This window comes from Cornus florida, unplaced genomic scaffold (genome assembly GCF_030987335.1).
Source record: "Cornus florida cultivar Cherokee Brave unplaced genomic scaffold, ASM3098733v1 CherokeeBrave_3.0.0_Hap2_Chr03, whole genome shotgun sequence".
Classification (NCBI taxonomy): Eukaryota; Viridiplantae; Streptophyta; class Magnoliopsida; order Cornales; family Cornaceae; genus Cornus; species Cornus florida.
Window position 1 is genome coordinate 86,012,704 of NW_026775573.1, and position 72,089 is coordinate 86,084,792.

General features: G+C 38.5%; 4 protein-coding genes across 5 annotated transcripts; 3 read left to right on the forward strand and 1 right to left on the reverse strand.

The window, feature by feature from the left end:
- The first annotated feature begins 26,063 nt into the window (after positions 1-26,063).
- On the forward strand, positions 26,064-32,814 carry LOC132300827 (uncharacterized). The gene is made up of 4 exons (XM_059798075.1): positions 26,064-26,180; positions 31,276-31,500; positions 31,658-31,814; positions 31,941-32,814. Exons 2-4 carry the CDS (start codon positions 31,283-31,285, stop codon positions 32,163-32,165), a joined length of 600 nt encoding a protein of 199 aa, XP_059654058.1. The 5' UTR covers positions 26,064-26,180; positions 31,276-31,282; the 3' UTR covers positions 32,166-32,814.
- LOC132300826 (uncharacterized) lies at positions 27,716-30,977 on the forward strand. Of its 2 annotated transcripts, XM_059798074.1 has the most exons (4): positions 29,496-29,529; positions 29,616-29,918; positions 30,021-30,120; positions 30,210-30,977. In XM_059798074.1, exons 1-4 carry the CDS (start codon positions 29,513-29,515, stop codon positions 30,873-30,875), a joined length of 1,086 nt encoding a protein of 361 aa, XP_059654057.1. In that variant the 5' UTR covers positions 29,496-29,512; the 3' UTR covers positions 30,876-30,977. The 2 variants fall into 2 exon arrangements, 1 of the variants encoding a protein (XP_059654057.1); XR_009480581.1 differs by having other exon boundaries at positions 27,716-29,918.
- A 1,615-nt stretch (positions 32,815-34,429) lies between the features above and the next one.
- On the forward strand, positions 34,430-35,723 carry LOC132300828 (uncharacterized). The gene is made up of 5 exons (XM_059798077.1): positions 34,430-34,517; positions 34,641-34,748; positions 34,878-35,213; positions 35,336-35,406; positions 35,507-35,723. Exons 1-4 carry the CDS (start codon positions 34,470-34,472, stop codon positions 35,372-35,374), a joined length of 531 nt encoding a protein of 176 aa, XP_059654060.1. The 5' UTR covers positions 34,430-34,469; the 3' UTR covers positions 35,375-35,406; positions 35,507-35,723.
- Positions 35,724-38,342: 2,619 nt separating this feature from the next.
- On the reverse strand, positions 38,343-43,930 carry LOC132300829 (NADP-dependent D-sorbitol-6-phosphate dehydrogenase-like). The gene is made up of 6 exons (XM_059798078.1): positions 43,715-43,930; positions 42,218-42,312; positions 41,947-42,064; positions 41,253-41,385; positions 38,937-39,156; positions 38,343-38,817 (listed from the first exon to the last, which is right to left on the reverse strand). The coding sequence occupies exons 1-6, from the start codon at positions 43,848-43,850 to the stop codon at positions 38,587-38,589; spliced, it is 933 nt and encodes a 310-aa protein (XP_059654061.1). The 5' UTR covers positions 43,851-43,930; the 3' UTR covers positions 38,343-38,586.
- Positions 43,931-72,089: the final 28,159 nt, after the last annotated feature.

A 72,089-nucleotide genomic window follows, 5' to 3' on the forward strand; every position in this document is an offset into this window, starting at 1 on the left:
TCTGTAAATGCCTAGCATGATCATCCTCCGACTGAGAATAGATCAAGATGTCATCAATAAAGATAATAACAAACTGATCCAAATAAGCCCGGAAGACTCTGTTCATTAAGTCCATGAACACTGCTGGTGCGTTAGTCGTCCCAAACGGCATAACACGAAACTCATAAGAACCATATCTCGTGAGAAATGCTATTTTAGGAACATCCTGCTCCCTAACCCTCAGCTGATGATACCCAGAATGCAGATCAATCTTGGAGAAATATGTGGTTCCTCTTAACTGATCAAACAAGTCATCAATCCTGGGCAAAGGATACTTGTTATGAATCGTAACCTTGTTCACTACTTGTAATCTATACACAAGCGGAGCGAACCATCCTTTTTCTTCTCAAATAACACTGGTGCTCCCCAAGGTGAAGTACTCCTGCGAATGAAACCCTGGCTGAGTAGCTGCTGAATCTGATCCCTCAGCTCGCGCATCTCCACCGGTGCCATCCTATAAGGTGCCCTGGCAATAGGCATAATGCCTGGAGCTAAGTCTATCACAAAATCAATCTCGCGACTAGGTGGCAACCCTGGAATCTCCGGAAATACATCCGGGAAATCCTGTACAATCAGTATGTTATCCAATGATACTGTAGTCCCCTCCTCCGTTTCCTCCTCCACATGGAACAAGTAGGTGCTAGTGACTCCGCTAGAACGCGGCATAGCGACAACATATATGTCCTGACCAGGTATGGTAAACACAATAGACCTATCAAAATAATTAACTTGGGCATGGTAGTGAGACAACCAATCTATCCCAAGTATCACATCATAAGTGTGTATGTCCAAGACTAATAGGTTGGCTAGAAATCTGAGTCTGCCAATATCTAGTGTCACAGGCCCATCACTCTCATGTATAATAGCTGTATTGCCCAATGGTATAGAAATACCCTAAGGTCTAGTGCATACCGTTGTCCTCATCCCAGATAAAACAACAAAAGTCCTAGCTACAAATGAGTGTGTAGCACCCGTATCAAATAAAACATGTCCATGAAAACCATATATAGGAAACTTACCCTCAACAGCCTGAGGTGCCTGCATATCCTGTGGCTTAGGGTTGTACACCCTGCCATAATGTAACTGCTGTAGTGCCTGTCCCTAAGACTACGGTGGAGCTGGTAACGCCGGATAAGTCTGTCCCTGAATTCGAGGAGCCTGTGGAGTTGGTAGAGGCACTGGCGCCCTCTGCCCCTGCTGCACATGCTGTCCCTGCCCCTGTCTCTGTCCCTGTCCCTGTCTAACTGTAGGACACTACCTGGAAGTGTGACCATACTCTCCACAAGTATAGCAACTACCCTGGAAAGTACCAAATGGCCTCCTCTGTCAGTTAGCCTGTGGCTGACCCTGTCCTGCCTGCGGTCCCCCATTCTGTTGACGCTGAATAGGTGCCACATCCTTAGGAGCATCTGAACCACCCTTGTGCTTCTTCCAAGGCTGTTGTCCCTGGAATCTGCCCTTGTCGTTTTGTCAGTATCCATTCCCATTCCCTTTCTCAGCTGACTGATTAGTAGAGTCTCTGTCACCCCGCTTCTCACCCTTGGCCTGTCTGATATCCACAATCAACTGATACTGTTGTAGTGTGGCGTCTACCACCTGAGCATAGGTAGTATAGGCTGGACTACCTGTAATAGCTCTCTTGATAGACCACATCAGTCCCTTGACGAAACTGTTGCACTTCTTCTCCTCTGTATCCACCTCCTCCGATGCAAAAAGAGACAAACGTGTAAACTGCTACTCATACTCTGCTACTATCATGTTTCCCTGTTGTAAATTGAGAAACTCAGTCTTCATGGCTGCCCTGACTGTATAAGGAAAATACTTTTTTTCAAAGCGTGCACTGAAATCATCATAAGTCAAAGCCATCCTCTCTTCTATGGTGGTAACTAACTCCCACCACTGTAGTGCATCCCCCACTAGCTTGAATGTAGCAAGCATCTACTTCTGAACCTACGTGCACTGAACCAAGCGAAGATGTCGCTCGATATCCTGTTTCCACTGGTGAGCTGCTCTCGCATCGGTGAAGCCTGTGAACTCAGGTGGGCTCCCCTTTGTGAAAGAACTCCGAGCCTTCTCCCAATTATCAACTTGAACAACCGGTGCTGGTAACGGTGCCGGCTGTACTTGAGGCTGATTCCGAAGAGCAGCCGTTACCCCTGCTTTTATAGCCCGAGCAATAAGGTCATTGAGGTGAGGAGGAAACTCTGGATCTCCTCCCTGATCCTGAGTCTGCTGAACTTCCTCCTGCACCTCATAGAACTGACCTTCATCCTCCTGACGCTGCCTACGGGCTGCTTCCCTTCGTTGCCGACTGTTCTGTCTGGTTCTTGTGTTAGCCATTCTGTCAACACAAAAAGACAGACATCAGCTCGACTAAACCGAACCGTAAAGATTTCAAAGAATCCTAAACTTAAGCTCTAAACAATAGAGAACGCTACGCGGAAGTCTTATACGATAGAATCCTATAGACACTTGAACCTGAAGTGCTCTAATACCAACTGTGATACCCCTCGGATCTGAGACAAAGGTTGATCAAGCCCAGGCCCAAACCCGAGGGATATCAAACAATTAATATGTAACCGAACACAGAATACAAGATAAAATAAGAAATAAAAGTAATAAGCTGAAAGAATGCTAATTAAAAATCCTTAAAATAATATAATTATTGAAATCTGTTAAACCCAAACTCCATAGGTTTACAACTTGGGAATCCATCCATTGGACCCCTTATTAAAGATTCTCAAACCGAAACTGAAATAATAGAAATAAAGTCTAAAGCTAACATAAAGAAGATTCCTATATAGTCGGAGGAATGAGTATCTGTATCTGCTCTGCACGTCCAAGCTCTAACCCTGGAACTGACAAACACCTAAAAAATAAAGAAGTGGGCCAGGCCTACATGCAAGTCCGGATCTACTACAATCTAAACAGTAATCCGATACGCAGATACATCCTAGGAAGACTCAACAATATCTAGAGTAGTCCATTTAAGTATATAGTACATACTAAAGGATGCTCACTAGTCCATTAGGTCTGTTTGAGCCTGAATAGAAGGCAACATGCGAATACGCACCCTAAGGTGGGCATGAGTACCTAGACCTACCAGGGAATAACACCTATATCCAGTTATCCATCCTAGGCGATATACGTGCCCTAGCCATAGTCATGAGACTCAAGCTCATACCACGGCACCATATAACTATATATATAAAGTCCGTACTCCTCCTAATATAAAATACCATCCATCTGTGTAGTGGTCTGATATATGTATCACAAATCCATCCTGAAACCATAGTGGATCATTCAATTCACAATTGATATGACACATATAGGTGATGGACTTAACCTTTGTGATTAATCCATAACTCAATCCAAGTTAGGTAGAACACAGTGTTTGAACTAGTCCATACCCAGTATACCACCGTCCCATACCGGTGCATACAATCCTCCAGATAGCATAGTTAATAAAATGACACTATATATATCCAACAACCATCCTTCAAAACATGCATCAATATAAATTAACACATATATATCAATATTAGGCAGTCATTATAGAGCCTAAAAATCCAATTCCAATAATGTAAACAGCTAAAACAAGTATAAGCGTTCACATCCTCCAACTTATCCATAAACTGATGCAGATGTATAGCAAAGTGAGAATTAATTTGATCCAACACTGTGACAACCCTGGTTTTTAGGCCAGCGTGTCCTGTGATGAACCGAAGATTGACCCGATAACGGATCCGATATGCGGAAGCGAAAACAGAAAATAAGACTCTAAGCAGTTAAAGTGACCTTCCATGAGGTCGTGGAACTCAACAAGAACCGATGCGGAAGTAAAAGATCGAAAATATGACAAATAAGCCCCCAGGGGCAAAATAGTCATTTCAGAAAACTATAAATTTGGGTACCACCTAGCACACCGCTGGAAGGACAACGAAAAACTAATCAAGATGGACTCAAGAATCGCATGATTCGGAGTCCGGACGAAGGAGAAATGGCATGACGACGAAAAACAGAGCACACCGTTGGATAGACGACGAAAAACTAATCAAGTTCAAAAAAAAATTCACTTGAATTGGAGTCCGGACGAAGGAGAAATGCCCAAAAGAAGAATTGACGTCACGGCGGCCCGACGAGGGGCCATGACAGCCCCATGCGCACGCCCATGCGCTCACCCATGCACGCCGCGCGCGCGCTGGGTGCACCATGGCTGGCAGCAGCCCAAAAAGCTGCTGTGTGGTTTTTTTACAGAAAAATTCGGAACAGAGGCTAAATTTGGAGGCCTAGATGAATTTTTTTACAAAAACACAAAGAAGAAACCCACCTCAAAATTGAGTTTTCTACGTGACTTGTGTGAGAATTTAAAAAAAAAAAAAAAACTCATTGTAAAATGGCCAAAATGCCCTCCCAAGAAATTTGGTCAAAAGAGCTAAGAAGCTGCTAAAATGAAAACTGGAAGCTGAAACTTCACGAAGGATTTCCGGTACCAAGATGATGTTTTCTGGAAAAACATGAAGAAGAAACTCCCCCTAAAATCATGTTTTCTAAGCGACCATGTCAAAAGAAGAAAATAAAACTGATGTGAAAAGTCTATAATGCCCCTAGAACATATTATGCAACAAAATTGAAAAATGGTTCCATAGGAGGCTCAAATCACAAAGGAAAGTGTTTTTCCCAGAAATGATCATGCACGTAGATGTAAATGGTGATTTTGAGCATGCGGGAATGGTCTGCGGCTCCCGGAAATGGCCAAGTCAAAATCCGACCCCCCGACGGCCAAAAAGGCGAAAATGAACTTGAAATTGAAAATATGGAAACCAAAATTGACAAATGATTTCAAATTACCATTTGGCCCTTGGCCACACTTCAAACATGATTAACGAGACCCTGCGAAAGAATAAAAATGAAATTCCCACACCCGATGCAAAAGTTATGACACAATGTCTAAACATTTTTCAACATTTTCATATTAAGCCTTGAAAACGAAAGTGCATAGAAAGCAAGATACATGTCATTAGCTTCTGGCCTCATCTCATACATGCCAAATACATTATAAAGAGTGTACTTATGTACACATTACAAAAATAGAATCAAATTTACACATTTTAACATATAAAGCTATAAATGGCATTTCAAACCAACATTCACAAGAAATGAGAACTTCAAGTCTACAAATCATCCAAGCATGATGTGAATCCCGAATCTTGATCCCGGTACCTGAAAAATGTCCCCATTACGTGGGTGAGTAACATAAAGCTACTCGTAGGAGATGAGCATGCACCGACATAGCGTTTTACAATTATATCACCTTAAGGTGAAACATGTCAAAGGGGCTCATGCCACCTAACGTCTATGTCAAGTGAGACTCAGGGATCATCCTAAGCTACTCATGCAATTTAAAGTGAACAACAGCATACAAGTATACATGCTCAAGTATACGAAACAATGTTAAATATATCTATGTCAAATGAGACTCAGGGATCATCCTAAGCTACTCATGCAATTTAAAGTGAACAACAGCATACAAGTATACATGCTCAAGTATACTAAACAATGTTAAATATATTATACAACATACAAGCATACATTTCTAAGTATACTAAACCACATTAAGACAAGTCATGCAACGTCTAAGCATATTTACAAAAGTATGCATTTTATATGAAAATCTCATAAATCAAGTATACCGACACAAGTATACTAAGCTAAGAGAGATACGCCTAAAACAAGTATACACGGTACAAGCATACTAAATGAATCTAAACTCATAGAGCAAGCATACAAGTTCAAGTACACTATATGAGATCTAAATACACAAAACAAGTATACAGTTTCAAGTATACTAAGTAAGATTCAAAAATCCAAATGTCCTCAATTTAATATATGTTAAAGAACTCACCAAGGCCTACTTTAATATCACATTTCAAGTTGGTTTCATGCTTTATACAACCATGTGAATTAATCTTTCACAAAAGATAAATATTAAATAAGTTTTGCAATTCTTACTCAAATGCTCCAAATTTAATATATATTACACAACTCACCAAGGCCTAATTTACTAGCATGCCACAATTTAATTCTAAACTATATATCATCATTAGAATTAAATCCTAAACAAAGAAAATAAATAAATTAAATTCTAAAAATTTGAACAAGGCATGCTCACAAGTTGTATATGCTTATAAAACAATCAATACAACAATAATATAAACCTAAGACACCCCCTACCTCAATTTGAGATGAAAATGTCAAAAGCCATCAAAACGAAACGGCTCCGAATCCGACAATACTTCGGGGTTTCGTCGGGGACAACGCCATGAATGATAAACTCCAAAGAGGACCCATGAAAATCACAACTTGACTTCAAAACCAAACTCAAAATTTGGCCGAAAATGGGTTCTAATAAGGGTGAAAGAAGCGCGTAGTCAACACGAACACAAAACGCAAAGGCCCTACTATGTTCTGACAAAGAAATGAAATTCAAATGAGGAGAGAGAAGGTGGCAGCCTCCCTTTGGCTGCCATGGAAGCTTCAGGTCGTGCAAGAGAGTGGGAAAGATGAAAAAATAAAATATCTCATCCCCCTTTTATAGAAATCTCAAAAAGTGCCCCGAACGGGCACCGCCGAGTCCGAAAAAGTGAAATTTGAGCAGACGCGCTCAAATGATGAAACTCTGTGAACGAAAAAGATTCAAAATGAGAAAATAAGAATAATGGAAGAAACGGCATTAGAAACTGAGTCCCGAGCAGAATGTTATACCCCAAACAAGTTTGGCGCAAACCTGGGGCCAGAAACCCTAAAACTGGAAAACATCGACCAGAAGGGACTTCTAAGAGTTTACTACTCGACGAAAAGTGAAAATGAATCCCGTACGAAAATCCAGGCTCAAAACAAGATAATTTGCAACAACTTTCATTAATTGCACAATGGCCCCCACAAAAAGGGTTAACTGCAAAACTGCCCCAGAATGAAAATATCTTCCAAGAGATATTTTCTTAGATACCCCTGAAATAAAATATCTTCAAAAGATATTTACGAAAAACACCCCAAGAAAAGAAATTAATTTCAAAGAATTATGCATCCATGCCCCTATGGACACCAAGAGCAACCAGAGTACTAACCTACAAAAGTAAAGATACGTATTTCGTGGAAACCACTCACGATAAAGATACGTGAAGTCAAAAACCAACTCCGAGCACAAGAAGTGAGGTTTTGCCAACAAAGTGACAAACGAGGAAAAGACAAAATGGGAAAAAGGACGAAATAGGAATAAGGACAAAAAAGTGAATAGTGTCGAAAAACAAAAATTGTGGAAATGACTCGGTCCTCAAAGGAAGTTGTCAATCCACGGAAAAGAGTCTCAGAAACCATTTCCGAGCACTCAAGACGACACTAAGTGACGAAAAACCATCCACAGAAAAGAAAAGACAGCGGAAAAAATTTATCCGCAAAATTTGAGGAAAAAGGAAAAGGAAGAAAATGACGGGGTCATTACAACCTTCCCACCTCAAAGGGATTTCGTCCCCGAAATCTAGCCCCAACAAAATAAAAGACGAAACTAGGATAACTACGGAGTACATCTCCGAGTACCCCACGACATGCTATGAGAGCAATTCCAAAATTAGAAGACAACACGCAAACAAATGCCATTCGCACCCACGTGCTTACGACAGGACAACCTCTCAAAAGAAAAATGACCACACGGCCACACGACAAGTCAAAGGTCACTCACAGAACCCAACGCCAGACAAAGGAATGGAAGACAACAACCGTAAGCATTTCTCCTGATGAACCATCATACCGATCCAAAAATAACCCCCAAAAGAACTCCAAGATAATCACGTATCAAATCAAGGTACAGAACAAAGACAACATGGCAGTATGAATAACGACCAGAACCCGCCCACAACGTACTCAAATGTATGGTAGCAACGATAGTACCTAGTGCCTGCCCACACTTACTGGTCAGTAAGGTAGCATCGACGACAACTAGCACTCGCCCACAACACACAACTTTGTACGGTAGCATGACAGTATAAGGCACTTGTTCATAACCTGCCCCCCACTAGGTCTACCCATGAAACCTTTCAATACCAATGACATCAATGTCGTGAATCATCATTACCAAAAGTACTACAGAAACCAGGCATCTTGTGAGAGTTGGGGTAGCAAATCCCAAAGCTCTGACAACAATGTCACAGGCACCGCTACGCTTAAGGCCTTAAATCCTCAATACCACAGAACCAACAACTCCAATGTCTCAAAATTCCAGATATCATCCTAAAACAGATCAACTACAAAACCACATCGAAATCAAATATCGGATCAAAATCCCTATCACGGATGACTAAATCCCCGAAATACAAGTCCACTAAGCGGTACACACATCAAGTCCTGACAACCAAAGTCACAAAATGAATCTCTCAAAATCGTTCTTGGTATCACCAAGCTAAATCAAAATCCTTTAATTTCAATCCACAATCAATCACTGGAACAACAATTCCTCAAAACTACGCCTAGCCATAACTAAGACAAGAAAACTCCATAAACAAGCCGAATCCAACAGCGATCTTTCAAAACCTCTCCTTAGAGTCAACTACATCCAGGTCTCCAAAAACCAAAGCAAGTCTCCAAAAGACATTCTCAAAAGAGCATCGAGCTCACCTCATTAATCAACCAAATCCTCAATCAAATGGACACAAGTCCCCAAAAATGATCTCACACAAATCAATTCACTTTGAGCACCACAACCCCATCTCTAAAAGAAAGACAATAAGGTCAAAGACTTCACCCCCTCCATAGAAGTAAGTCAACCAAAATCCACCAAATCCTCACCAAGGACTCAAAATGACAACAATGATCCTCATGGACCAACCAACCCCAAACCGTGCACAAGGCAACGAAAAAAAAAGACTCACTCCTTGTGAAGTCCCAAACACAGACCAAGAAAAAGTGAGAACCCATTCCCCCCCATAAGTGTCAACAGGACGAACACGAAAAGGAAACATTCTTCCTACCTTAAAGAAATGGACAGCTCAAGACAAAACAAATGTGACAACAACCTATCTCAAAACAACGTGAGCCCTTACCACACTGGTAAAACTCTAACAATTCATCTCCAAATCTAAAGGTGACACTACAAGTGACACTAACGGTGCAATGCTCTCACTAACCCCAAACATCAATCAATCGACTTGATCCCAAAAGCATCATCACGCAAGGAGAACTCAAAGAAAGCTGCAACTATTGACATACCAATAACAACCAAATCAATCACTACAACTGATCCCCAACACAACATCATCATCATCGATCAAAAGGATAACGCCTATCAAAACAAAAGCCAAAGCTGATTCCAGCTGAACTGCGCTTGTAGCTAGCCAGCACGGTAGCATGACAGTGCCATGCACCCGCCCAAAACGTACCCGCCCACAAAAGTTGCAATCTCAAAGGAACCCTCCAAAACAACCAAGGTGCCCAAAAGGTCCAAAACCTAATCATGGCCCAAAATCAACAAATCCAGTACTACGGTTATGCCTAATGGCTCACCCCACGAGAGCCTAAACAAAAGGTGTCTCTCCACCTATCCAAAGTTAACTCTAGGTCAACAACAACCTAAACTATAATGAAACTGTGACTACAATCATCATCAACCTCAACTCGTGCCTCAATGACCAATCCCGTGTCATGCCAAATATGCAACACAATCATGCATATACAAATCTAATCTAGCATACATCATATGTCATGCTCTTTACATTAGAATCAAAACAAGCTAAACAAATAGCATAACACATATAGCACGTAAGCACATAAACATGTTATCAAGCCAAAACATATTATCATGAAGCATATTAACACGTAAAACAAAGCAACAGAAATGTGATATGCACCCAAAACCCGTCGTCCCAATGTATTCAAACCTATGAGCTCTGATACCACCTGTGATGACCCTAATTTTTAAGCCAGCGTGTCCTGTGATGAACGAAGATTGACTCGATAACGGATCCGATATGCAGAAGCGAAAATAGAAAATAAGACTCTAAGCAGTCAAAGTGACCTTCCATAAGGTCGTGGAACTCAACAAGAATCGATACGGAAGCAAAAGATCGAAAATATGACAAATAAGCCCCCAGGGGCAAAATAGTTATTTCTGAAAACTATAGATTCGGGTGCCACTGAGCACACCGCTGGAAGGACAATAAAAAACTAATCAAGATGGACTCAAGAATCGCATGATTCGGAGTCTGGACGAAGGAAAAACGGCATGACGATGAAAAACGGACACTTAAAGCTTTAAGGGAAAACTGGTAATTATTCATAAATATTCGGGTGTAACCGAGCACACCGTTGGATAGACAACGAAAAATTAATCAAGTTCAAAAAAAAATTCACTTGAATCGGAGTCCGGACGAAGGAGAAACGCCCAAAATAAGAATTGACGTCGTGGCGGCCCGACGAGGGGCCATGACAGCCCCATGCGCACACCCATGTGCTCGCCCATGCATGCCACATGCACGCTGGGTGCACTATGGCTGGCAGCAGTCCATAAAGCTACTGTGTGGTTTTTTTTCAGAAAAATCCGGAACAGAGGCTGAATTTGGAGGCCTATATGAATTTTTTTGCAAAAATACAAAGAAGAAACACCCCTCAAAATTGAGTTTTCTACATGACTTACAAAAGAATTCAAAAAAAACTCACTGTAAAATGGCCAAAATGCCCTCCCAAGAAATCTGGTCAAAAGAGCTAAAAAGCTGCTAAAATGAAAACTGGAAGCTGAAACTTCACGAGGAATTTCTGGTACCAAGAAGATGTTTTCTAGAAAAACACGAAGAAGAAACCCCCCTAAAATCACGTTTCTAAGCCACCATGTTGAAAGAAGAAAATAAAACTGATGTGAAAAGTCTATAATGCCCCTAGAACAGATTATGTAACAAAATTGAAAAATGGTTCCATAGGAGGCTCAAATCACAAAGAAAATGGTTTTTCCCTGAAACGATCATGCACACAGACGTAAATAGTGATTTTGAGCGTGCGAGAATGGTCCGCGGCTCCCGGAAATGGCCGAGTCAAAATCCGACCACCCAACGGCCAAAAAGGCGAAAATGAACTTGAAATTGAAAATATGGAAACCAAAATTGACAAATGATTTCAAATTACTGTTTGGCCCTTGGCCACATTTCAAACATGATTAATGAGACCCTACGAAAGAATAAAAATGAAATTCCCACACCCGATGCAAAAGTTATGACACAATGTCTAAGCATTTTTCAACATTTTCATATTAATCCTTGAAAACGAAAGTGCATAGAAAGCAAGATACATGTCATTGGCTTCCGGCCTTATCTCATACATGTCAAATACATTGTAAAAAGTGTACTTATGTACACATTACAAAAATAGAATCAAATTTACACATTTTGACATATAAGGCTATAAATGGCATTTCAAACCAACATTTACAATAAATGAGAACTTCAAGTCTACAAATCATCAAAGCATGATGTGAATCCCGAATCTTGATCCCGGTAACTAAAAAATGTCCCCACTACGTGGGTGAGTAATATAAAGCTACTCGTAGGAGATGAGCATGCATCGACCTAGCGTTTTACAATTATATCACCTTAAGGTGAAACATGTCAAAAGGGCTCATGCCACCTAACGTCTATGTCAAGTGAGACTCAGGTATCATCCTAAGCTACTCATGCAATTTAAAGTGAACAACGACATACAAGTATACATGCTCAAGTATACAAAACAATGTTAAACATGTTATACAACATACAAGCATACATTTCCAAGTATACTAAACCACATTAAGACAAATCATGCAATGTCTAAGCATATTTACACAAGTATGCATTTTATATGAAAATCTCGTAAATCAAGTATACTGACACAAGTATACTAAGCTAAGAGAGATACGCCTAAAACAAGTATACACGGCACAAACATACTAAATGAATCTAAACTCACAGAGCAAGCATATAAGTTCAAGTTCAAATACACTATATGAGATCTAAATGCACAAAACAAGTATACAGTTTCAAGTATACTAAGTAAGATTCAAATATCCAAATGTCTTTAATTTAATATATGTTAAAGAACTCACCAAGGCCTACTTTAATAGCACATTACAAGTCGGTTTCATGCTTTATACAACCATGTGAATTAATCTTTCACAAAAAATAAATATTAAATAAGTTTTGCAATTCTTACTCAAATGCTCCAAATTTAATATATGTTACACAACTCACCAAGGCCTAATTTACTAGCATGCCACAATTTAATTCTAAACTATATATCATCATTAGAATTAAATCCTAAACAAAGAAAATAAATAAATTAAATTCTAAAAACTTGAACAAGGCATGCTCACAAGTTGTATATGCTTATAAAACAATCAATATAACAATAATATAAACCTAAGACACCCCTTACCTCAATTTGAGATGAAAATCTCAAAAGCCATCAAAACGAAACGGCTCCGAATCCGACAATACTTCGGGGTTTCGTCGGGGACAACGCCATGAACGATAAAATTCAAAGAGGACCCATGAAAATCACAACTTGACTTCAAAACCAAACTCAAAATTTGGCCAGAAATGGGTTCTAATAAGGGTGAAAGAAGCACGTAGTCAACACGAACACAAAACGCAAAGGCCCTACTATGTTCTGACAAAGAAATGAAGTTCAAATGAGGAGAGAGAAGGTGGAAGCCTCCCTTTGGCTGCCATGGAAGCTTCAGGTCGTGCAAGAGAGTGGGGAAGATGAAAAAATAAAATATCTCATCCCCCTTTTATAGAAATCTCAAAAAGTGCCCCGAACGGGCACCGCCGGGTCCGGAAAAGTGAAATTTGAGCAGACGCGCTCAAATGATGAAACTCTGTGAACAAAAAAGATTCAAAATGAGAAAATAAGAATAACAGAAGAAACAGCGTCAGAGACTGAGTCCCGAGCAGAAAGTTATACCCCAAACAAGTTTGGCGTAAACTTGGGGCCAGAAACCCTGAAACTGGAAAACATAGACCAAAAGGGACTTCTAAGAGTTTACTACTCGACGAAAAGTGAAAATGAATCCCGTACGAAAATCCAGGCTCAAAACAAGATAATTTGCAACAACTTTCATTAATTGCACAATGGCCCCCACAAAAAGGGTTAACTGCAAAACTGCCCCAGAATTAAAATATCTTCCAAAAGATATTTTCTTAGATACCCCAGAAATAAAATATCTTCAAAAGATAATTACGAAAAACATTCCAAGAAAAGAAATTAATTTCAAAGAATTATGCATCCATGCCCCTATGGACACCGGGAGCAACCAGAGTACTTTCCTACAAAAGTAAAGATACGTATTTCGTAGAAACCACTCAAGATAAAGATACATGAAGTCAAAAACCAACTCTGAGCACAAGAAGTGAGGTTTTGCCAGCAAAGTGACAAAAGGGGAAAAGACGAAATAGGGAAAAGGACAAAATATGAATAAGGACAAAAAAAAGTGAATAGTGTCGAAAAACGAAAATTGTGGAAATGACTCGGTCCTCAAAGGAAGTTGTCAATCCACGAAAAAGAGTAACGGAAAAAAATTTATCCGCAAAATTTGAGAAAAAATGAAAAGAAAGAAAATGACCGGGTCATTACAAACACAAGCATGGTTAAATTCAAGTAATCCATATTACTTATAATCCTATCTAAATATGATTAATTAAAATTTAAATCATATATAAACAATCCTCCAAGTTCCAAAGTATAAGCTGATTAATATTCAAAGCTCAACATGTAGGATCTTCCCCTAACTATACACTGTCCATACCTTAATCCATTTATGAATCATTATTTACCTATATTCTTAAAGGTCTAAAACAATAATATACATCATTTAAAACAATTTAAACAAAATGCTAACACTCTGCATAGTCCAAACTCTGCACAAAAAACCCACACTGGGCGTTTAAAACCAAAAATCCCAACTGAGCAAGCTAAGTTACAACTGAGCAGGCTAAGTTGCTAACTTAGTCGGCTGAGTTGCTAACTTAGTCGACTCAGTTCCCAACTGAGTCGGCTAAGTTGGTGCTGAAGCCGTCTTCTTCGTCTGTTTAGCCTCTGTAAACCCTAAAACTTCATTATTAAGGCCTCTAAGCTTCCACCTATGTCCCATATGTCCATACTAAATTATTTTAGATGTTTTAGTAGGCAAGGATTCAATTTAAACAACAGTTCATGCATAAAGATCAAAGAAATAAAGAAAACATGAATAAGCATATATAATCATGAAACTCTCTGTTTTAGTCCAATTACGCATGCATTACTATTTCGTTTTAGCCTTTATTTAATCCCTGGAGTCTAGCTAATCATGCACAGAACACGGATTAAAGAGATAGAGAAGAACAAAACTTGCCTTAAGTTTCAGATTTGAAACTCTAAACTGTCATCTCCTGAATTTTTCGACGAAGTTTCCGACTGTTGTTCCACCTTCGTCACTCTTGGTTTAGTCTTAGTTGAAGCCCACAACCCTAGCTTCCCTCCTTAATCCCTCTCTGTTTCTCTGCTCTCACAACTCTCTATATCACTGTATACGGGAATAGAGTTTTATATATATTTTTCTCCAACTCTAAACCCACATAAGGTCATATTTATAGGCGTAGTAATCCCTAATCCTTGTATAAGTTGAGCCCTAATGCAACACTTTGTCGGCCCAAGAATAACCTAAGTTATAACCTATGTCGGCTAATACGTGAATACACAGAAAACACAATCCTAATTTAAACCAATTTAATTAAATAAAACCAATTATCAATTAAGTCAAATAAAACATCATAAAACAATTTAATTTAAAATAATTTAATAAAAGAAAATAAAACACTTTAATCAATTAATTAAAACAAAGTCAAATTTATATAACCATGGAAGAAACACACAATTAAAATAACCAATTAAACAAAATAACACGCAATTAAACAATTAAATAAAGGATTAAACAATTAAATAAATGTCAGGACTATCCTTTTAAAATTAGGGGTATTACAGGTTTTGACAGCACGGGTTCCCGAATAGGAATTGTGTTTCCGGTGTTTGGTACTAGCGGTGATGGCTAGGGGATGTGTAATAAACGGTAGTTTGAGGATGATTAGGTGATGTGATGTAAGTCATATACTTGGATGTTTTTTATTGGCATTTGATTTGAGCAGTGTCTTGAGGACAAGTATTGATTTTGTTTGTGTGTTAAACAGCTAGAAAGTGATTATGGGATTCCGTTGAAGAATAATGAGGATGATTGACCTTGGTTTTAAGGTTTTAGGCATGAGACGGTCATATTGTGTGTGTTTTGAAGAAGTAAGAATTGAATCGAATGATGTTATGGAGTTGTCCACCTGGTATGGGTGCTATGAGGTTATTAGAGAGTTCTTACGTCAGTTGATGATTATAACGTTTGGTGCTATATTAATTTTTTTTTGTTGGGGATTGTGTGACTAAGGTATAATTGGGATTTTCAAGTAGGTATGTTACTATATTACCTTTATGGTTACGTAGAGGGATGGATTGATAGTGAGTGAATCTCGTAGTTGTTTTGTGGACTGTATAAGATTGTATTTGAGGTTTAGACCTGAGGACAGGGACAACGTCTGTGCTTAAACTAGATCAAGGATGAGAATGGCCTGGCCAACCATTTCTCCTAAATCAGTCCTTCTTTAGCGTGATGTCTGGTCAAAGGTCAATGACTGTTTTGACTTGTTAGTGGCAGTGAGAGCATGGTTTTGCACGTTGTTTTGGCATGACAGTGTGGACTCAGATGATTTGTCTCGAGTGACGAGGTGTGTTAGGTAAGATCAAGTGTCTGAGAAAAGGTTGTGGTACAACCATTGACTATTGAAGATTTTGTTTTGAGGATTTGTAACCTAGGTACAGGATAATTTGTTTCATTGTTCTGGTGACTCATGATTATGTAGTCGTTGGGAGATTCATTATTTAGTCATCTTGAGGATGATAAGTTTAGTGATTGTCGCTTGGTGTGGTTAGTAGTCATTGTACGGGTATGTAATGGTGTAGTTAAGTGTTAGGTAGTGAATGTTTGGTCTGACAGAAATGTGTAGATTAGAGTTGAGCCTGATTGTGTGATGGACGGGGTTCCTCGTTTGGGGTCTTGCATGTCCTTTATAGGATGAGTTGAGATAGGATGTTGTTATGTTCAGGGGTCTGGTAACCGTTTTTCTTTTGAGCTCCGAAGTCTTGTGTAGTGGTGTAGAGGGGATCAATGTTGGTTCTAAGTCAAGTGTAGAATCCAGCGGGTTTTGTGTATGATGTTGTGAGTAATGAGTACCCTCATAGCATCGGGTGCCAAAGGCAACAAGGTTATTGAGTTTTTAGCTCTGCAGTTTGGTGAGGTGTTTCTCGAGAAGGTTTGTGGTTGTGGGTCTCCTTCTTTAAGGAAGGTAGATTTTGAGGACGAAATCTTTTAAGTAGGGTAGAATGTAATGTTTTCAATTTTTACCATTTTCCATTTTATGGAATTTTCTAAATTTTTCGAGGGTAATTTCGTCTTTTCTCCTTTTGTGTGCCGGACACCTTGGGGTGCCGGATGAGTCCCGAGAGTTGTTAGGGCATTTTCTTGAGTTCAGGACTCTTACAAATGTATTGGTTGTCATTTTGACATTTTTCTATTTTTCAGAGGTGGGACCCGTTACCGGAGTCGTTGTACACGGGGGTTGTGTCACTGGTTTATTGCATTTCATGCATTGTTATTTTGTATATATTTTCATGGTTGTATGTTAATTTGTGTGGCTACATTTAAATTGGTATATATATATATATCTCAATGTTAAAAAGAGATTTTTATTATGCACATGGGAACCACCACTATACCACATCATTGTTTAAGGCCAAAAGGCCATTTACAGCTTTATTTTCTATTCCTCTCTGCAGCAGTATATTTGTTCTCTCAGTTTTTTTTTTCTTTTGTCTTTTTCTTTTCATAAGTTCAAGGTTTGATTTCTTTCAAACCACAGAGAATTTGATATTGCCATTTAAGGCAAAGTTGACGAGCGCGTCAAGACCTTTATTTTGATCGGAGCTGAATTCCTTTTGAACCACATTTAGATTTCGAAATTTTGGGCATAATTTGGGGCTTTTCTCATCTTTTGAGGTAGGGGTTTATAATTCACATTTTCTTGGATTTTAGTGAATTATCTTTCATTAATTGTTGTAAAGCATGCCTAAATTTTGTGGATTCTTGCAAAGGTGACTTAATTGTTATACAAGTGATGTGTAGTTATGTGTTAATTATTATTTGAGGAGAAAGCATGCTTAAATGATGTCTATGAGAAATATGATTATGTGTTAGTTGATGTTTTGTGTATAAGTATGCCTATGTGGAATAGAATTTGTGCCTTATATGTTTACTTTGTTAAATCATTGTTGAATGAAAGGATGAATTACGCATTTTGAAATTTATTATGGAAAGCATGTGTGAAATTCAATAGTTGAATTGTGTTTAGAAGCATGAAGCATTCATGCATCCATTAGGAAAGAAAGAGAAAGGGAAAAGTGTTTTTGAAGCAAATGAAATCATTTTGAGAAAAATTGTTTTCGAAAAGTGTTTGCGAAAATCGGAAGCCTAGGAGGCGCCTAGTGGTCCGTGGTGTTAGTGTAGTCTAAAGGGGACTAGAGATTGAGCTAACTAGGCCAGATGTGACGCCTTAGAGGTGCCTTGTGGTCATGAATAGTTAGCCAATCCTCCCTTCGTAACGCCTTGGAGGTGCCTTGGATCGGATTGCACTAACGGTTTGGAAGTTGAAACGGTAATGTTTCGGAAAATGGGAAGCGACATGGGCATGGCATTGCACTTCATTGGCATACATGGTATAAGTGTGACTTGAATGACAATTATGGTTATATTTGACGTTGTAGTTATGGATTATATCCCCAATATAGTATGATCTCGTTCTCTTGATTTTTATTCTATACGTGGATTCACGGGGTCATAAGAGGTGTGTCTTAGACACCTCCTACTGAGCTTATGTTCACCCTAATATCTGAACATTTTTCAGGTCACAGGAAGGAAGTGGCGGACAACGCTCCTCCACAAGTTTAGATGGGTTAGTAAACTGTTTTGACATCTTTTATTGCTATGATATTATTTTATTTTTATTTTTTTATAATCCCTGGGATTACACGTATATTATGTATTAATATAGGAAAGGACGGTAGTGTCCTTAGTTGACCTCGGGTTCGGGAAAGGACCTGATTAGCGATTCCGGACCCTTGGGTTCGGGTCATTACAGCAACTTAGATATGATCGATCGTAATGAGCTGGTTGTTTGATCTTATCTGCTAACGTGGCTAGAATCGATCGTGGCTTAGTTGCGATCAATCGTAGGTGACTAGATCGATCGTGATGTTGTTGATGCTGACTAGGCTTATTTGATTTAGGATCGATCATAGCATGTTAGGATCAATCGTGAGCATTTTTTGGAACTTTTTCTGCCACATTCGCTTGACTCCAAAAAGACTTTAATGAACCGAATTTATCCCGTTTGAACCTTATTGACCTGAAATCGACAAAAACACAAATTAGGACTAAAACGGGAAAGTAAAGATAGGTGAAAGATCTAATATACCGAGATTTTAGCTGAAATATGCATATTTCAACACTTATCAGATTTTTCATTTTGACGTATTGATTTCATTATATGTATTTATGCATGCTAGTGAGTTGGGACAAGGGTAAGGAGGTCAAAAATGACCAAGGGATGTCCGAGAATGGATTCGGGAGGAAGGACGAGACAAAGAAAAAGGGTAAGATTTTTTTAGGGAGCCCAAGCCCGAGCGCTCGTTTAGCATGCCCTGGGCGCGCGGCATGCTTCACGCGCGTGCAAGGTGGGCGTCATGGGGTGCCCTCCGAGCACTCGCAATTAGAATCTACACACTATTTTTTTTTTTTTACTTCCTCCGTTCACTCTAAGCTTCACCATGTACATGGCCCCTAGGATGTATGGATCCCTATGACTACCTCCGATTACGAGTAGAATGGTCCTAAAGGTCATTTTTACCCCTTTTATCCCTAAAATGGGCAACTTTGAACCAAATTATTTTCTTACAATATCAAGTGACCCCAAATCACTAGTTATAACTTAGAAGGAAGTGATAAGATCCCCAATGCGTTGCACAGTTCAAAAAGATCAAATTACCCTTAACCCTATTTGGACCGGTTTAAGGATAAAGTTAATTTGCTCAACCGTATGTGACTCAAATTGATTAGCAATGATTAATATGGCATTATTATAACCTTTAGTACACATTATTGGTAAAAATGACCATTTTAACCTTGGGTTCTCTTGGGCAAGGTCATGATCCGGTTAGCGATCCGGACCCTCAGGTTTAGTTCGTTACAGTTTAAATTTTTATCTAGAGAGGATTTAATCACGTGTTTCTCTATTCAATTAACTCTACTAAAATTACCAATTAATTAAACAATCACATGCAAAATAAAATCAAGTTTAGAGTGACACCGGATTTTAGCGAGGAAACCAATTGGAAAACCTCGAGGTTTGTACGCTATCCCAAGCGTAAAAAGATCCACTATGTATGAAGCAAAGTACATTAAACTTTGACTCGGACTCAAACCCCTTCGCTCTACCAGGGTCCTTACAGAATAAATTTCTCCTATCCAAGGAAAAAACTCGTGAAACAAGAACGCATCCAAGGGATACGACAGATCCTAAGAGACAATGCAAAAACCTGACATAAAGTAAACAAGTAACATGCAACATAACATAACTATCTACTCACACAAGTAGTAAACAAGTTGCCACATAAGCAAATAGGCATGTTATCAAATCAAACATGTTATCAAGAAGCACGGAGACATGTTATCACACCAGAACATGATAGTGACGCAGAACATGTTATCAGGAAGCATATATACACAAAAGCATGCTCAACCAATGATAGATGACTCAAAACACCTGAACATGTGAACATGTTATCATATAAGACTTGTTATCAAGATACAAATGACAAATCAAAGCAAATCAACATGAGCATGATATGCACCCAAAACCCATCGTCCAAGGTATTCGAACCCGGACGCTCTGATACCACCTGTGACGACCCTGGTTTTTAGGCCAGCGTGTCCTGTGATGAACCGTAAGGATGATCCGATAACGGATCCGAATGCGGAAGCAAAAATAGAAACCAAGACTCTAAGAAGTCAAAGTGACCTTCCATGAGGTCGTGCAACTCAACAAGAACTGATGCGGAAGCAAAAGATCAAAAATATGACAAATAAGCCCCCAGGGGCAAAATAGTCATTTCTAAAAAATGTAGATTCGGGTGCCACCGAGCACACCGCTGGAAGGACAACGAAAAACTAATCAAGATGGACTCAAGAATCGCATGATTCGGAGTCCGAACGAAGGAGAAACGGCATGACGAAGAAAAACGAGCACTTAAAGCAAAAAGGGTAAACTGGTAATTATTCAGGAAGAACCGGGTGCAACCGAGCACACCATTGGAAAGACAGCAAAAAATTAGTCAAGTTCAAAAAAAAATTCACTTGAATCGGAGTCCAGACGAAGGAGAAAAGCCCAAAAGAAGAATTGACGTCGCGGCGGCCCGATGAGGGGCCATGGCGCACACGGCGCCCATGCGCGAGCCCACCGGCGTGCATGTCGGCGCCCAAAGACATGGCTGGTGGCAGCCCTTGGCTGCTGCTACATTTTTTTTTGATCTGACCAGAACTGAGGCTTGAAACGGAGGTCAAGACGAGTTTTTCTGGAAAAATACAAAGAAGAAACCCCCCCCCCTTAAAATCGAGTTTTCTACCCGACTCCGTGGACGCCATCGAAAAAAAATCACTGTGAAATTCCCAAAATGCCCCTAGATCAGAACTGAACAAGAGGGTCATAAAGCTGCTAAATGAAAACTGGAAGCTGAAACTTCACGAGGGATTTCCGGTACCAAGATGACATTTTCTGGAAAAACACGAAGAAGAAACCCCCCCTAAAATCATGTTTTCTATTCCATGTCAAAAGAAGAAAATAAAACTGATGTGAAAGGTACATAATGCCCCTAGATCAAAATATGCAAAAAAAATGCGAAATGAATTCACAAGAGGCTCAAAACACAAACGATAAGGTTTTGCCCGGAAACAACCATGCACGCAAACGTAACTTACCTATTTAGATGCGCTACAATTGTCCATGGCTTAAAAATATAGCCGATACAAAATCCGACCCCCCAACGGGTAAAAAGGCAAAAATGGACTTGGAATGGAAAACATGGAATCCAAAAATGTAAAATGGAGTCAAAGGACCATTTGGCCCTTGGTCACACTTCATACAAGATTAATAAGACCCTATAAAAGAACGAAAATGGAATTCCCACACCCGATGCAACCATGGTGAAGCAATGACTTGCGATTTTTCAAGGTTTTCATAATATTTCATGAAGTTAAAAAGTTGTATAGAATACAATACACATGTCATTGGCATCCGGCCTCATCTCATACATGTCAAATACATTGAAAGGAGTGCATTTATGTACACATTACATACATGGAATCAAATATACATATAATTGTTGAACATGAAGTTGACAATGACATTATCAATCTTTAATACATTGAGAAAAAAATAAAACAATAGAGAACTGAACATAGAAAATATTAAGACATCTAGAGATTAAGAGCACGAGAGATGTCTACAGATGAAGAGAAGTATCAACTTCTGAAATTTCAAATTTTTGTGAAGTGCTGAGTGCTGCTACATCAGTGGACCATAAGTTTATTATTAATGGCGGGGTCTTGGTGGATCTAAAATCAGCATGCTTGCACTATGACATATAAGTCTATAAAATGACATTTCATGCTAACATTTGCATGAAATGGAAACTTGAAAGCTACACGACATCCAAGGAATGCTAGGCTTCACGAACCAAGTCTTCGTACCTGAAATATGCCCCAGTATCGTAGGGATGAGTAACATAAAGCTACTCGTAGGAGATGAGCATGCATCGACCTAGCATTTTACAAATTTATCACCTTAAGGTGAAACATGTTAAAGGGGCTCATGCCACCTAACGTCTATGTCCAAGTGAGACTCGGGGAGCATCCTAAGCTACCTTAGAGTCTAAGCAACAAGAATCATGATATATATACGTGTATGAAACGAATCATGGTTGGGATAATCCAAAGAACACGACAAGAAGAATGCTTGAGCATAGATTAACATGAATTGCATTTTCAATACAATTGAACTAGGTCTAGAGTAATCCATACAACATGACAAAAGCATATTTGAATACAAGTTAACAAGAATCACATTATCCATGCAATTCAACAACAAAAGAGCATGTTATACAATGCAACAAGATTTAAGTTCTCAAAGCCATCAACTTAGAATCTAAAGCACAAAATAACAGTAGTGGTTCATGCCACCTAACGTCTAAGTTCTAAATGAATCAATAGGATCAATCCTAAGCTATGTTAGAACATCAAAACACAATTTTCAATATCGATGTAATTTAACCAATATTGGGACTCCCAATACAACGCATAAAGCACAATTTTGCAAAGTTAACATCATGTAACTTAAAATGGAACGACAAATAAGGAACAAGTTACAACATCATCTAGTTATCAACTTGAAAATGAAATGCGAAGTCAAACAAAGTGGATACTCGGACGTCACGCCGGATCAGACCGACAACATAGTTACTTTAGGGTTACTAGCCCATGGTAACCTCCCTATGTGCACACTAGACCATATAGAGGGACTATCCCCCGTACTAGAACCACGTCCTAGCCATAGTCAAACAACGACATCCCCAAATTTCCAAAATCAACAAGTTGTGCAACAACGCATATATCAACAGGAATATGCAAGATAATCAACTATCTACTAAGCACAACCAAATTTGGAAACCTATACAATACATGCTCTAAATCCACAACTAATATGATATGATGAATGTCGAATCTTCAGTGTGCGATTCATTGCACGCTATGCATGAAAGATGTTAAATACGAAGTGTGCAAATCATTACACAAGGCAACAATATATTCAATAAGGAAAACATATTATCACGAATACAAACATAGCAACTATGTTATCCAATGTTCAAAACATAACCAAATGAATATACAACAAGTCTAAGTCCATGATTTGAATATAGAAACCACTTCTAAAACACAACTAGATCATGGAGTAAATTGAAAGAATTTAAATAGATAAACACAATTAAATTCTCTAGATTCCGATTCAATTCCAAATAACCTCAATTTAATACATGTTAAAGGATATGGTATGGTCATCACCTATATCCATTCTAAAACTCAATTAGGTTGTTGGAACAACAAAGTAGAACTTTAATTAAATCATGCTAATTTAATTACCAAGGTTCTAAAACAACTTCTAATAGTCCCAAATTAATATATACTAGTAAACAAGTCATGGCCAATACAAATATCAAGTTAAAACCTTAATTAAGCTAATGGGACCACAAAATATATTTTAATTAATTCTTTTAATTAAAATCTCTAGATTTTTAAACTTAACCAAATGCTCTCAATTTAACATATCTTAGAGAATATGCCAAGGACTAATGTAATATCACATTACAAGTTTATTTCATTCAATTTAAGACCATGTGACTTAACCTTTCACTAAAGTTAAATATAAATTAAAAGTTGCAATTTTCATGCAATTAATCCCAATTTAATATATGTGAATAACTATACCTAAGCTTAATTTTCTAGCATGCCACAATACAATCCCAAGTTGTATATCACCACGAGGATTAAATCTTAAACATGGAATTTAATTAAATAAAAGGTTTCAAAACCTAACCGAATATTCTAAATCAATTATATGTGAAACTATATGGCATGTAAATCAAGAATATCAAGTCGGAATTCAAATAGAGTGAATAGTGCACTCGGGGCAAATTAATTAATCAAATTAATTAATAATTACTAATTTTCAAAACACCTCCAATCACTTTCAAATTCAACTATGTTAGAGAGCATGCTAAGGCCTAATTTAGTATGCTAACACATATTAATTTTAAGCTAGTTAAGGTCATGTGAATTAATCTTTCACTTAAGATAAATATTAAATAAAATCTTTAATACTTATTCAAATGATCCAATTTTAATACTCGACAATGAGCATATCAAGGGGCAATATAAAATCATGCTACATGTTTAAACCAAGTCATGAGCAACCGGGAAAATTAGATCCCGTACAAGAAAAATAAATAATAAAATCTCTAGATTTTATATTTAATCATGCAAACAAGTAGTATAAGCATCACAAGCATGCTATATAACAAGAATTTAAACCTAGAACATCTCCTACCTCAATTTGAGATGAAAATCTCAAATGCCATCAAAATGGAACGGCTCCGAATCCGACGAAACTACTAGGTTTTGTCGAGGACAACGCCGTGAACATAACCCACATGAAAGCCCCATCAATATCATAACTTGACCTCAAAACCAAACTCAAGAAATGGTCAAAACTGAATTCTAATAAGGGGGAAAGGTAGAGCACAGCGAGGGGAACAACAAACGTTAAGGCCGAAGACTTTCCATCAAGGAAAAGTGAACCAAAAGAGGAGAGAGAAGATGGCAGCACCCCTTGGGCTGCCATGGGAGCTCCAGGTCATGCATGAAGAGGGGAGAAGATGAAAAATGAAATATCTCACCCTCCTTTTATAGAAATCTCAAAAAGTGCCCCAAATGGGCCCCGCCGGGTCCGAAAAAGTAAAATTTGAGCAAACGTGCTCAAATGGCAAAAATTTGTGAACGAAAAAGATTCAAAATGATAAAATATGAACAACGGAAGAAACGGCGTCAAAAACTGAGTCTCGAGCAGAAAGTTATGCCCAAAACAAGTTTGGTAAAAACCGGGGCCAAAAACCCTGAAACTGGAAAACATCGACCAGAAGGAAATTCCAAGAATACACAACTCAATGAAATATGAAAATGAATCCTGTACGAGGATCCAGGCTCAAAACAAGACATTTTGCAATAACTTTCATTAATTGCACAATAGCCCCTCCAAAAAATGAAAACTACACTTATAGCCTAGAATGAAAATATCTTCCAAAAATATTTTCTTAAAAACCCTTGAAATAAAATATCTTCAAAAGATATTTACGAAAAACACCCCAAGAAAAGAAAATAATTCAAAGAACTTTGCATCCATACCCCTATGGACACCGGGAGTAATTAGAGTACTTTCTTGCGAAAGTAAAGATACGTATTTCATGGAAACCACTCAAGATGAAGGCACATGAAGTCAAAAACCAACTCCGAGCATAAGAAGTGATGTTGTGCCAAAAACTGACAAACGGAGATAAGACAGAATAGGGAAAAGGACGAAATAGCGCATAGTGTCGAAAAACGAAAAATGTGAAAATGACTCAGTCCTTAAAGGAAGTTGTCAATCCACGGAAAAGAGTCTCAGGAACCAATTCTGAGCACTCGAGATGACACTAAGCGACACGAAACAGAGCTCAGAAAAGAAAATTAAACGAAAAAAATTCATTCGTAAAATTTCAGGAAAAAGGAAAGGAAGGCAAATGACCGGGTCGTTACAAACTCAATCTGCTGAATGTCTCTGACTTTGAGACTTCCCATCCAAAACCTTGTAGAAAGATCGCTGGTAAATCAACAACCACTACAAGAAATATCATTTTTACCGGCAGTTTTTATGTGTGTGCCGTTGTTAATTAATTTTTACCGGCAGTTTATAATAAACTGTCATTATTGGTTATAATACCGTCGGTATGATAAAAACGGCCGGTATATATGTAGTATTTCCGGCGGTGTTTATAAAAGCGCCGGAATTAATTAAATAATTCCGGCGGATATAAAAAATATGCCAGAAATTATGTAATTTTTATTTAATTGTTATTATTTTATGTATTATTATTTTTTTCCTAAAAATCACGTTTAGGGGAGGCTATTACTATTCACACGATTTCTATTCCTCCCTTCTATTCTCTCACTGACTCGATCACGACTTCAAACCTTGGTGGTGCGGTTGGTGTGGCGCAGGGAAGATCACGGCGGTGGTGGCCGATTGGTGGCGCATCAGAGATCTGCATAGTGGTCGTTGTTCAGTTGGCATACGGTTAGTTCTAAAAACTTCTAACCCTAATCCCTCCCTTCTTAAGAGCTCCACTTATCTCTCTCTCTCTTAAGTAATTAGCTTATATTGTTGTTAATTTCTTAAGTAAAGATGAACAATTGCATATATGTTTTGGGTTTTTCTCCATTCTACTCTTTCTTGAACGAATCAGCTCCAACTACTGCATATATAATTTCTGGTATGTTGTTGCCGATTTTGGGGCTTCTGATTTTTGAAGGAAATAGGGTAATGTTGTTACCGATTTTTGGTATGTTGTTGCCGATTTTGGGGCTTCTGATTTTTGAAGGAAATAGGGTAATGTTGTTGCCGATTTTCGATATGTTGTTGCCGATTTTGGGGTCTTATGATTTTGAGGCTTTCATGTTGGTTCTGCTGCTTTGGCTTATTTCTTTTCTAAACAGATGGGTTTTTATTGTTCTTATATTGTAGTTTGTATTTTTGTGGCTTGTATTATGTTAATAGGGTCTCTTTCTTAAGAATTCATTGATTGGTGAGATACATGGGTTCTTCCAATTTGTCGTATTCTTTAAACTCCAGCAACTTTTGCTATGGATGTGAACCCTAACTTTTGGTTTTAGTGTTCACAAAACAGATTAACTAGTCAAGCCATAACTTTTTCTCATGAATTAAAGTAAACTTGTATGTATTAAAACTGAAAATGAAAAAGGAAAAGAAAACTGAAAAAGGAAAAGAAAACTGTAAAAGGAAAAGGAAAAGAAATCCAATGCATTAAACTTGTATTTATAGTTAAAACCAACACTCTCTCTCATATGTATTATTCTTCATGAGGATAATAAATAATTTTTATTACTTTGTTACTTTTGTAACTTTGTTGTAATATATTTATTATTTTTTAGAGATTCATGTATAATTTCTTTCATTAGGTTATAGAATCTATCATAATGGACAGAAATTGGATTACGGAGTCAAGGTACTTTAAATTTTAGTCTCGTCAATTTTCAAAAAAATAATAAATAAATAAAGCTTAATTCTCATTTTGGTTTAGATATTTACGATAAATTCATTTTTACTTTTGTCTTTCTTACTATACAAATAAGATAAGTACTACATACTCGAATGGAGTTGAACAATTTCTAGATACATCGTTTGAGCGAGTTGGGCAGAGTGGACGCATATATTGTCCTTGTAACAATTGTGGGAATTGTATCAAGAAAACACGACAAGAAGTTTTGGATGACTTGATGTGGAATGGGTTTATCCAAACATACACAACTTGGATTTATCATGGAGAACAATTACCTTCGTCTTCTAGGCATAATGATGGGCACACCTTATACGAGCACATCGACTCCAATGTAAATAATGATGACATGCACGAACTCTTATATGAGGGTTTTGGAATTCAAAATGAAATGGGTGAACAAGCTGATAGGGAAAATGAGTATCATCAGGGCCCTAATGAAGAGGCAGATAAGTTTTACAAGCTTCTAGATGATGGAAAAACAGATCTATATATTGGGTGTAAAAACTTTACGAAGTTGTCTTCTATAGTGAAACTATATTTGTTGAAAACTTTGCATCATTGGACTGATAAATCATTTAGTGAGTTGCTAATGTTTTTGAAAGATGTACTACCAGAAGGTGAGACACTGCCAAAATCTTTTTACGAGACAAAAAAGATAATTAGTAACTTAGGTCTCAAGTATGATAAGATTGATGCATGTCCCTTTGATTGTATGTTGTACTGGAAGGAGCACGCTAATGATGAAACATGTCATAAATGTGGCAAGTCTAGGTGGAAGGATTTTGACACTCATTCCGAGGGCAGTACAAGTACATCACCCCGATCAAAAAAGACAAAAATTCCAGCCAAAGTTATAAGGTATTTCCCTCTTAAGTCAAGACTTCAACGGTTGTTCATGTCAAATAAGACAGCTTCAGATATGCGATGGCATGAGGAAGAACGCATAAAAGATGGAAAATTAAGACATCCTGCTGACTCTCTAGCGTGGGATCATTTTGACAAAAAGTATCCAAAGTTTGCTAGGGATTCTAGAAATGTTAGACTTGGCCTAGCATCAGACGGTTTCAACCCATTTAGGACTATGAGTATTGCACATAGTACATGGCCTGTTGTTCTTGCTGTATACAACTTGCCAGGGTGGATGTGCATGAAACAACCTTTTTTCATACTGTCCACCTTAATCCCTGGTCCTAAGGGTCCTGGAAATGATATTGATGTATATTTGCAGCCCTTGATAGAAGAATTAAAGGAATTGTGGGTTGAAGGGGTGGATACCTATGATACGTCGAGAAAAGGGATGTTTCGCATGCATGCAGCGTTATTGTGGACTATAAGTGACTTTCCTGCTTTTGCAAACTTATCTGGTTGGAGTACAAAGGGGTATTTGGCTTGTCCAGTTTGTCTTAAAGACACTTGTTCTTGTAGGTTAAAGCATAGCAAAAAAATTTGTTATACAGGCCATGGGCGTTTTGTTGAGCAATGTCATAGATTCAGACGCAATAAAGCAGCTTTTGATGGAACAGAAGAGACTAGGTGTGCGCCACCTATGTTATCTGGAACAGAAGTGCTACATGAACTAGAGGGCATTAGTTTTCCAGCATTTGGGAAAGGGGATGATGGCAAGGGGAATGCTGCACAAGTGGATGAAATAGATGAAAATCCAATGTTCAATTGGAGGAAGAAGAGTATATTTTTTGAATTGCCTTATTGGGAGCACCTTCTTATTCGTCATAATCTTGATGTGATGCATATTGAGAAGAATATATGCGATAATGTACTTTATACTTTGATGAATGAACCAGGTCGAGGAAAGGATGGTTTAAAATCAAGACTCGACTTGCAGGAGATGCAAATAAGGCATTCACTTCACCCCCAGGAACGTGGTGCAAACAAATATTATTTGCCTTCAGCAAGTTACACATTTTCTCCACTTGAAAAGAAAATCTTTTGTCGGGCGTTGAAAAAAGTTAAAGTTCCAGATGGATATGCAGCTAACATATCACGTTATGTGAAATTGAAAGAGCGAAAAATTAGCGGTTTAAAGAGCCATGATTCCCATATCCTAATGCAACAACTATTACCAGTATCCATTCGCAAGCTATTGCCAAAGAATGTATGCTCTACACTTGTTGAGTTGAGTAACTTTTATAAGGAATTATGTTCAAAAACTCTCATACCGGCTGAGTTGGACAATTTGCAAAATAAGATTGCTTTAACACTTTGTAAATTGGAAATGATATTCCCACCATCTTTTTTTGATGTGATGGTCCACTTATCAATTCACTTAGCTCAGGAAGCAAAGATCACAGGACCAGTGCAATATCGTTGGATGTATCCATTTGAGAGGTTTAACTTTTTTGCACTATTTTCGTAGGCTTTTTTCCCCACTAAATATTGCAAATACTTCTCATTTTTTTGTTGTATCCTATCAGGTATCTTTTAACCTTAAAAAATTATGTGCGCAATAGAAGTCGCCCAGAGGGTTCAATTGCAGAAGGGTATTTAGCTGAGGAATGCTTAAATTTTTGTTCAAGATACCTAGCAAACGTGGAGACAAGGTTCAATAGGCCCTCAAGGAATGATGACAACCTTGATGATGGAGAAGAGATGTCTACTTTTGGCCCTAGAGGTCGTGCCTTAGGAAAACAGGAGATGATTGTTTTAGATGATGATTGTCAAACACAAGCTCATCGGTATGTGTTATTTAACTACGACGGAGCTACACAATTCATTGAGTAAGTGAAAAGTTTACAATATTTGACCTAGTTGTTATTATTATTATTATTCATTTGTTGTTAACAATATAACATATAGAGTATGATATTTTTTCATTACAGAAAGCATAAGAAATTTCTTAAAAGAAGGCAACGGAATTTAAAGCCACGACAAATACAATCAATGTCTCATCTATCATTTCATAAGTGGTTTAATGAATGTGTAAGTATCTACACATAGAACGGTTAATTAAATTTTATATTATATATGCTATTTACTTTATTGTAAAACTTATATCTTTGAAAATACAGCTGCGGAATACGGAGGATCCTATCCCTAATGAGATTCGATGGCTAGCTCCGGGTCCTAATGTCGTTTCCAAACGATTTAAGTCGTTCGTGATTAATGGGTTTAAGTTTAATGTTAGAGATCGTGATAATCAGAGGAAGACCCAAAATAGTGGTGTTGTTTTAAAAGCACACACATCAAGTTATGCAAGAGCCAGTGATCAAAATCCTATTGCAGGAAATGTTCATTACTTCGGATTATTGATTGATATCAATGAGTTGGACTACAATGAAGAAAGGAAGGTTGTATTGTTCAAGTGTGATTGGTTTGATGTACTCTCTAAGGGTAGAGGGATAAAGGAGGATGATTTTGGGTTTACACTCGTTAATTTTTCACGTGTAATGCGAACTGACGAACCATTCATTTTAGTATCTCAGGCTGAGCAAGTGTTTTATGTTCAAGACCCAGTTGATACAGATTGGCATGTTGTTATAGGGACAAAACCTCGTGATTTATATGATATTCCTGAAGATGATACTGAGACCTATGGATTTGAGCAACCATTTAGTTCTCTACACTCGGATGCAACTGATGATCACATTCATTGGGATAGAGGTGATGTGCCTGGAACAATGGTTGATAAATCTTCATCAGCAAACACGGAAAAAGAAGATATTCTGGATGAATAACATACTTAGAATGATGATAATTTTTTCTTAAATGTTGCATTTTCTTATTTTCATCTTTTTTTTGGCTTCGTGCTTATGGAATATTATGATTTTTTTTCCATCTCTCCCTCCCTTACTCATTTTCTTATAACTTGGTAAGTAAAAAGAGTATACATAATATTAGTTATTTATTTATTTTTTTTAACATATTTCAAATTGATATTGTCCTAAAACAAATAAAACTGTGGTACTATCATACTTAAGTAAATTTATACTTCCTTCTTGCATATTGTAATTGTTCTCAAGTGTGTTACTTTTCCAAATTTTGATGTTTTTGAAGACCTAATATATTCAGCCTAAATTTCATCTTAACTACCAGCTTGAATAAACATGGCAACAAAGGTTTGTTAGCTTTATGCAGGAACATAATGAAACGTAGGGCAACAACAAACTTGGAATTAGAATTGCATGGAGGACTTTCTCAGGGTTCAAATTCGCAGTCCCATACTTCCCATGGTTCACAAGAAGAGGACGTGGGGACTACTGAAAGCAATGAGTTAATAACACCGAAGAAGACTCGAGGACCCACACGCTGCGCAAATGTGGTACAACATGACACCAAAAAGAATGGCCTGATACCATTAAGGTGACTTTATTTAAATGATGGCATTGAATGACTATAAAGTTTTAGGAAATGCATGCAAAGGAAGCCATTTTATAGTGTGAATGACTTATTTATTATTATACCATTTGACTTATTTGGTCCAAATCGATGACTTATTTATTATTATACCATTTTACAGTGTGAATGAGCATGGACAGCCTAATGGAGCCGATGAAAAAAATTTCGCTAATTATTTGGGCACAATTGCCCGTAATGGTCTTGCAACTCCCTTGAACTATAAAAATTGGAGGAAAGTCCCTGAAATAGTTAAAGAGGACATGTGGACGACGGTCCGGGTAAAATTTTTTCGACTCTTCACATCTTTAACTGACTGATTTCACTTGTATACACATTTCATTTCTAGAGTTAAATTTTTTTTTTTTAATTACTCGATTCTTTATTTATTTATCTTTTATATGCAGGGCAAGTTTGCAGTAGAAGAAATCTCAAAAGATTGGACATTATCATCCCTTGGTCATAAATGGAGAGATTGGAAGAGTGAAATTAAAAGTAACTATTATAAAATTTGGCGTACAGATAAACAACGATATGCAAACCCACCACCAAGTGTTGAGGAGGACCAATGGGATTATCTCATTAGATATTGGCGTATAGAGGCAGCACAGGTAATTCATAATGTTATTTAGGTTATTTAATAATATTAGATTTATCATTCCATGTATATAGGTATATTCCCATCTAATGTGTATTTAAAATTGGATAATGCTTATTTACAATTGGATAATTAAAGAGGACATGTGAATTGGTGGTTCGAGGTTGCTGTTTGGTTGCTTGATTTGGTTGTTGGAGTTCGAATTCGAGTGTTGATTGCTATGGGTGGCTGAATTGGTGGTTCGGGGTTGCTGTTTGGTTGCTTGATTTGGTTGTTGAATGATTTCTAGCATTTTTTTCCAGTCAGTTTCTACTATTTTTTCCTAGTCAGTTTCTAGCATTTTATTCTAGTTTTTATCAGTCAGTTTCTAGCATTTTTTTCTAGTTTTTTTCAATCAAAGAATAGAGAAGTAGAGAGAGAAAAGTCAATATTAGACCCAAAATTCCTTCAATGCTTATACATAACCTGGTATCCTTGCCTTTTGTTTTGTAAGTAATATTTCTGTATTATTTTTTTGCCATATTATGTCCATAACATTTTGTCCTAATTTACTGTTTTAAAATTTACTTTCATATTTACTACTTAAGCCCATGTTAAATTTACATTGTTAAGATCATAATTCACTGAAAATGTGTATGATGTAATAATAGTATATAATTAATCAATACATAATTTTCATATACACATTCACTTAGGACAATTCAAACCATGAAATTAATCTAACATTTGTAATAAGTTGTCATTCAAATACCCTTTTAGAATTTGTAAATGTAATTGGTAACTTGAGGATTGGTCAAGTCAGAAAGATCCAAGTAATTTCATTGGCCTGGTTGATTATTGAATTTTGAAAATTTATGGATGCTTGAAATAGAAGATTTACCCCTTACCTTAGACGCTTAGAACAAAAAAAGCAGGATAAATTGGATAATCAAAGTGGAATTATAGCTGGCCACTTGTTATACCTGGTAAGCTAAGCTTTTACCTTCAAATGTAAGACAATTTTTGCTGAGAAAGTATACCAGCAGAAGCCAAATGATGGCATCTCTCATGATCATGTAATTGTTGAACATGAAGTTGACAATGACATTATCAATCTTTAATACATTGAGAAAAAAATAAAACAATAGAGAACTGAACATAGAAAATATTAAGACGTCTAGAGATTAAGAGCACGAGAGATGTCTACAGATGAAGAGAAGTATCAACTTCTGAAATTTCAAATTTTTGTGAAGTGCTGAGTGCTGCTACATCAGTGGACCATAAGTTTATTATTAATGGCGGGGTCTTGGTGGATCTAAAATCAGCATGCTTGCACTATGAGTTGGGTCCGAGGGAGAGGAGACCTTCAAGAGGCGATGTAGGTGGAAAGACCATTTCAGGTTGGGAGAACAGCTTGGGAGGCCATAACCCAGGAATGAAATCCCAAAAGGAACATGCAATAAGTGAAGCAACTGAGTAGTGCTTGAGACAACTTGAGCAATTTGCTAGTCTTAAAAGCATTCCCTTCTGGTCACACACGCACAAAAACACACATATTCCCTCTTTTCATAAAATCTCTCTCTCTCTCTCTCTCTATATATATATATATGTATATATATTGATATAGATTCCTTTTTAGGTAGGCTATTTGGTCCTTTCCAGTTGATCATTATTTAATTACTCCTTCCATATCCATTGCGATTTACAGTAATACCAGCCTAATCAAAAGCAGATACACACTCTCAAGGGTTGGTTTACTTCCTCATCTAATTATTTTTTACTTATTTAATGGTTCAGTAAAAATATCATAGAGAACAAAATATTTCTGATGTCAATGTTTCCTTTAATTCTAGCATACTTTAATTCACTATGCTACAATTCTTGGTGGTTCATAATCCAATAATTTAGCTCAACCCAACCAATCCAGATATATGTAGCTTCTCCATTTATAATTTGGTAGGTTTTGATATAACACATTTCTAATACAAAATCTCAAGACAAGGAAATATATATGTCGAGAATGTGTTGTTATAGATTACAAGCAAAAGCAACTAGCAAGAAGCTAATAAATGGAGTAGAAATGATATTACAGGACAACTTTAGTTGTAAAAACAAAGAGGAAGTCAATGTACAAAAGAATGTTGAATCATTTAGTTGTTAGACATCCTGCTGATTTTTTCATAGTTAGTGTTCACTTAACCTATAACATATATAACATTTGTTTAAAAATAAGGATTAATCTACTTAGCTCATATATAACATGTGTGTGTTTACAATTTAAAAGGCTAATATATACCTTCTTATTCCTTTGTTTTAGAAACAAAGCTAACAAAATGAAGTAAATCGCTCTAAGCAAACAATGCTACACACAACTGGGACAATGAGTTATGCGCGGAAGGCTGAAAAGGTTAAGTCTGTTTTTTTTTTTAAGTTAATCACTTGTATGTCACACAATTTATTATACATCAGTGCGATATAATTATAATAACATATATATATATATATATTAAAAATAAAAATAAAAAAACAGATGAAGTTGAAATCAGGGAAGGCGCCAACTCGTGCTCAACTATTTTGCGCAACACATAAGAGCAAGAAGGATGACAAAGCTAGTGATGAACATGCTGCCAAAATGATTGTAAGAATTTTTTTAGACCTTCAATTATTTATTTTCTAGTTTGATTAAGTGTAAAATATGAGTACTAAAATTTATTATATTTGATATTTTTTATCTTTTTGTGTTTCCTTATCCATTCTATGTATGCAGACACAACTAGAAGAGCTTGCTGCAACTCAGCCTTCTAACCCAGATGAACCTTCACCCCATGATTTTTATGCCCAAGTTAGGGGAGAAGAAAGAAGGGGCCGTGTTCGGATGTATGGCTTGGGACCTACGCCAACTAGTCTTTGGGGGCCATCTCCTAGTAAAGCGGAGCTGATAAGGAGGACCTCACAAGCAGAGGAAGAGGCACGTCGTGCTCGTGCAGAAATGAATGAGAAAGTGGACAAGATGCGTGCCGAGTATGATGAAAAATATGAAGCTTTGAATGCAAAGATGGCTATGATTTTACGTCATATCGAAAATCAAAATTCTAATGTACAGGTAAATAATTTTGTTATTGTACCCTTGTAAACATATAACTATATAAATTTTATAAGTCCTAATATATTTATAATTATATTGTATTATGAAGGTGCATAATAAAATTATATTTTATTGTGAAGGTACCCGGCTCCTCAACTACTACACTTGGTGATCCTTAAACTTTATTTTTGGTCATGGAATTTCATCCTTGGTGAGCATTTAGATTTTAATTATCATTTTCTTTTAACCATACATTTAATTGTCTTAATTATTATTCTTTGTTTCATGGCTTTTATTTTAAATGTATGTAGGGCAATTTGAAGGAAGACGAGAGATGAAATTGAACCATTAATTCTCAAGGCCCTCGCATAGTCTCACTCAAATTCTCAATGAAATTTTGATGTTTTATTTTGCATGATTTCCTTTTGAACCTTTTATTAGCACTTGACATTTTGAAACAAAACTTAGATGTTATGGGATGTTATTGAATTTTAATGCAACTTTCTTTGTTCTATGTTATATATCAAATTTAAGTTGTTGGATGTGTTGTGATTGATAAATTACATGTGATTTCATTAAACAGGGAACAAAATAAAATATTTGCTAATATGTAAATTAAACCAAGAAAAAAAAAAAATTTAAAAAAATTAACACATTACCGGCGGTTTAAAACGCCCCAAAAGAAAAAAATATTACAGTTCACTTACAATACACCGACAATTTAACACGCCCCTAAAACTAAAAAATTATACATTACCGGCACTTTAAATTGCTGGAGTATATCGTTAAAAAGGGCGATTTAAAACGCCCCTAAAAAAAAAAAATTATACATTACCGGCGCTTTAAGGTGCCGGAGATAAATTCTAACACCGGCATTTACAAACGCCCCTAAAAAGAACATACATTACCGGCGCTTCAAAGTGCCGGAATAGACAGTTACAATGACAGTTTACTTAAAATACACCGGCAGAGAAGAACGCCGTTAATTAATATTTCACCAGCGGTTTTATTGGACCGCCAATAATGAGTTCAAACCCGGCAGTTGCTTATAAACCGCCGGTGAAGCTTACCGGCGGTGACTATACCGGCGGTTATCTAAAACCGTCGGTATATGTATTACCGGCGCTTTTTGTACCTAAAACCGACAGTTTAGACCGCCGCTGAAAACCTTATTTGTTGTAGTGAACACTCTGCAAGTGCCTTGATCCCTTCAAAGTGTGATATAAAATTTTTCTTATTTGAATCTGTATTTGATGTAGAAGAAATAGATCTGCTTTCTCTAATCATTGCAGATGCAATCTTTAATAGACTTGAACATGATCAAGATTTAAAAACCATTTTGCATGTGTATGTAGTGTGTATGCTCTTAAAAATCTCACAAAAAGGCTTTTAAAAATTATCATAATTTTAATACAAAAAGTCACACAAACCTAGATGAGAAAATATGTTTATATAGACTTTCAAAACCCTAGTTGTACTTGGAAAATAAGTTAACTTCGTGCATAGACTTTTGGAAAGAAGTCTATACAAAATTGGACGTTAAAACAAAGTAAGAAACAAGTTACCTTAATATGCAGAAACACTTGAACCGGTACAAGTTGGCCAGTATTGATTTTGTTTTAAGAAAAAACGAAGCTATGCGTCTTGAACCGATTCAGCTGCCTTGAATCAGTTCAAGTTGGCCACACTTGAACTTTAAGATTTAAACACTTAGAAAATTTTCAGCAACGTGCATTTTTGAACTACATACAAAGTATGTAAGTTTTCTAACCTTCTAACTCAACTTCCTAAGGTGGTGGTCTTACCTTTTCGTAAACTTCAAGCTTTCGAACACAAATAACTCTTCAATTCCCCAACTGATCTCGAACTTGAATTTTAATCTTAGAAATACAACTCGACCGGACTTGTTTTGACACCGAAATTAGCCAATTCAAAACTGGTGTATCTTCGGCACGGAAGCAAGGTGTTTTGCTATGATTCTGAGACTAGAAGATTGGAACCAATTCGGTTTGATGGAACTGTCTTGAAATGCAATCGTGTAATTCCTTACTTTTAACCTCCTTGGCGCATTTCTTTGCCTTGCCCATAATTTACATCTATGTAACCTTCTACAATATGTTTTTTGGTCCAAATGCCATACAAATTTCAGATTCCAATTTTATGAGCTTTCTTTTCTAAGTGCGTTGTTCCAGTTGACCTTGATGGTAAAAATGTGTAGAATGTGACCCTTGGAGAAAGCTACTGCCAGCCAATGCTCGTAAGAAAAGTAGCCAGGGAAACAAACATGTAAGCAGAGTCTACCATTCTGCATTTTTTCAGATTGCTGCTAGCTGCAGTAGAGTGAAATTGCTATCAAAATCCTCTCATGTGGAACAGTGGTCCTGTTCCGTGAGAAGTAAACATCACAACATTTTTGTAGCGCACAAAACAGGACCACTATTTGACAGAAGAGGATTTTAGTCCATCATAAGCTACATTTTAATAAATTGCTCTAAAGTGATCCCAAAATCAAGAAAATATTGACTAATACACCCACAACGTGCCCAAACTTTCACCCTCCCCTTTAGGTGGGGCAGTTCTTAGAATCAGCATTACACTTGCAATCCCAAAGAAGTGATATTTGTTAATCAGCATTACTCTATTCTCCAAGCAAGACTGCAATGTCCTTAAAGCTAGACCTCCCATATCCTTAGGATCACATAATTTGTCCCAATTAATTTGTCAGCATTTGGACCCTTTTTCTTCGCCACTCCACCAAAAATTCAATACCTTACTTTCTCAGCACTTGACAGAGTGATGAAGGAATTCTAAAGCATCCTAATGCCATATGTTGGATGCTGCAAGGACTAATTTAAGCAGCAACTCCCTCCAAGCTTTGAAAAATCCACACCGCTTTAGCAGCAGCTTTGGCAGACAGCTTCTGTGCCAGAAATTTAAAGGAATCAAGCTTCTCAAATTTTGAAGGAGTGCTCTAGTAGTTGAGACTAGATGCATAGCATTTAAGATGTCTTAAGATTTTTGTTGCAAAGCTTGACAGAAGATATCAGTTATTTTCACAATATCTTTCATTAATAAATGCTAGAGAAATAAATATTCAAAGGATGTGATAGCATCTATGCAGCATTAAGTGGAATAGGAGGCATAAAATAAGTTCAACATTTTCCCCTTGAACTAAATCCAGGGGTTTCCATTTCATGAATTGGGAATTATGCAAAAGACCAATATGTTGTTTTACAGTGCCCGGAAAAAGGAAAGATATTCACTGCCTCCACACAAATTCTCTGCAGAAGATATGGAATATCTCATATAAGGACATAGTTACCGAGTATACAGACCTATGCCCTCTCTGCAGAACATATGGAATCCCACAAATACAGAATCACGGACATAGTTAAGCATACAGATCGATGCCCCAAAATTTGGCTGGTTGATTGGTCCGATACTTCCTGTCTATGCTTTTAACCAGGTCCATGTCCTCTTTGGTCAGCTCGAAGTCGAAAACCTGGAAATTCTCCTCCAACCTCTCCAGTTTTGATGACTTTGGAATAACAACTGTGTCCCGCTGGATACCCCAGCGGAGAACAACTTGTGCCACAGTCTTTTTGTATTTCTCAGCTAGACCCTGATGCCAAGGAAACAAAAGACAAAATCATATCCATAAACCAGCAAGCATGAAGAAATTTTTCATTGATTGCAAGGCCAATGATCTACTATATAATGTAATGAGGCAGGGTTACTTACTTTCAGAACTGGATCATCCAAACATGATACTGAACCAAACCATTCAGTGTTAGCCACAGCACCTCCTAGAGGTGTGTGGGCTGTGACACAGATTCCGTGCTTTTGACAGAATTTGACGAGAGAATCACGCTGGAAGTACGGGTGTGTTTCAATCTGATTCACAGCAGGCTTCACCTTTGAATATGCTAAGCAGTCTCTAGTTAGGAAAATGTCATAATTGCTGCAAATAACATTTTGTTATCAGATTAAGCTTATAAAATATATGAGAGTTGAGAATTGAACACTAATTTATAAACAAGACCTAAGAAGCATGGATACGGATACAACACGACACGGACGGGTAAATCCTAAAAAACTAGGAGACAAACGTGGCAGGGGCACTGCGAATAATAAATATTGTTAGATCAACAAGACTTGTGTTGGCAAATTTCATTGATCAAACTGAAGTGTGTACTTTTGTTTTAATTCTAGATTAGTTGGAAGTTTAAAAGTTAGTTTTTAACCTAGTAGTAAACTTATTTCTCATAGTCGATTTAGTTTGGCTGGCTAGGTCCTGTGGTTGGGTTTTCCACGTAGAAATTCATGTCCAATTTTTTACTACTTTATTTGATTACTGAATGGTTGATTGGAATGACGGATTGGATATATTTTAATATTTAGTAATAATTCAAATTTAAAATTCTAGTATTTTAGTTTAATTCGAAAAGTAGTTAAAAGTCATTAATCCAACCAACAAGAGCTATTCACCCCCTCTAGGTCTAAATCAGAGCCTAGGATTTCATTCCTTACAACTATCAAGTATATAATTTTATATAGGTTAATTTAGGAATTAAAAACCGCTCATTTAAAGAACTATAAGAAAGTAAATTCTTGCGACATATTAGGCATGTGCGTGCTTCCTAGACAAAGACAAGGCAATGAAACAGAATGTAAATTCTTAGCCAGCACTTGTGGATAATAAGTTCAGATAAAGACGTGGGGACAAAGAACAATTCATAGTCATCCTTTTCAAGCACAAGATGTAGCAAGTCCACCCAAAAATAGACCAATGATGATGTAACACGAATATGTCAAGATAGTCAAGCGTGTAATGATTGAATCACCATGTAACCATATTTCCTAATTAAAATGACCAAAGCAATGTGACGAAGTGGAAGTTAAATTGAGAGTTATGTTTAAGTAATTGGAATCACAAGTTGCAGAGAACTAGAATATTATTAATGTCTGTAAAAATCTGCTCTGCAATATATCTATGTATATTAGTATAGGATCTTAAAAACCCAATTTGGTACTATCTCTAAAAATCAAGAAAAAATATGGATCAAATCATAACTACTAAAACTCGGAACAATCCGAGTCTGCCTCCAACAAAAATTCCAAAAAATTTCGGCAGTCTTTTTATAGCACTGAAAAACGCAAAACCAGGACCCCAGAAGATGGAATTTGGCCAAAAAAATGGCATATATCACGAGCAGCCGAAGGCTAGCTGGTGAGTATTAATCATTGAACTCTATCAGGAATGGGTCTCCAAGAATCAAAATGAGCTCATTGAAACTCCATCGAAAAACGTGTCAGTCCTGCTATTTAGCCATTAAGCAGACCAAATGGTACACATACACTCCAACAACTTGTTCTTTATCACAATGTCTATATGGCGATGTAACATTCATGTGGTTGGGGTTAACTAGACTTTGTAATGTAAAGCTGTTGTTACAGTCCTTCAGAAGTTATGTTTTAAGTTTCTTTCTCTTGATGCCCATTGACTTATTTGAAGAGTCTGTTTCCAATGTCACCAATTGGATTTATGGGATATAGAACACTTATAACAGGAAAATATGACAATACAAATCATGAAGCCATCAAGGAGAAATATATACATAGTGATGCAGGGTATAACAAAAGGAGATGTGGAATAGAGCACCTAACCGAGTAAATTTCAATATTAATCCTTAAGCTATAATGGAGAAATATATAATTATATACACAGTGATGTGGGGTATTCCAAAAGGAGGATAAGCGTGTATAGGGCACCTGAGTGAATATTTTGCAAGGAAATCTGCTATAAAGGTCCAGCAAGTGGTGATCATGACCATTCCAATTTTACATTACATGCTCAGCCAGTACACTGAAGGCTGTAATCCCTCATTGTCACCTTTAGTCAGTATGCTTTATTTATCTTTCGATTTGTACATGCAAAATAACCTCAACAGATGTAGAACTACCCTACTGAATATGGCAAAGTTAGACAAGAAATCTTATAATGGTAGCAAACTAAGACAAAATGGTAAATGGCCATTACAGTTTGTCAAGGTTCACCTGATCCCTATGCTGCGAACTAAACCCTTGGAAACCAGCTCTTCCATAGCATGCCAAGTAGTCTCCAAAGTTACGGTAGTGTCTATGTCCAGCACACCATCCTCACCCATAGCACTTCCAGTTGCACCAACTCCTGCACGCATGCAGAACAAGTTACAAAATATTCTTAGAAACTAATCAATAACTGTGAGAATAGATATATGAAAAAAAAAAATACTGAGACTTGTTCTGCTTATCTCATCATTAAAGTGCACTAATCGAAGATGCTAAACGATCTCCCTAATTATGAGACATGAAGATGAATGTTTTCAATGTCATCAGTCAACTTTAATCATGCTAATTAATCCCATTTGACGTATCTCATAAGTAAATGTGCACTAAAATGCGAGGGCAGTATTGATGAGCTGGAGCCTATGGATCCACAAATAATTTGTTAACACTGTAAACCAATTAATGTACACTTTCTTAAGACCCTTAAAAATTCAACTTTTGGGATGTGCACCACTAGGGAGGGGGATACAGATTACTTTGATGTTTGTTGTTGTTTAAGTTCCACTAGCCACCCCAAAGTTTCATAGGGGAAAGAAAATAAGTTCTCAAATAATTCATTTTCAAATTTTGGACCCAAGTTCAATGGCACATAACATGATAAAAAGAGATACATATAAATCGTGAAGGGGCCAACTGGAAGCACCTGTGTGCCTTGTGGCTATAGGAAAGTGAACAAGGTATAGATCTAGATAATCCAACCGAAGCTTTTCCAGACTGTTTTTGCAGGCCTCAATAACATGTCCATGGTCTGAATTCCAAAGCTGCAATCACAATAGAATATGATACTAGTTGTCATCACCATGAAAAAGTGAGATCGTGCTAATAATGAACTCAAGTTAAAGGACAAAAGGAGGGGAAAAGAGAGAGAGAGAGAGAGAGAGAGAGAGAGAGAGAGATATTCTGCTGTGACTAGCCTTTGTAGTAATGAAAAGATCCTCCCTCTTAACAAGCGCTGTTTGAAATATTTCTGAAAGTGCCTCCCCAACTTCTGTTTCATTCTGGTAATCAGCTGCAAGTACTACCTTGTCAGGCATGACTTACCTCAAAAACAACTCAGAGAAAATTGTAAAATCACCATAAAAAAATTGAGTGTACAGTTTAAGAATTACCACACTACCGCATTTGTTGATCATCCGGACATTCATTTTTCAAAGTGTTACAGGGGGTACAATGTATTTTTATCAATTAATTAACTACTGCGTACTACCAGCTGTAATAAAAAGCAACTTACTGAAAACGGAATGTGAAGATGACTCATAGGGACCACTTTTCTAAGAAACGTTTGATGCTTCATCAGGCTATGCAGGTCAAAGTGGAACATTCAAAATGGAGGAATGAGAGGTTGCCCACTTGGCACCAAGTCATCATTATATTGTGATTTCAATGTGTTGACCATGTTGTCATGGGATTGCGAGTCTGAGAAGGTTAAAGCAAAGAAACGCCATTGCTATGTGATATAGAATAATTTCTCTTTTGGATATTCGACTATTATACAAACCGTGTTTATTTAAACCAATATATAGCTATTATGACCATCGTCAATATTAATAGCAGAGAAATTTATTTATTCTACCGATAATATGTTAGAATGACTTCAAGTACCACCTGAAAGAATTAGTGGCCTCTGCAATGTGATATAGAATAATTTCTCTTTTGGATATTCAACTATTATACAAACCGTGTTTATTTGAACCAATATATAGCTATTATGACCATCGTCAATATTAATAGCAGAGAAATTTATTTATTCTACCGATAATATGTTAGAATGACTTCAAGTACCACCTGAAAGAATTAGTAGCCTCTGTGTGATTGTTAAAAGAACTGATAACAATACAGTAATTTGGAATACAGATTGAAAGCATGATGCTCTTTAAACCTCTAAAATAACTTCTTATGATTAGTTATTCAAGAATTCCATTTTTTTTCTCATAAAACAATCAGTTCATAATAGATAAAATAGAACACAACCAACATAAATCTACAAAACACCCTAAAATATTATTCTTCCTTAAAATGATTTTGCAGTCACAATTTATACCACCCAACTCAAAATTCAAAAATCAAGCAACCGATGATAACAGCACACTAGACCTACACTCCACTCCACACCTAAATCAAAAGGCACAAGAAGATTTTCATACACATAATAATTATAACTATATAAATGGGTTAATTCCAAAAAACCCTGTCCTATAAAAGGTTTGGCAAGTTACCCCTTGAACATAATATGACAACCTACAATTATCCAAAAAATAAAAAATAAAAAATTTCAACATAAACCCTCCATATGGGGACAAATTTCCAATCAGGAGCAACTTCCAAAACTTGAACTAGGTAATTTTGGAAGTTAACCCTATATATGTGATTGTGAGTGAGTGAGAGAGAGAGAGAGAGTAGCATATATATACCAGCACAATCTAAATGACGATAACCGATCTTGATGGCGTTGATGAGAAGGTGTTTTATCTCTTTGCCTTCCATACGCCAAACGCCGAGACCGACTAGTGGCATCTTGAAGCCATTGTTCAGTGTTATTGCTGCCATTTCTTCACTCTCAAGAGTTTCCCCTTTCTCTACTCACTGGTCTTTCACACTGAAAGTGCCGGGGTCTGCCGGCCCGTGTCAATATATGTGTGTATAAACAAAAAATAAATAATTGGAGTATAAGTGTAAATCACATAAAAAACCCTGAATTATATACACTTTACAATAAGAAACCACTTGAACTACTATTTAAACAAATAACCCTAAAATATTCTTTTTTTTACAAAATCTCCCACAGTTAAACTTCCCTAAATGCAATAACTGTAATTCACTCTAAACGTGTATGCATTATTGTCGTCATGACTTTTATAAACATATCCATGACTAACGGGTTAATCCAATTTAACCCCCAATCCCTCCTTCACATTTGTTGGTCAAACAAACCCTAACTCTTAATTTTAAGACTTCAAGTCAGCAGAAGCTTGATAATTTTGATGATAACAACTTATTAATGTGGAAATTTAATATCATATTCGAGTATGGTGAATTTTAGGATACTTCAAGTGATTCAAGAGTAAAGGCATTGGACTTCAAAGGAACTCCCAAGGAGATTTGAATTCATAAAGCCTTGTGATCATGGAACTCAAAGATTAATGGTAAAGTTGTTATTGCTGCCATTTATTCACTCTCTAGAGTTTCCCCTTTCTCTTACTCATTACTCTTTCACACTAATAGTAATAGTGTCGGGCTTGCCGCCCACTATCTTTATATATGCGTATATAAACAAAAATATATAAGTAATGATACTCTAACGGTCTCTTTAGACCGAATTGTAACAACCCAAAACCGAGGGTCCGGATCGCTAATCAGGTCTCGACTCGACTCGTAAACACCCAAGGGTAAAATGGTATGTATGACATGTACAAGGCATTTAAAGTCCGAATGAAGTTTTAAAAGTCAATTCTAACCATTTTAAATCATTTTTGAATGAGAAAATCAACCCTGGTCACTATTTGGGTCATTTGGGGTTATAAAGGTAAATCGGTCTTTTTGGACTGTGCAATGTATTAGGGATCTTATAACTATTTTCTAGGCCAAGTATGATCACTTGGGATCATTTAGAATTAAAAGAAATCGACTTAGTTCAAGGCCGCCCATTTTTGGGCTAAATGGGGTAAAAATGTCATTTTCGACCACTCCGCTCATTTCCCGATGGGGCCATAGTGTTTTAAACCTCCTACACATCCTATGGGACCCATACGTTGAAGCCCTGGACCATCCGAAAAAGTAAACAAAAAGTACCCTAGGGGCTAATAACAAGCGCTCGTGAGGTGTCCACGAGCGCTCAAAAAACACCAGAGTGCCTGTGCGTGCATACGCTCAAGCTATGTCACGCGCGGGGCTGTGCAAAATAAGTGCTCGTGCTCCTGCCACAAGCTCTCGAGCCTCTCAAAAAATTGAGGCTTTGCCCCTTTTTGCCCCCGAACTTGCTCCTGGACACCCTATTGATCATTTTTTACCTTAATGCCCCTGTCCCAACTCACAACGTGCATAAAATGCTAAATATGATATCAATGCAACAATTTAGTGCCATGGAAATATAAAATCATTTCGAATTCAAACACTGTAATGATCTTGATTTTTCCCATTTTTCATTTTTTGGATTTTTTTAATTTTTCGGGGTTATTCCCGTTTTGTCTCATTTTGCGGGCTAGATATCGTGGAGTATGTCGGGTGTGTTCGAGTGTTGGTTGGAACATTTTTTTGAGTTCAGGACTCTTGAAAATGCATCTTTGCCATTTCGATATTTTTCAGTTTTTTGAGCCGAGAGGTCCCAGGCGCGACCCGTTATCGGAATGTTGAACACGGAAATTATTTTCCCGGTCTATTGCATTCATACATTTTTATTTGATGCATTTTAGGTGGCTATGTGCTTATACATGTGTTGGTGTGTTTAGTGTACGTACATATATATATATATATATATATATATATATATATATATATATATATATATATATAATGTTAAAAGTTATTATATTAGTCGTGGGCTCCACTGAAACTTTATTTATTTTAATGGCCTTAAGGTCATCTGCAGACCATTCTCACTCTCTCTCCTACATGATTCTCTTCCTCTCTGCTTTTCTTTTTTTTCTTTCTTTTTTTTTTTTTCACAATTTCAAGCCTTGATTTAGCCATTTCCATTATGAATTTGGCCTTACCACTTAAGGTAAAGTTGATGAGTGCGTCGATATCTTCGTTTTGATCGAAGCAAAGTGTCGTTTGGCTACCATTTGGGATTTCGAATTTTGGCTTCAAATTGGGGCTTTTCATCTTTATTGAGATAGGGGTATTCTAATACATATTTCTTTAATTTTTGTGAATTATCCTTTATGAATTTTATTAAGAGCATGCTCAATTTGTGTATTTTGTCCTTGGCAATTATGGTTAAACGTATAAAATGTGATTGATGTACTTTATGGATTAAATGTGTTGTTACAAGTGTATTTATTTGAAAATTGTTGGAAATGGGGGCATTAAAAATATAAACTTTGGATGAAATTTTGAATAAATTCCGTTAAGAATTTTTTGCGGATCTATAGACGAGTACGTTCCTCTCTGTAAGGAGATGAACGTGGTGTATTTATTTTCTCAAATCAGTTTCCGGGTGAATGAGAAATTATATCCAAAGTGAGGTGTTTGATAAGCCTAAATAGAAAAAGTGTTGAAACCAATTGAAGTTTAAATAAGTCAAGCTTGGGCTTGGGCTTGGGCTTAATTGTAAAGTCTGATTATTCTTTTTACTAAATGGAATTTTGAATTGGGCTGGGCTTATTTAAATGTGTGGTTGGTTTTTTAGGTGATTGGTTTTTTGAATTTACATTAAAAACCACTTTTTAGTTTTTCCCAAAAGGTTGCACCTTTTTCCGAACCATCATAACGCATGGTTGCACCTACCCGAAAAGGCACCTTGCTACCTATAAATACCCCCCTTTAAGGTCATTTGCTAACACACCAATTCAAAAACTCATTCTTCTCTTTCTGAATTATCTTCTTCCTTCTTTCTTCTTCTATAATGATCTTTTGGTTCGAGTCTTAGTTAGTGAGTTCGACTTCGACTTCGAGTTAAAGAGTACTACACCGAGCCGGTTCGCCGATTCCTTTGGTTTGTAGTGTTACTACCGAAGGAAGACAAATCGTTGCATCTTACAAGATAGACGTCACTGAATCTGTTAGCACCATAGTGGGGCGAATCTGTCTTAAGAACATAGAATCAAATTCTAGCCCCGGCTTTTAATCAGGTTCCTTTATTTATAGTTTTTTTTATTTTATTATATTAAACTATATATTATAAGTAATTATATATATAGATTATTATTTTATAATAATTATATATATATATATATATATAAACATTATATTTAAATAAATAGTACTATAGTATATGGTATACTTGGACCATATTTTGGACAACAAAAATTGTGAAGGAGCATGCTTAGTACTAAATTGTAGTGTGCCTTATATTTACAATTGCCATGAAAATTGAAGTTGTAATTTTGAAAGTTAATGCTTTGAATTTCTTTCAATTATGTGAGCATGATGTAGATAAAATGTATGAAATTTTATTGTTGAGTGGACATTTGGAAGCATTTAGCATTCATGCATTCATTGGGAAAGAAAAGTGAATTTTGGAAAGGGTTTGAAAAAGGAAGTTTTCTTTTGGAAAGGTTGTTCTTTGAAAGGGGATATATCTTTTTAAAAAATGAACCGGATTTTGCGAGTCCGGGGCTAGCTTGACCTAAAGGGAGCACGGTCCGGTGTAGGGCTTGAAAAACTTGATACTAGGCCCTTTAACGGTTATCGGCTTTGGAACCGGGGATAACTATCAATCTCGCCTCGGTAAAGTCAGTTAGCGGGTTTTTGAAAAATGAGTGTTGGGTCGGTATAAACCAAGTTTGGGATGGGATGCATCACACTTCATATCATGTGCATGGTTTTAAAGAATTGTGATATGTGACTGTGTGTATTGATTGTTATGTTATAAATGTTGTACGGACTCCCATTGCATGATCCCGTTTACTTGTACTCTATTCTTTGTGTGGATTCACGGGGTCATTAAGAGGTGTGTCTTAGACACCTCCTACTGAGCGGCTGGCTCACCCCATCATATTATTACATTTTTTTCAGGACACGGGTAGGAAGTGGCGGACGATACTCCTCCACAAGTTTTGATGGGTTAGTAGACTGTTTTAACATATTTTGTAGCTATGACCTCATTCTTATTATTAGTATTATTATTATTAATTTATTTTTTTAAGCCTTGGGATGGCACATATATTATGTATTGACATAGGAAAGGAAGGTAGTGGTCCTTAATTGACCTCGGGTTTGGGTAAGGACCAGGTTAGCGATTCGGACCTTTAGGTTCGGGTCATTACAAATTTGGTATCAGAGCGTTAGGTTCAGATACCTTTCGGACAACGGGTGGTGGCTTACCTAGATGGGGTAGAGAGTTGACTTGCATCGTTTATTTGCCTATGTGTTAAAGTGCTTAACTGTTTAAGAAGCATGCTTACTTATTACCAGTTTAAATTTTTGGTGTTTGAAAGGCATGCCTATTTGCTAAGTGCTTACGTGTTTAAATGACAGTGTATGTAAATGAAGTGTAGACATGATATGAAAGCATGTTAATTATGATAAGATGACAATTATGGGGTACAATTATTATATATATGTGTTCACGTGTGTACATACCGTTGAGTACGAGATGGTTGCTAGTACGGTATAGTACTTGTTGCGGCATGGATAGTTGTGTGAGTTTTGACCTGAGTAGGCGAGGAGCTCGATTGCTCCAGGGTTGTTTGGGTGCCAGTTCTTATCGAACGAATGGCTAGGATTTCTTGCTCTTGGATTGAGCTATTCGGTGCACGGTTATCTTGGTCCTTCCATTATTTTCATAGTGTAGTGCTTGGGGCATGACTTTGAACGATTGTTTATGGTACAGTGCAGTGTCTAGTGTGAGATGTATAAGTTTCATGTGTTAGTGCATGGGTTTTGTGACCAGAAAGGTCAGGTGTACGGAGTGTGGGTTTTATGGGAGAAAGGTATAACCTTAGGGGGTTAGTGTTTGTGACTTGGGTCACGGTTTGGTGCGAAAGTTCTTTTCGAACCGGTTTGTGGTGGGTGTAACAGAGGTTGCTTAAGTCACGAGTGTAGTCTATGGGTTGTAAATGTGTATTTCAAGTATTCTGGTATGGTCTAAGGAAGCGTGTTGGTTATGGTTGTTAAGGAGACTTGTTGGACTTTGTAGGTCCAGGGTGACATAGGCACTGACTGGAGTCATGCCAGTATTGGGTGATCGACTATTTGATATGATTCGTTCGTGGGTTGTAGGAGTCTGTTTTAGAGACTGGTTTGTTGAGGAGTGATTAATTCCCATTTTGGATAGCTACAGGAGTATGTTACAAGTAATAGACTCTCGGTGAGTTAATTGCATAGCTCGGTGGATGAGTGGGGTTATAGGTTGGCATGGTTATCGAGAGAGCCTCGAAGTAGTGTAGGTGGTCAGTTTTGGCTGTGTGGTGTAAGACAGGTAGTATAGAGTAATTGAAGTGCTTGGTCGTTTGCGGATGAAGTGATAAATGGTAAGTATTGTGTTACCATATGGACTATGTTTTGAAAGTTGAATGCTATAGACTAGGGTTATATTTCAATTGTGTCTGGAGTATTAGGAGGTGGTACTTATTGTTTGAGGATCCAGAGAGATAGACTGATGAATAGAATAATTGGCATGAGGGTGATCTCGTAGGTTTAGCTGGTAATCCTATTTGACTTTTGTTGGGGCCAATGGTGTTCTGAGGAACGGTGAAGAGGGAAAGTGATGGTGTTGACGCTAGGGTGTAAGGTTTCTTTGGTTGAGTATGTAGATTGTTTTGGGAAGAATGGCCGGAGTAGCTGATTAAGTGTTGGTGACTGATTGTGTTGTAGATGGTTTGAGGATATAGTTGGGTGTTGAGCATTCCAATTTTTGTGCTCATTTCTTTTCTTTGGTATCTGTCAACATGGTAATGTCGTGTAAGGGTTCTGTCCTAGTGGTATATAGTGGTTGTTGTGGGGAGTGAGGCATACTCTTTTGTTGTGATGATGTTATCCTAGGGATATTTGAGGGGAGATTGTTTGGTGGTAACCTGTTGAATCGGTGAGACGTGAGTTTGAGTTGTCATTCGAGGATGATGGTAGTAGAGGCGTTACAACGTGTTGTTTAGTATTGATGAATAGAACGGTTTAAGGTATGATCCGAGGCTGGATTATAGAGTATGAGTTGTTTGTTGTGTGTTGTCAGGTGGGTGATGGGATTGTGTGCTAGTTGAGGAGATTGTAGACGGTTTAGTCTCTAGAGCAAGTGAGGGCGATGTTGCCATATAGGCACCTTTTTCTTTTAACGAGTCAGTGGGATGTTGTGACTGAGGTCATGGGTCTTGTGTACACGGTGATCGAGGCAGTATCGCCTCGGAAGGTAGAGATGGGATAGGTAGTAAAGTGTCGTTTTATAGCATAGAGGTTGTCATTTAGGAGTGAAGGGTTCCAGATGAAATAGGACGTGGTGTCCGAAGTGCTGTAATTATTTCTAGTGTTAGTGTGCCGTGAGTGTTGGTGCTCTTATCTGATTGGTTTTGGTTAGCATGGGTGTTGTGGAGTAGCATATGCGAGGTTCCGGTATTGATAGTGTATGACGGTCTATTAATGGCGAGATCACCTAGATTGAGTTCGTAGTTCCGTACAGGAATCCATTTGATTCTTTTCCTCGTGTGTAAGGAGCTAAGTTCATCTCAGGTGAGATTGGGTGTCCACGGTTAGATGATTGGTGGGCAATGTGTGACAAGGTGTTAGCTGCATTCAGGTACGAGTTGTTAGTCTCTAGAGAGAGCAAGGTTCATTACCCTTTCCATTTGTTCTAGTCCTGGCAAAGATATTGTTGGTCGGGAGTCTTGTTCTCTATTTAGGAATGGTGCACGTCCGCGAATGGGCGAACCCGTGTGTGGTTTGTTATGCGGTTAGAGTTCACCAGTAAATGTTTGGTTGTATTAGTCGACTCATTCCCACGGAGGGAGGTGGAGTCCTTGGTTTTAATAGTGTTTGTTCTGAGAGTGGTCTTAACCGGTGGCGTGTGAGGCATGAGTTACCGAATAGGAATTGTGTGTTTCAGGTGTCTGGTGCTAGCAGTGATGGCTAGGGGATGTGTCATGAACTGTAAGTTCGAGGATGATTAGGTAATGTGATGTAAGTCATGTACTTGGATGTTTTTATAAACGTTTAATTTGAGTAGTGTCTTGAGAACAAGTGTTGGTGTTATTTGAGTGTTAAGCAACTAGAGATGCGAATGTGGGTTCCGTTGAGGAATAATGGGAATGATTGATTTTGGTTTTGAGATCTCATGCATGAGATAGTCGTATTGTGTGTTTTAACGAGGTGAGAATTGAATCGAAAGATATTAGGGAGTTTTTTACATGATATGGGTATTATGAAGAGATCGGAGAGCCTTTATGCGAGCCGATGATTGTGGTATTTGGTGTCGTATTGCTTTTAGCTTATTATGGTTGTGTGATTGAAGTAGGATTGGGATTTTTAGAGCAGATATGTGACTGTATAGTTGTTAAGGTTACGTAGAGTGATGGATTGATAGTGAGTGGATCTCATGGTTGTCTTGTGGACTATTTGAGACTGTATTTGATGTTTAGACCTAAGGACTGGAATGACGTCTGTGTTGAGACCGGACCGATGATGAGTATGGCCTGGCCAACCATTTCTCCTAAATCAGTCCCTCTTTAGCATGATGTCAAGTCGAAGGTCAATTATTGTTTCGACTCATTAGCGACAGTGAGAGCATAGTACTGTGTGTTGTGTCAGTGTGACATTGTGGATTCAGGTGGTTTGTCTCGGGTGATGAGGTATATTAGGTAGGACCAAGTGTCCGATAAAGGGGTTTGCAATACGATCGTTGATTATTGAAGATCTTGTTTTGAGGATTTGTGTCCTTGGTGCAGAATAGTACGTTTTATTGTTTTGGTGACTCATGATTATGCAGTCATTGGGAGATCTGTTGTTTAATCATCTTGAAGTTGTTTAGTATGATGATTGTCATATAGTGCGGTTAATAGTGGCTGGTGCGGTTATACAATGGTATAGCTATGTGTTAGATACGAGTGATTGATCTGACAGGGATGCGCAGATTTGAGTTTGAGCTTGATTGTGAGATGGACGAGGTTCCTAATCTGGGGTTTTACGTGTCCTTTAAAGGATGAGTAGAGATTGGATGTTGTCATGTTCAAGGGTCTTATGACCGTTCTTCTTGTGGACTCTGAAAGTCTTGCGTAGCAAGTATAGAGTGGACCGATGTCCGTTTTGAGTCGTGTGTAGAATCCAGTTGGTTTTGTGTTTTAATGTTGTGAGTAATGAGTACTCTCATAGGGTGGTGAGCATTGTGCTTTAGTGGTAGTGGTGCGTGATTGCCTATTGACGTTCGGTGTCAAAAGTAGTAAGGTTGGTGAGTTCATAGCCTTGCAGTTTTGTGAAGTGTCTCTTGTCTTCGTTTGTGTCTGTGGGTCTCCTCTTTAAGAAGGGTAGATTTCGAGGACGAAATCCTTTTAAAGAGGCTAGATTGTAATGATTTTGATTTTTTCCATTTTTGGGATTTTTAAAAAAAATTCAGGGTTATTCCCGTTTTGTCTCGTTTTGCGGGCCGGACACCATGGAGTGTGCCAAGTGTGTTCGAGTGTTGGTTGGAGCATTTCCTCGAGTTCATAACTCTTGGAAATGCATCGTTTGCCATTTCGGTATTTTTCAGTTTTTCGGACTGGGAGGTCCCAGACGGAACCCACTATTGGAGTGTTGAGCACGGGGATTATTTTCCCGGTCTATTGCATTCATACATTTTTATTTAATGCATTTTAGGTGGTTATGTGCTTATACATGTGTTGTGGTGTGTTTAGTGTACGTACATATATATGTACATATATAATGTTAAAAGTTATTATATTAGCCGTGGGCCCCACTGGAACTTTATTTATTTTAATGGCCTTAAGGCCATCTGCCAGACCATTCTCACTCTCTCTCCTGCGTGATTCTCTTCCTCTCTACTTTTCTTTTTTTTCTTTTTTTCTTTTCACAATTTCAAGCTTTGATTTAGCCATTTCCATTGTTAATTTGGCCTTACCACTTAAGGCAAAGTTGATGAGCGCGCCGAGATCTTCGTTTTGATTAAAGCAAAGTGCCATTTGGCTACCATTTGGGATTTCAAATTTTGGCTTTATGATAAGCGCCGAATATTATATATTCAAGCGCCCTAAATTGCATTAGTAAAGTCCGTTGTATGTTAATTTATGTAGATTATCTTCATTTCTATGTTTTTATGTATTTTCAGTTCATTGGCCAAAATGGAACAAGAATAAGGCCTTGTGGAATCTTGAGCAACAAAAGGTGCCAATGCTGAATTCTGGCAGCAGTAGAACCTGGACTTTGCTTGCCATTTTGACCTTCCAAACTCGAGAACTGGACTTTCCTCATAACATGAAAGATTTAGAGCTCTGAATCAGCTTTCCAAATCTTCAAGTGGTTCATCATTCGGAGTTCGGACCAGAGAGTTATGATCTTCACAACAGAGGTACGCAGAACTGCCTAGCAGCACTGATGTACTGCCTTTCTCCCCATTTTCGACCAACCAAACTTGAGAATTGGGTCTTCATCAAAACATGAAGTTTTTAAAGCACTGAATCATCTCTCCAAATCTTCAAACAGATCGTCATTCGGAGTTCGGGACACAAAGTTATAGTAGTTTTCCCAAAATAGGTCAGCGCTGAGCAAGAGGAGCATGTTGCACATTGCACTAAGTTAGAGTGCTCGAGGTTACCAAGCGTGTGCTCGAAAATCAGGCAGAATGCCCTTTGGAAATGGCTCATTTCAGCCCACTTGCACATTGGTTTCCTCAATGCCATCTTCCTTCTTTATGAAGTGGTTGGAGGTGTTCCTTGGAGGAGAGAGGGTATTGTTGGAGCATAAAAGGCTACCCAAAGGCCACATATAAGGGGGCTTCATCTTTAGCAAGATAGAGGAGAGAGAAGAGAGCAAGGAGTAGGGTGTTCTTGAGTGCTACAGTAGGAGCTCGAAAATGGAGATGAGGATGATGCTTCTTCCTTCTTCTAGCTCACCAATGGGCAACTAAACCTCATCTAGAGAGGTGATGAAACCCCTCCCTTGTAAGCATGTGTTAGTATAGTTTATTTTTGGGGATTACAATGTATTTTTGATAGTCTTTCCATGATCAAGAGCCTCATTTTTGTTGTAATGAATGTTGAATGTTTTAAATGATTATTGTGAGTTATTCATCTTGTCTTGGATGGTTGCTTTTCTTAATCATATTGCTTGCACTTCCATGGTGACAATGGAAGTTAGATCATGGAATGGTTTTAATGGCATGGAGTTGGAGAACCTAGATAGTTCATGGCTTAGGGTTTCCCTTTGATGGGCTATACTTGATTCTTAGCTTTATGTGCATTCACCATTTAAATTAGGGCTTGATAATCCTTGGCTTAGTAAGCATGTTCTAAGCTACATTTTAGTTTAGGTAGTTGATCATGTGAACCTTTGATGGTTTATTCTTGCCTTTCTATTTAAATGAACTTCTTAAGGATATTATAGCAACCTAGTATTGTTATGTATCATGACTATCATATATGTTGTTTTCCCCTTAAATTAATCTTAACCTAGCATGTGTATAGGGATGGAGGTGGATTCATTTCCCTAGCCTTCTTTACTTGTACTTCACTCCCTTGAATTCTTGCAATTTATTGTTTTATGCACTTTTAATTTCCTAGCTTAAGTGACATCCAACAAAACCTCTATACACCCTTCATCATTCTAAGAATGATTCTAGACATTTAGGTTGTATTAGACTAGCGCAGTCCCTGTGGTTCGACTTACCCGACCAATAGCCCTATTTTACAATGATTCGTGCTATTGCGAAGGTTGATGTTAATTGACCAACCGATCAATTTAGGCCCACTTGTTTTCTTGATGGTTATTCCGGCTATAACCAAGTGGCCATCGCCCCCCAAGATCAAGAGAAAACAACATTCACATGTCCCTTTGGTACTTTTGCCTATCGACGCATGCCTTTTGGTCTATGCAATGCACCGGCAACGTTCCAAAGGTGCATGATGTCCATATTCTCCGATATGGTTGAAAGGTTCTTGGAAGTTTTCATGGATGACTTTTCCGTATTTGGCTCCTCCTTTGACTCGTGTCTCAAAAATTTATCTCTTGTGCTCCAAAGATGCAAAGAGACGAATCTCATTCTAAGTTGGGAGAAAAGCCACTTTATGGTCCAAGAAGGCATTGTTTTAGGACATGTCATTTCTAAGCGGGGAATTGAGGTAGACAAGGCAAAAGTTGAGTTAATCTCTAATCTTCCTCCTCCGACTTCCGTCCGTCAAATCCATTCTTTTCTTGGCCATGCCGGATTCTATCGTCGCTTCATCAAAGATTTTAGCAAAATCTCACGGCCCTTGTGTAATCTCTTAGCCAAGGATGTTCCCTTCAATTTTGATGACGCTTGCATGGAAGCTTTCATCAAACTTCGCATTCTCCTCTCCTCTGCCCCGATCATGAAACCCCCTAATTGGTCTCTTCCCTTTGAGATCATGTGTGATGCATCCGACTATGCATTAGGGGCGGTTTTGGGCCAACGTGTGGATAAACTTCCGCATGTCATTTATTATGCTAGCAAAACTCTCTGCGATGCCTAATTGAACTACACCACCACTGAAAAAGAATTGCTAGCTGTGGTGTACGCCTTGGATAAATTTCGCTCCTATCTTCTTGGCTCCAAGGTCATCGTCTTTTCAGATCATGCCGCTCTTAGGCATTTGTTAGCGAAAAAAGAGACAAAACCCCGCTTAATTCGATGGATCCTCTTACTTCAAGAGTTTGACATTGACATCCGGGACAAAAAAAGGGACCGACAATGTTGTCGCCGATCATCTCTCTCGCTTACTTATTGAGAAATCTTCAGAATTTGCAGCCATCCGTGATTCCTTTCCGAATGAGCAACTTCTTCAAGTTTCACATTCTACTCTTCCGTGGTTTGCGGATATTGTCAATTATCTTGCGGTTGGCAAAATTCCAGCTCATTGGTCCAAACAAGAGAGGAACCGGTTTTTCTCCCAAGTCAAGCATTTCTTTTGGGAAGATCCGGAATTATTCAAGTATTGCCCGGACCAAATCATCCGGCGATGTATTCCTGAAACCGAGGCCACAAGCATTTTAAATTTTTGCCATACTCTTGCTTGTGGAGGCCATTTCAGTGCCAAAAAGACCGCTAACAAAATCCTTCAAAGCGGATTCTTTTGGCCTACCTTGTTCCGGGATGCATACAATTTTTGCAAATCGTGTGAACGATGTCAAAAACTTGGATCCATGTCCCGAAGAGACATGATGCCCCTCACCAACATTTTAATTGTTGAAATTTTTGATGTGTGGGGGATTGACTTCATGGGACCATTTCCATCTTCTTATGGCTATGAGTACATCCTTGTAGCGGTGGATTATGTGTCTAAATGGGTTGAAGCCGCGGCTACCAAAACCGATGATCATAAAGTCGTGATCCATTTCATTCAATCTCACATCTTTAGTCGTTTTGGTACACCCCGAGCAATCATTAGTGATGGCGGATCTCATTTCCGAAATCGTTATCTCAAATCCGTCCTTGCTAAGTATTCAGTCATTCATAAGGTTGCTACACCGTACCACCCTCAAACGAGTGGTCAAGTAGAGATTTCTAACCGGGAGATTAAGCACATTTTAGAAAAAACGGTTAGACCGGACCGCAAAGATTGGTCATTAAGGCTAAACGATGCACTTTGGGCTTACCGGACAGCTTATAAGACACCCATTGGCATGTCACCATATCGACTTGTCTTTGGCAAAGCATGTCATCTCCCGGTAGAATTAGAGCACCGTGCTTATTGGGCCGTAAAAAGGTTCAATTTTGATCTCAAACAAGCCGGCTCTAATCGTGCGTTGCAATTAAATGAACTTAAGGAATTGCGTAATGACGCGTATGAAAACGCAAAAATTTACAAGGCAAAGACTAAAGCTTTTCATGACAAACACATCGTCAAAAAGTCTTTTGCCCCGGGACAAAAGGTCTGGCTTTTCAATTCCCGCTTGAAACTCTTTCCCGGTAAACTCCGGTCAAGATGGGATGGTCCATACATTGTCACTACCGTCTTTCCTCATGGAGCAATCGAACTTCATGATCCTGCAAGTGGATCACTCTTCAAGGTAAATGGCCAAAGGCTTAAGCCTTGCATTGACAGCACAATTCTAACCCGAAAAGTTGACGAAGTCCCCTTGACGGATCCCATTTATGAAGATTAGTGCCTGCTCTAGCTTGGTCTAGCTATCGACATTAAATTTAGCAAAGCAAGGGCATAAATTCTTTCGATGTTCCAAGCTTCCTTCTCTTTGAACTTGCTCGTGCCTTACACAAAAAAAAAAAAAAAAAAAACAAAAAAATATAATATAATAATAATAAATATAAAAAAAAAAAAAAAAAATTTGCACAATTTGAAATTTTCTCTAAATTTCCATGCATTGCATTGAAGCTTCGAGCTTGGCAATTTTTCCATCCCACAAGTCCATCCCTGCAGTGCATTAGAATAGCATGCCAAGTTTCACTTTCTATCCATGCATGCAAGGTGCAACTATTCTATCCATGCATTGATTTGGAAGCATCTTTCAAGGTTGTATCAATTCTTCAGCTCTCAGTTGATCATATTCACATTCACAATGCATAAGAATGAAGCACATAATGTTACAATGCATGCAACAATTCATCTCTCCACCTCAATGCTCACTGCCGAGTGCTCCAAGGCTTTAACCAAGTTTCCATGAGCCTACTGCCTTCATTTAGAGCACTCTAGCTTCCAATTTGAGTGCTCCAAATTCTTCAACCCATACTGCCGAACCTACTACTCTCATTTCGAGCACTCTCAAGTCTGGTTTGAGTGCTCGAATTCCATGCACCAACCAACCCTCACTCTCTGCCACAATGTCGAGCACTCGAAACGGCCATTTTGAGTGCTCCAACTCCCATTCTCGCAGCCAACTCCCAATCCACATGCAACACCATCACCACCCTGCATGCATGCATGCACGCCCATACATGCATGCCAAACCCAACTCCCTCACCACCCAGCTCACCACCCAGCTCACCGCCCTGCATGCATGCATGCGCGCCCATGCATGCATGCCAAACCCACCTCCCTCACCACCCAGCTCACCACCCAGCTCACCGCCCTGCATGCATGCATGCGCGCCCATGCATGCATGCCAAACCCACCTCCCTCACCACCCAGCTCACCACCCAGCTCACCACCCTGCCTGCATGCATGCACGCCCATGCATGCATGCCAAACCTCTCACCTCACCACCCAGCTCACCACCCTCCTACCAACCCTCTCAATCCACCCTTCCCAACTCTCGGCCATCACCCACAAACTAACCAACCCCAACTCTCGGTTTCTCTCTCTTCCATACACAACCCATCATCAACTTCCATGCAACACCATCAACCCTCCTGCATGCATGCATGCCAAACCCATGCATGCATCCCACCACCCTCCTACCAACCCTCACAACCAACCTCACCACCCCTCCACCTCCATCAACCCTCACCATGCCATGCACCTCAACCAACTCACACCCAACTTCTCTCGGCAACCCACTGCTCCACTTTCGAGCACTCGAAGACCAAGCTTCGAGTGCTCGAACTCCTCATGCCAACACCCTAGCCCGTCACCCAACTCTCTGCCCCAATTTCGAGCACTCGAAGTGGGACTTCGAGTGCTCGAACCAAGCTCTCACTCTCTCTCTTTTAAAACCCCTTCTCTCCCTCGAAGCTCCCTCCCTCTCAACCCACAAAACCACCACCAACCCCTCTTCCACCTCACAACCACCTCCCTCTCTCTCGGCTCCTCACCTTCCCCAAACCAACCAACCAACCTCCCCACTCCATCTCCCTCTCAACCCACAAAACTACCAAACATCTCACCCCATCACACCACCTTTCTCTCGGCACCCTCCACTCAACCCCTCCATGCACCACATGCATGCAACCACTTTCTCTCTCTACCCAAAACACCCAATCCAACTCTCCTCCACCACCAGCCCACCCACATTGCCACCACCCCTACATATCTGCAGTTCCCATTTCATATTCTGTCCCAAGGTATGTGAGCTTCCTATTATTCTCCTTTCCTTGTCTTTATTTCATCATAAAGAGGATGGGATTGCATGTCGGTGATTTTGTTGATGCTTGTGTTGCTTGTTGTTGATGTTGCTCTATGCTAAAGCTTGTTTTCTTGCCAAATTTTTTGGGTTTCCTCCTCCTCCCCACTCATTTTCACCTTCTCCTTTTTGTGGTGCACGCCAGGTGTTTGCTGAAATTCCTCAACCAAGTCCACCTCTCTAAATGTCTCGTGCCGGTCCTTCTCGCCCTCCTCGACCCTCTTCAGGTGCCCGTGCTGTCACTCGTGAGCGACCACGTGATCCTTGGGATCGCAAACAACTCAACTACGAACTCTCATTTCCGCTCACGGATGCCTTTGACATTCTACCCACAACTTCGTGGGCTGTTGCCGAATTGACTAACCGGCGTCTGCAACACATTTGCGCACCCCTTGCCAGGGTTGCCTACCCCCGTGTAGTGCGCCTCTTCTACCAGAATCTCCAATGCCCTGAAGAGCCACCCATTTCTCTCACTACATCCATTGATGGCACCGCCTATGCTTTCACTATGACCGACATCATTCAGGTTTCTGGTTGCCCCGTTGAGTGCCCCGATGACATTGTCAATCGTGAGAATCTCCCTTTATATGAGGAGCCGGATACATTAACTGTGGCACAGATTGCCGCTGCCATTTGCATTATTGACGATCCTTCTCGGCCCCGGTCTTTTATCCGCAAAACCAATCTTCCGGAACGCCTATGGTTCATTAACACTGTCTTCAAGCACAATGTCTGCCCTTTGGTGCATAGCACCGAGCGTCGGGGCCTCTTTCTGCAAGCCTTATATGCCATGGACCAAGGCCAATGGTTCTCCATCCCAGAGCTCATTTGGTCCACCTTTATGAAGTTTTGGCATGATGCTCATAATACACGGGCTCCGCGAGTTGAAAATCGGAAATTGCCTTTGCCGTTTTTCATCACTCGGCTCCTTCAGCACAAGGGTTTCGTTGTTCCTCCCCATGAACCAAAAGGCGACAAAATTAAAATTTTTACCCAGCGCCGGTGGATCAATGTTCTGAGCCATTCTAGTGCCCCTCCGCCTCCTGCCCCCCTGTTCATCCACGCTCCACCTCCTCCTCCTTCCGGGGTAGTTTCCACCGCCGCGGCCACTGCAAGGGTAGAACCATCGGTCGACTCTCACCAGGACCAGGTTTTCATCCGGGCTTCCATTGCCGGTATTCATGAGCGACTAGATCGTTTTGAGCATTCTTTGACTGCGTGCACTCAGGCTCTGTGTGAGTCTTCTTCACGTGCTGAAGAAGATCGTCGTCTTGCTGCTGAAGACCGCCGTGTCGCTGCTGAGGACCGTCGTTTGGCTTCCGCTGAACGGCGTAAGACTCACTCTCTCCTCCATTCCATCCTCGCCCGTTTACCTTCTGGCCAGTAGCTTGTTGCGAGTGTAGGCCTTCTCTTTTTGTTTCATCTGTAACTATTTCTCTTGTATATTTTGTTTTCCTTTTAAACTGTAAGACTTTGCTATGTATAAGTTGCTCTGGTCGACATGATCCTTGTATAGCTCTTTTTGTCATCATGTAAACTCTTTTTGCAATGCAACTTCTTTATGTTCTGTTAACTTTCGATACATTCGTTTTCTGTCTTTATGCTTGTGCTATTAATGCTGTTTGTGGTTGTTTCTTTTGGTTCTTCCTGTTGTTTTCCAGGTTGCGCAGTCCAGTTCAAGTTTGGGGGTTTTTGTCTCAAAATGCCATTCCCTCCCCTTGGGTATTGTTGTTCCTTTTATGCTCTTTGTCATTTTTGTCTCTAACTTGCATCTATGTCCCACATTGAGGACACTGTGTCGTTTAAGTTTGGGGGTGCATCAAAGCATTCTTGGCATATTTTTGGTTCCATAATTTTTGCTAAGCAATGATAGTATAACTTGACACTTGTCGGAGATGAAACATATGTCTAATACCTTGTGTATAGAAGCAATTGAAATTTGTGAAAATAAAGAAAAATTTAAGTTGAAATGATCATGTAGATTCAAATTAGTCTGTATAAATGTCTCAATTAAATTCTCGCTGGATTTGACACTCTTTTAAGCTTCACAATGCACAGATGCACATTGGAAACTTAACTGTGAGGCATGCAACTCGATTGACCTTTACCTTGCCCTAGTTAATCTGATTTGATGAACCTAATGGATGAATACTTTTGGCATGAATCTATTCAAAAAAAAAAAAAAAAAAAAAAAAAACAAACTGAGAAAGAAAGAAAATAATGATCAGTTGACGTTCGTAGCCTTTCCAACTCGAGTTATTAAGCCCTAGGAGTGTCTCTACACTTAGCACCCTAAAACCATCTGGTTTGGGAGTTGTTGGCCTAACGCTTGCTACAGGGGTTGGTTAGAAAGCTTAAAGGACTTAAACATTGCACGGTCATTCAAAAAAAAAATAAATAAATAAACTGGTAATAAGCATGGTTCGTTGGAGTTCGTAGCCTTTCCAACTTGAGCTATTAAGCCCTATGGAGTGTCTCTACACTTAACACCCTAAAGCCATCTGGTTTGGGAGTTGTTGGCCTAACGCTTGCTACATAGGTTGGTTAGAAAGCTTAAGGGACTTCAGCATTGCACAACCATTCTATGTTTCGCTTATGAGTTACAATAAATTGTCAACAAGCAACAAAAGTTGTCTTGTAAATAAAATCATGCCTTAGGGACCTCATTTAAAGGGGAATTTAATGATTTGCAAACTTGTGCTTTGGAATTGGAAAAGAAAGTAAAAGCCGCATGTTGAGAATCCAATTCACTTTCACTGAAGCTAGAGTTGATTTCCTTTCAAGAGATGATAATTGAGTTATTTATATAGACTTTGATGTTGATGCATGTATGTGGAAATGTATTTAGCCAATTTTTGTATCAATGCTTCATATATGCAAGGTAGTCTTCCCAATGACCCCATCTTCAGTTTTTGTCTGTTTCAAGTTGTATTTGAGCTATGTATCTTTCTCATTTTACCATGGATGATATTTTTATAGTAGCATGCCCATGGTTGTCTTTTCATTGAAGTATTCATTGTAGTTTTGCTAAGGGACTAGCAAAATGTAAGTTTGGGGGTGTGATAAGCGCCGAATATTATATATTCAAGCGCCCTAAATTGCATTAGTAAAGTCCGTTGTATGTTAATTTATATAGATTATCTTCATTTCTATGTTTTTATACATTTTCAGGTTCATTGGCCAAAATGGAACAAGAATAAGGCCTTGTGGAATCTTGAGCAACAAAAGGTGCCAATGCTGAATTCTGGCAGCAGTAGAACCTGGACTTTGCTTGCCATTTTGACCTTCCAAACTCGAGAACTGGACTTTCCTCATAACATGAAAGATTTAGAGCTCTGAATCAGCTTTCCAAATCTTCAAGTGGTTCATCATTCGGAGTTCGGAGCAGAGAGTTATGATCTTCACAACAGAGGTGCGCAGAACTGCCTAGCAGCACTGATGTACTGCCTTTCTCCCCATTTTCGACCAACCAGACTTGAGAATTGGGTCTTCATCAAAACATGAAGTTTTTAAAGCACTGAATCAGCTCTTCAAATCTTCAAATATATCGTCATTCAGAGTTCGGGGCACAAAGTTATAGCAGTTTTCCCAAAATAGGTCAGCGCTGAGCAAGAGGAGCATGTTGCACATTGCACTAAGTTAGAGTGCTCGAGGTCACCAAGCGTGTGCTCGAAAATCAGGCAGAATGCCCTTCGGAAATGGCTCATTTCATCCCACTTGCACATTGGTTTCCTCAATGCCATCTTCCTTCTTTATGAAGTATTTGGAGGTGTTCCTTGGAGGAGAGAGGGTATTGTTGGAGCATAAAAGGCTACCCAAAGGCCACATATAAGGGGGCTTCATCTTTAGCAAGATAGAGGAGAAAGAAGAGAGCAAGGAGTAGGGTGTTCTTGAGTGCTACAGTAGGAGCTCGAAAATGGAGATGAGGATAATGCTTCTTCCTTCTTCTAGCTCACCAATGGGCAACTAAACCTCATCTAGGGAGGTGATGAAACCCCTCCCTTGTAAGCATGTGTTAGTATAGTTTATTTTTGGGGATTACAATGTATTTTTGATAGTCTTTCCATGATCAAGAGCCTCATTTTTGTTGTAATGAATGTTGAATGTTTTAAATGATTATTGTGAGTTATTCATCTTGTCTTGGATGGTTGCTTTTCTTAATCATATTGCTTGCACTTCCATGGTGACAATGGAAGTTAGATCATGGAATGGTTTTAATGGCATGGAGTTGGAGAACCTAGATAGTTCATGGCTTAGGGTTTCCCTTTGATGGGCTATACTTGATTCTTAGCTTTATGTGCATTCACCATTTAAATTAGGGCTTGATAATCCTTGGCTTAGTAAGCATGTTCTAAGCTACATTTTAGTTTAGGTAGTTGATCATGTGAACCTTTGATGGTTTATTCTTGCCTTTCTATTTAAATGAACTTCTTAAGGATATTATAGCAACCTAGTATTGTTATGTATCATGACTATCATATATGTTGTTTTCCCCTTAAATTAATCTTAACCTAGCATGTGTATAGGGATGGAGGTGGATTCATTTCCCTAGCCTTCTTTACTTGTACTTCACTCCCTTGAATTCTTGCAATTTATTGTTTTATGCACTTTTAATTTCCTAGCTTAAGTGACATCCAACAAAACCTCTATACACCCTTCATCATTCTAAGAATGATTCTAGACATTTAGGTTGTATTAGACTAGCGCAGTCCCTGTGGTTCGACTTACCCGACCAATAGCCCTATTTTACAATGATTCGTGCTATTGCGAAGGTTGATGTTAATTGACCAACCGATCACTTTAAATTGGGGCATTTCATCTTTATTGAGGTAGGGGTGTTCTAATACATATTTCTTTGATTTTTGTGAATTATCCTTTACGAATTTTATTAATAGCATGCTCAATTTGTGTATTTTGTCCTTGGCAATTATGGTTAAATGTAATAAATGTGATGGATGTGCTTTATAGATTAAATGTGTTGTTACAAGTGTATTTATTTGAAAATTGTGAAGGAGCATGCTTAGTACTAAATTGTGGTGTGCCTTATATTTACAATTGCTATGAAAATTGAAGTTGTAATTTTGAAAATTAATGTTTTGAATTTCTTTCAATTATGTGAACATGATGTAGATAGTATGAAATTTTATTGTTGAGTTGACATTTGGAAGCATGAAGAATTCATGCATTCATTGGGAAAGAAAAAATGAATTTTGGAAACGGTTTGAAAAAAGGAAGTTTTCTTTTGGAAAGGTTGTTCTTTGAAAGGGGAAATTATTTTTTTTTAAAATGAATAGGATTTCGCGAGTCCGGGACTAGCTTGACCTAAAGGGAGCATGGCCCGGTGTAGGGCGTGAAAAAGTTGATACTAAGCCTTTTAACGGTTGTCGGCTTTGGAATTAGGGATAACTATCAATCTCGCCTAAGTAAAGTCAATTAGCGGGTTTTTGAAAAGTGAGAGTTGGGTCGGTATAGACCAAGTTTGGGATGGGATGCATCACACTTCATATCATGTGCATGGTTTTGAAGAATTGTGATATGTGACTGTGTGTATTGTTTGTTATATTATAAATGTTGTACGGACTCCCATTGCATGATCTCGTTTACTTGTACTCTATTCTTTGTGTGGATTCACGGGGTCATTAAGAAGTGTGTCTTAGATACCTCCTACTGAGTGGCTGGCTCACCCCATCATATTATTACATTTTTTTCGGGACACAGGAAGGAAGTGGCAGACGACGCTTCTCCACAAGTTTTGATGGGTTAGTGGACTGTTTTGACATATTTTGTAGCTATGACCTCATTCTTATTATTAGTATTATTGTTATTATTATTATTATTATTTTTTAAGCCTTGGGATGGCAAATATTGTTTACACCCTTATTTTCTACTTTCTAGTAGGAGATTACCTTGGTCGATTTCAATGAAAAAGTACTACCACATTCCAGTGAAAAGTCTTGGGACACATGGCAGCCAAGGAAGCAAGCGGTTACATGCAAAGTCATGGGACACATGGCATACTAGGAAGTGAGTGGTTAAAAGTGGTTATATGCAAAGTCATGGGACACATCCGAGGAAGTGGGCTGTTACAAGCGGTTACATGCAAAGTCATGGGACACATGGCAGCCTAGGAAATTAGTCGATTCCAATGGAAAGTTACTACGACATTCCAGTGGAAAGTCTTGGGATACATGGTAGCCAAGGAAGTAAGCGGTTACATGCAAAGTCATGGGACACATCTTAGGAAGTGGGCAGTTACAAGTGGTTACATGCAAAGTCATGGGACACATAGCAGCCTAAGAAGCTGGTCGGTCCAATGGAAAGGTACTACGACGTTCCAGTGGAAAGTTTTGGGATACATGGCAGACAATGAAGCAAGCGGTTACATGCAAAGTCATGGGACACATCGAAGCTTAGGAAGCAAGCGGTTACATGCAAGCTACCATTACTAAACTCTATAAATAAGGCATAATATTGTAACTTAGAAGGTCTGCTCAACGCCAATCAAACTACGCATTTCAATACTATCTTTACTTTTCATTGCAATGTACTTTCAATATGATTAGTTTCAGTCCTGCACTTTACTTTTCATTAGATAATTTTACAGTCTTTCCAATTACTTTCTCAGTTCTTCCTAGCCAGTTAACAATCCCGAAGTCCTTTATCAAAGGCAAAAAGAACCCAGAGGTGTTCATTTCAGACCTCAACACAATCGCCTGGTCCTGCTGTCTTCCCTCTGGAATATTGTTTAGATCTCTCTTTGGAACTACTGCAGTTCCTGGCATGCCCATCCGGTTCCATCGGAACTGGTTCCAGCTTTTTTCAGGCCAAACATAGTGGCACGCCCGACGGGACATTCTAAACGGAGTGTTTCTATAGCGGGAGGAAAAAGACACCGCAAATCTGTTCAAGATCCTGCCGAAGTTGAAGAGAAGCATGCTATTGAACTTCCCGATGAAAGTTCGCAAGCCGTTCCTAAAGAAGGAGAAAAGATGATTGCAAAGTTCATCGAAGTAATGACGAGCGGTCCAATCATGGATATGACACGATTAATTAGTCGTAATCACGACGAGATTATTTGAGCACAAGACAGAATGACCAGCAGACTAGAAGCTACGAATGAAAGGTCTCTTGCTGGTCTTCCTCAAAGCATGGCCAATCTGACTCAATACATGGCCGGTCTTTCTAAAAACATGGCCAACGTTCCTCAAGTCTTGGCTGCTATTTCCCAAGGCATAACTAGCATTTCTCAAAGCATGGCCAACAGGCCAAACAATTCGGAAGATTCTCAGCAATCGGCTGTTCCAGTGAACAGGCCAAGTACTTTTCTTGAAGGAAGTCATTCTCACCAGCCTGTGCATTCCATGCCACAAGCACAGACAGTGCAGGTGCCACCTGTACAATCAATGTCCATTCCAATGACCCAGCAAGTGCAGAATTCAGCTTATGTGGCTATGCCTCAACAGGTTTGTTATGAAGTTTTTTCTAACAATTTGCATCAATTTGGGTCTTCTCAGGGTACAACTCAGGCAGGTCAATTGGAAAATCAGTCGTATTTTCCACCCAATATTGGCCAGCAGAATGTTCAGCCACCTCCTACCATTCCTCAAAGACCACCTCAGGTTTTTCCTATGACAGTTGGGGGGCAGAACGTACCAAGGGAGCAAGCAGTTACATGCAAAGTCATGGGACACATAGAAGCTTAGGAAGCAAGCGGTTACATGCAAGCTACCATTACTAAACTCTATAAATAGGGTATAATATTGTAACTTAGAAGGTCTGCTCAACGCCAAACAAAGCATTTCAATACAACTTTACTTCTCATTGCAATGTACATTCAATATGATTAGTTTCAGTCCTACAATTTACTTTTCATTAGATAATTCCTTTACTTTCATGAGTAATTTTACAGTTCTTCCTAACCAGTTAACTTTCCCAAAGTCCTTTATCAAAGGCAAAAAGAACCCAGAGGTGGTCATTCCAGACCTCATCACAATCACCTGGTCCCGCAGTCTTCCTTCTGGAATATTGTTTAGATCTCCCTTTGGAACTACTGCAATTCCTAGCACGCCCATCCGGTTCCATCGAAATCAGCACCCGCTTTTTTCAGGCCAAACACATATATTATGTATTAACATAGGAAAGGATAGTAGTGGTCCTTAGTTGACCTCGGGTTCGGGTAATGTGATACCCCCGGATTTCTAAATGCGGGTTGGTCAGGCCCACGCCCGAATACCCGAGGATATCAAAACAAATTGATAATAAACGAATACAGAGTACAAAAGAATAAAGAAGAATAAATAAAATACTGACAAGAAACTAAAATGATAATCTAACAATAAACCTCAGAATATATTTCCATTAATTAATAAACTCTTCTGATACAACTGATCCACCAAAATACAACTCGGGAATTCATACTGTATGGACCCCTAGAAAATCCAAACTAAACAAATGACAGCAATAACTGTCTAAATCAGGAAACTGAATCATAAAGGAACTCCTATGTAGCATCGGAAGAATGAAGTAGACTGATTTCTGCTCAACACGAACAACCTCTACTCCTGACGAACACCTGAAAAATAATGGTGGGTCAGGTCCACAAACAAGTTCTACTCTACTACAGTTCAAGCAGAGATCCGATACACTTATACGTCCTAGTCAATCCAATAGTAACTAGTAGTCCGTATATATATATACACATGATCGACGGTCGAAATCAATTATAAATCAACCCTCTTCACAATAGCACGAATCATTGTAAAATAGGGCTATTGGTCGGGTAAGTCGAACCACTGGGACTGTGCTAGTCTAAGGCAACCTAAGTGTTTAGAGTCATTCTTAGGCTGATGAAGGGGTGTTCATAGAGGTTTTGTTTGTTGTCACTTAAATTAGGAATTCAAAGTGCATAAAACACTAATTTGCAAGGAATTTAGGATGAAAAGATTAAGAAGAGGAGACTAGGGAAGTGAATCCGCCTCCATCCCTATACATATGCTAGATTAGACCTAAATTGGGGGAAAAACAACATATGATGGTCAAGACTTACATAGCAACACATGGTTGCCATATAAGTAATCAAGAGGTACATTAGGTCTCAAACAAGTATAATCTATCAAAAGATAAACATGCTTAGACTACCTAACTAAGGTGTAGCTTATACACATTTACTTAAATGAGAGACTATCAAGTTCTTGACAAAATGATAAAGCACATGGAGTTAGAGATTAAGCATACACCATCAAAGGATTTCCTAAGCAATGGTCTATCAAAGTCACCTATCAACATGCCATGAAACCATTTCATAACCTTGCTTCCACTCTTACCATGAAAAACTCAAGCAATATGATTGCTCTAAGACATCATCTAAGACAAGATAATCAACTTAAAGAAATCATCCATACATGTATCAACATTCATTACAACAAATGAGGTGCTCTTGGTTATGAAAAGACCATAAAATATACATGGCAAATCCCCAAAATAGACTATCCTAGGACATGCTTACAAGGGAGGGACTTCATCACCTCCCTAGAGAAAGAGTTAGTTACCCATTGCTAAGCTAGAAGAAGGAAGAAGCTCCATCCAAGACTCCATTTTCGTGCTCCTACTGTAGCACTCAAGAACACCCTCCTCCTTGCTCTCTTCTCTCTCCTCTAATCTTGCTAAAATCAAAGATAGCAAATGTGTGGCCTTTGGTAGCTTTTTATTCTCCAACAACACCCTCTCTCTCTCCTCCAAGGAACACCTCCAACCACTTCATAAAGAAGGAAGATGGCATTGAGGAAACCAATGTGCAAGTGGCTGAAATTGAGCCATTTCCGAGTGCAATCTACCTGATTTTTGAGCACTCGAAAAGTGATCTCGAGCACTCTAACTTAGTGCAATGTGCAACATGCTCCTCTTGCTCAGCGCTGACCTATTTTGGTAAAACTGCTATAACTTTGTACCCCAAACTCCGAATGATGATCTGTTTGAAGATTTGGAGATCTGATTCACTGCTTTAAAAACTTCATGTTTTGATGAAGACCCAATTCTCAAGTCTGGTTGGTCGAAAATGAAGATCAATGCAGAATTGCATTGCTGCCAGGTAGCTCTACGTACCTCTGGTAACAAGGCCATAACTCTCTGGTCCGAGCTCTGAATGACAAACCGTTTGAAGATTTGGAAAGATGATTCAGAGCTCTAAATCTTTCATGTTATGAGGGAAGTCCAGTTCTTAAGTTTTCTAGGTCGAAAATGGCGACAAAAGTCAGGATCACTGCTGCCAGAAATTCAGAAATGGCATCCTTTTTGTTCAAAATTCCACGAGGCATCATTTTTGCTTCCTTTTTGCACTTTAACCTGAAAATGCATAAAAACATGCAAATGGAGTTAATCTACATAAAATAATCAATTAATGGACTTTGTTAATGTACTTTAGGGCGCTTGAATATACAGTATTCAGCGCTTATCACACCCCCAAACTTACATTTTGCTAGTCCCTTAGCAAAACCAAAATGCAAAACTCAATGGAATGAAAACATGAGAATGCTATTTCAAAAATATTCACCATGGCAAAGATAAACATAAACATAGCTCAAATACAACTTGAAACAGATAAAGAGCTGGAGACGGGATCATTGGGAAGACTACCTTGCATATATGAAGCATTGATACAAAACAAAAAAAAATGGGAAAGACCATTTCAACATGCATGCATCAACATCATAGTCCATATAAATAATTCAATTGTTATCTCTTAAATGGAAATAACTCAAACTCCAGTGAAAGTGAATTGAATCCTCAAGATGCGGCTTTTACTTTCTTTTCTAATTCCAAGGCACAAGTTTTCAAATCAATGAATTCCCCTTTACATGAAGTCCCTAAGGCATGATTTTATTTTCAAGACAACTTTCATAAGCGAAACATAGAATGGTTGTGCAATGCTAAAGTCCCCTAAGCTTTCTAACCAACCTATGTAGCAAGCGTTAGGCCAACAACTCCCAAACCAGACGGCTTTAGGGTGTTAAGTGTAGAGACACTCCAAAGGGCTTAATAGCTCAAGTTGGAAAGGCTACGAACTCTAGCTAACCATGTTTATTTGAATGACCGTGCAATGTTTAAGTCCTTTAAGCTTTCTAACCAACCCTTGTAGCAAGCGTTAGGCCAACAACTCCCAAACCAGACGGCTTTAGGGTGTTAAGTGTAGAGACACTCCAAAGGGCTTAATAGCTCGAGTTGGAAAGGCTACGAACGTCAACTGGTCATTTTTTTTTTTTTTACTTAAATCATGCCAAAGATATTCATCTATCAGGTTCATCAAATCAGATTAACTAGGCTAAGGTCAAGGTTGATCAAGTTGCATGCCTCACAGTTAAGTTTCCAATGTGCATCTGTGCATTGTGAAGCTTATAAGAGTGTAAATCCAGCAAGAATCTAATTGAAACATTTATATAGACTAATTTGCATCTACATGATCATTTCAACTCAAATTTTTCTTTATTTTCAAAAATTTCAATTGCTTCTATACACAAGGTATTAAACATATGTTTCATCTCCGACAAGTGTCAAGTTATACTATCATCGCTTAGCAAAAATTATAAAACCAAAAATATGCTAAGAATACTTTGATGCACCCCCAAACTTAAACTACACAGTGTCCTCAATGTGGGATATGGATGTAAGTTAGAGACAAAAAGGACAAAGAGTATAAAAAGGAACAACAATACCCAGGGGGAGGAAACGGCATTTTGATACAAAAACCCCCAAACTTGAATTGGACTGCGCAACCTGGAGAGCATCACGAAGAACAAAAAGAAACAACCACAAACAGTATTAATAGCACAAGCATAAATACAGAAAAAGAATGTACCGAAAGTTAACAGAACAGAAAGAATTTGCATTGCAGAAAGAGTTTACATGATTACAAAAAGAGCTGTACAGGGATCATGTCGACTAGAGCAACCTATACGTAGCAAATTCTTACAGTTCAAAAGGAAAACAAAAGATACAAGATAAATAGGTACATATGAAACAAAAAGATAAGGTCCACACTCGCAACAAGCTATGGTCCAGAGGGTAAACGGGCGAGGATGGAATGGAGGAGAGATTGAGTCTTACGCCGTTCAGCGGAAGCCAAACGACGTTCCTCAGCTGCGATACAACGGTCTTCAGCAGCAAGACGACGATCTTCTTTGGCACGTGAAGAAGTCTCACACAGAGTCTGAGTGCACGCGGACAAAGAATTCTCAAAACGATCCAGTCGCTCATGAATACCGGCAATGCTAGCCCGGATGAAAGCCTGGTCCTGGTGAGAGTCGACCGGAGGCTCTACCCTTGCAGCGGCTGCTGTAGTGGAAGCATCCTCAGAAGGAGGAGGAGGAGGAGGAGGAGGAGCGTGGATGAACAGGGGAGCAGGAGGCTGAGGGGTACTAGAATGGCTAAGAACATTGATCCACCGGCGCTGGGTAAAATTTTTAATCTTTTCGCCTTTTGGTTCATGGGGAGGAACAACGAAACCCTTGTGCTGAAGGAGCCGAGTGATGAAAAACGGCAAAGGCAATTTCCGATTTTCAACTCGCGGAACCCGTGTATTATGAGCATCATGCCAAAACTTCATAAATGTGGTCCAAATGAGCTCTGGGATGGAGAACCATTGGCCTTGGTCCATGGCATATAAGGCTTGCAGAAGGAGGCCCCGACACTCGGTGCTATGCACCAAAGGGCAGACATTGTGCTTGAAGACAGTGTCAATGAACCATAGGCGTTCCGGAAGATTGGTTTTGCGGATAAAAGACCGAGGCCTAGTAGGATCGTCAATAGTGCAAATGGCAGCGGCAATCTGCTCCACAGTTAATGTATCCGGCTCCTCATATAAAGGGAGATTCTCACGATTGACAATGTCATCGGGGCACTCAATGGGGCAACCAGAAACCTGAATGATGTCAGTCATAGCGAAAGCATAGGTGGTGCCAT

What these genes read in the sequence shown, in the direction of transcription:
- LOC132300826 (XM_059798074.1), top strand. An exon ending in GGAGCTACACAATTCATTGA is followed by an intron (nt 29,919 to 30,020) that starts GTAAGTGAAAAG and finishes TTTTCATTACAG; the next exon opens with AAAGCATAAGAAATTTCTTA. An exon ending in ATAAGTGGTTTAATGAATGT is followed by an intron (nt 30,121 to 30,209) that starts GTAAGTATCTAC and finishes TTGAAAATACAG; the next exon opens with CTGCGGAATACGGAGGATCC.
- LOC132300827 (XM_059798075.1), top strand. Translation starts at nt 31,283, where the DNA reads ATGAAACGTAGGGCAACAACAAACTTGGAATTAGAATTGCATGGAGGA. An exon ending in AATGGCCTGATACCATTAAG is followed by an intron (nt 31,501 to 31,657) that starts GTGACTTTATTT and finishes ACCATTTTACAG; the next exon opens with TGTGAATGAGCATGGACAGC. An exon ending in ACATGTGGACGACGGTCCGG is followed by an intron (nt 31,815 to 31,940) that starts GTAAAATTTTTT and finishes TTTTATATGCAG; the next exon opens with GGCAAGTTTGCAGTAGAAGA.
- LOC132300828 (XM_059798077.1), top strand. Translation starts at nt 34,470, where the DNA reads ATGCTACACACAACTGGGACAATGAGTTATGCGCGGAAGGCTGAAAAG. An exon ending in ATGCGCGGAAGGCTGAAAAG is followed by an intron (nt 34,518 to 34,640) that starts GTTAAGTCTGTT and finishes ATAAAAAAACAG; the next exon opens with ATGAAGTTGAAATCAGGGAA. An exon ending in AACATGCTGCCAAAATGATT is followed by an intron (nt 34,749 to 34,877) that starts GTAAGAATTTTT and finishes CTATGTATGCAG; the next exon opens with ACACAACTAGAAGAGCTTGC.
- LOC132300829 (XM_059798078.1), bottom strand. Translation starts at nt 43,850, where the DNA reads ATGGCAGCAATAACACTGAACAATGGCTTCAAGATGCCACTAGTCGGT. An exon ending in ATCTTTTCATTACTACAAAG is followed by an intron (nt 42,065 to 42,217) that starts GCTAGTCACAGC and finishes TTGTGATTGCAG; the next exon opens with CTTTGGAATTCAGACCATGG. An exon ending in GTTCGCAGCATAGGGATCAG is followed by an intron (nt 39,157 to 41,252) that starts GTGAACCTTGAC and finishes TGTTATTTGCAG; the next exon opens with CAATTATGACATTTTCCTAA.